This window comes from Podarcis erhardii (assembly GCF_964252035.2).
Source record: "Podarcis erhardii genome assembly, chromosome: 17".
NCBI lineage: Eukaryota > Metazoa > Chordata > Lepidosauria > Squamata > Lacertidae > Podarcis > Podarcis erhardii.
This window is the reverse complement of record NC_138515.1, coordinates 34,766,493-34,836,320: the sequence shown is the minus strand read 5'-3', so window position 1 is coordinate 34,836,320 and position 69,828 is coordinate 34,766,493. Positions and strand designations below refer to the sequence as shown.

Here is a 69,828-nt window from a genome sequence, read left to right as displayed (position 1 = left end):
AATTTTAGGGTATTCCTAAAAGAAGCTCAACAACCTTTGGGTGTCCTGGTTTTTACTTCTGGAAATATGGTTACGCTGTAAGGCCGTGGTTCCCAGTCTGATTTTTAAGAGGGGTAATTCAAGAATGAGTTATTAACAGCTAATGGCATGTTAGGCTTTCTCCCTGTGAATAGCAGTTCACTTTTTAAATAATAAGAATATATGTCACAGTGGGGGAAGGAAGCAGGATTTTAGAAATGCTTAGGTGGGGCATGGCCAAATAAAGGTTGGGAACCACTGCTATAAGGTATCTTATCCATAATCTGCAAAATAAACAAACATTACTATACTATACTATACTATACTATACTATACTATACTATACTATACTATACTATACTATACAGTGGTACCTTGGTTTACAACCATAATCCGTTCTGGAGGTCCGTTTGTAAACCAAAACACATTGTAACCCAAGGCGTGCTTTTGCCAATGGGGCCTAAAAAAAAAAAAAAAAGTGTTTGTAATCCCCCCAAAATGGGTTGCAATCCAAAAAAAGTTTGCAAACCGGGACACGCACTTCTGGGTTTGACGTGTTTGTAATCCAAAACGTATGCAAACCAAGGTACCATTGTACTGTACTATACTGTACTAAAATGTTTAAAAGTCGTTGAATCTCCTCACTACACTTGTCATCCTCTCCTGCCACATCAGTAAAGTGGTACCTCAGGTTAAGCACTTAATTCGTTCCGGAGGTCCGTTCTTAACCAGAAACTGTTCTTAACCTGAAGCACCACTTTAGCTAATGGGGCCTCCTGCTGCCGCCGCCGCATGATTTCTGTTCTCATCCTGAAGCAAAGTTCTTAACCTGAAGCACTATTTCTGGGTTAACAGAGTCTGTAACCTGAAGCGTATTTAACCTGAAGCGTATGTAACCCAAGGTACCACTGTATTGCACTTCTTAATGCATGCCAGCCTTCCTTCTGGATCGTGTTAGCGAACACCTTCTACCCAAATACAGTGGCACCTCGGATTAAATACTTAATTCGTTCCGGAGGTCCGTTCTTAACCTGAAACTGTTCTTAACCTGAAGCACCACTTTAGCTAATGGGGCCTCCCGCTGGCACTGCCAAGCAATTTCTGTTCTCATCCTGAAGCAAAGTTCTTAACCTGAAGCACTATTTCTGGGTTAGCGGAGTCTGTAACCCGAGGTCCCACTGTATGGACAGGCCCCACCATATGAGAACCACTGCTTTAGCTGTTCTTGTTTTTACCTGTAAGCCGCCTTGAGTCCCTGGCAGGAAAAAAGGCGGGGTAATAATAACAACAACAACAACAACAACAACAACAACAATAGTTGTTGTGTATTGAGTCAAAGGATTTTATATCTGTATTATTATTGTCTGTAATTGCATTAGGGTAAAGTAACTGCCTTTTGGTTCCAGAGGGTACAGCTACTATTGGTTCATTTAAGCTGCTGTATTTGGATCCTCTGTCTTATTGGTTGCCTCCAAAAGGCAGGACTGTGATTGCCTGATATTGTTCCCTCCAAAATGTATCCTTTCTAGCTAGTTCCCTGTCCCTATAAATGTAGCTCTCCCCTCCTCAGGTCTCAGTCTTGTTGCTTTAATAAAGAAGTGTTACTAGAGAACTGTCTCCAGCATATTATGTCAAGAGAGCTGAAATCACAAACCCCACGCTACGACAATACACGTAATAATAATTTCATTTGCCTCTTTTGGGGAGGCGGTTAGAGCCGGGACTCGGACGTGGCTCCCTGCAAACTTTTGGCGCTCTCTCGTGAGGGAAAGAAGTCCGCCCTGCAAGATCTACCCACCGGGGAAGAACGGGAGATGAAGGTGATGGACTACATGGAAATGGCGGAAATGGCTGGCAGAATCCGAGACCCGGGAGAAGAGATGGTGGAGGAAGATGGGAAGAAATTTAAAGATTATCTACAGAAATATTGTAAAATTAAGGAATGTTAGAAAGATGTTGGAATGAAGCTCCATGGCTTTAGTACAAATGTTATAAGGAATTAAGTACAATAGATTGTAATTGGATTAAAGGGAAAAATAATGTTAGAATTTGTCAAGTTAAATGATAGGACAGAAGTTTGAGGAAGATGGGAAGGATTTGCTGAAAGAAATAATTGAAGTGGAATACAAAAAGGAGGTGTGAGGAGGTCGCTGAAACAAGTAAAAGAAAGGTAATAACATTGAAAGTAGGTTGTGTTTCTTTTTTCTTTTAATTGTTTTTGTTTTATTTTTGTTATGTAATATTTTTGTTTTTGTATTGTATGGTTTTGTTATGCTTAATTCTTTTTTTCTTTTTTCTTTCTGTGACTTTCCAAACTTTCATAAATATTATTTATAAAAAAGAAAGAAGAAGAAGAAGAAGTCCGCCCGGGCCCTTCGCTCCGCGGCCGAAAAGTGTCTCCTCGGCGCCGGCGGGGTTGCCGGGGCGACGGGCGCCAGGCCTGCTCTCCGCCGCGCCACCCGCCCCTCGATTTGTGCGCCGCGCCCGGCCGCTCGCCCTCCTCGCCCGCAGCCCCGCCCCGGGAAGCCAGCGCCGCCTCTTCAGCGCGGCTTCCTCGGGCCCGCCGGGACTCCCGAGATGGCCCTGCGGAGGGCGAGTCGCTTGCCGGCCTCGGCGGGAGCCACGAGGAAGCCGCCGCCCAAGAAGAGGAAGAAGAAGCGGGAGGAGTGGGACGTGAGTGCGCGGAAAAAGAAGAAGAATCATAATAATAATAGCCTATTTCCCTTTTTAGTCGCAAGAGTCGTAGATCTGATTGGGGGGGGGGGCGGGGAGCCAAGCTGTGAAAACACGCGGAATAATAATAATAATAATAATAATAATAATAATAATAAAAATAAAAAAATAGCCTATTTCCCTTTTTAGTCGCAAGAGTCGTAGATCTGATTCATAAATGCAACTCACGCTTCCTAAATGCTTTATGACGGATTCCATTTGCTTTTTTAGAAAAACGAGTCAACCAAAAGCTCTACTTTTCCAGTTTATCGCCACAGCAGTTATCCACACTATTAATAACCAGCAAAGCAAATAATTTAATTAGACATCGAGCGACAGAATAATCTGCCCACAATAAGGAAATGTTGTCCGTGGTAGGATTACTTTCCACCTGGTCGTCTTGACACTTGGTTAAATTTGCAAAATTTAACGGTCCCAAAATACAGACGTGATTTCACTTTCACAAGTTTGAATATACTGCCTTGGGCTGCACTTGAGAGTTGATTTCCGAGAAATCCACTGTGGAGATGGCAGTATTGAGTCAGTGGCTCATGTGCTTCTGGCCTGAACTCTTTATGAAGATTTTCTATTATTGTCCATTCCGGGTTGCTCAGCCATTGCTACTGTGTCCTTTCAAGATGCTCAGGTGACAGCAAAAACTGGAAGGTTTTTAGTGAGGGCAGTTAGAATAATATCTCTTATTTGATTATTGATGTCAACCCCCAAAATGTATTTTCTATAGTTCAGTTTTTACCTCTACCTTCAGTATATTTTATTCTATTTTATTGCGATGGCTAGTGGCTGATGCAAATAGATTCCTCTGGGTTGGAGAAGAAGGTGGGTTTTGTCCAGCGGGTTTGGAATCAAAACCTAAAAGGAACCAAACCCAATAAAATCTAGCATGTAAGCTTTTGACTTTACCAACACTTCTGTTCAGGCTGGAGATATATATATATAGAGAGAGAGAGAGAGACAGCAGTGCCTCCCAAACTTTTTTTGGCCATGCCCCACCTAAGCACCTCTAAAATCCTGATGCCACCCCTCCTACCCCCCCCCCTGACATATAATTCTTATTATTCAAAAAGTGAACTGTTCACTGGAGGAAGCCTAAAAGGCCATTAACTCAGTGTGACTCACTCTCAAATGGCCCCACTTAAAAATCAAATTATTCCCCTTTGGGGGTGGGCCCCACGTTGGGAACCATGGATATATATACAGTGGTACCTCGGATTAAGAACTTAACTATAAAAAAGAACTTAACTATAAAAGCTGCTGTTTGTGGATGCCTCTTTTGTGCTTATGCAGGAATTGCTGCCCCAATGGGATACGGAGGGAGAGATTTGCGAGGTGTGAAAGTTCTCAGGCTGTGAGATGATTTTTTTGTTAGCCTCCATCCTCCAAGGAGGAATTAATTCTGGAACTTTTAGTCCAGCTTGGCAACTTGTGCCTGAGTCTCCCCGATTTCACGTCTCAAAACAATCACAGATGTGAGAGCCCAGGCTATCAAAATTTAGGAGAATTTAAAACCATTTTTTAAAATGTTTACTTGGAAGTATGCCTGCTTTAGCTATTATTTTCTTTGGTATATATAATAATAATAATAATAATTTATTATTTATACCCCGCCCATCCGGCTGAGTTTCCCCAGCCACTCTGGGCGGCTCCCAATCAAGTGTTAAAAACAGTACAGTGTTACATATTAAAAACTTCCCTGAACAGGGCTGCCTTAAGATGTCTTCTGAATGTCAGGTAATTGTTTATCTCTTTGACATCTGATGGGAGGACGTTCCACAGGGCGGGCACCACTACCGAGAAGGCCCTCTGCCTGGTTCCCTGTAGCCTCACTTCTTGCAATGAGGGAACCGCCAGAAGGCCCCCGGAGCTGGACCTCAGTGTCCGGGCTGAATGATGGGGGTGGAGACGCTTCTTCATATGTGCACAGACATAATATTGCAGCAGTGCCATACTCCGTTTTCTTCTTTTTTCAGTAGCGCAGTTCTTCTTGTCAGTAGCTTGCTCACTTGGCAAAAGATTCCTGCATTGCAGGGGCTTGGATTAGATGACCCTCGTGGTCCCTTCCAACTCTTATGATTATAAGACTTTTCTCAACTGAGGAGGCAGCTGTGCTCTTTCCATTGTATTGTATAGCCCTGCCCTCTAGGTTCCTGGGTGTGCTAAAATGGGGTGGGATGGTTAGAACTGACCTATCTATAGATAGACGAACTTGGAGAATGTATGTTATTAATTTGGTGTACTTGGTTTCATGTTCTAACCTTGCATTTGGTATGCTTTGTTGCAGAACACTGTTCATGATCTCACCGTGCATCGTGCAACTCCTGAAGATCTCGTAAGCTGGAAATTTGTCTTTCTTGACATACTAGGGAGGCACTTAAGGAGGCTCGTCTTAGACATAAAGTTATACAAGTAAACCACAGACTTGCTATTTTTAATTCTGGATGTGTCCCAGTCATGTATAAGGTGGAGGCTGGGGTCCAGTGCTGGATTTTGGATGAAGAGAAAATTGACTAGGGAGAGGGGTTACAAACTGTAATGATGCAAGTGCAAAGGGTGTGTGCAGTTCGCATCCTGTATCCCTTGTATGCTCCCTTCTGCTGCTGATACTGCAGGTCTCCACTACATTTGATGACTAGCCCATTGGCCATCCCTTATCCATCCCTTCCATGCTTCTCTGTTGCTTGTTCTTCTCTCTTTCTCTGACATGCTCACAGTCCATTGCAAAGCTTGTACTAGGTGAAGCGTCTCCAAGTTTTTAGCTTGTGCTTTTGTAACGGTCTGCATAGGGCACTAAGATAGTGACCCTGCTGTCTAGTTTTGCCCAGTGTATAGAAGTGTAAAGACAGAAAGCCGCCTAGTTGTTTTGTACCGTCACTGTCATCTCCTTCATTTGTTCCTTGGGTCTGGTCTGAGGAAAATCTCTTCCTTTCCAGGTACGACGCCATGAGATGCACAAGTCAAAGAACAAAGGCATTGTACACTTTGAACTGCAAGAAAAAGCACTGAAGAGCAAATGGAAGAAGCAGAGACCAAGAGTTCCAGAATCTCTGGAAAAAAAGAAACTGGCCTTGATGAGAGAGGTAAGAAATGGTTATAGCGTTTCCTTGCGGCTGATATAGTAAGGTAGTCTTCAGCTGGGGGCGGGGAGAGCTCTGTCTGCATGGTGGCATGCACAGTTCTTTCCTCCCAACTACCTGAGATCCAGCTTACTTTTAATGTTTGCTGCTGTGCAAGGCTTCCTGGTGAACTATATTCATTCATTATATGCTTGGAGTTCTCTAATCTGGAGAGGGCACACTCAGCCTCATAGTGTGCTTCAACCTTGTAAAGTGAATAAGATCACAAAAGTATGTTTATGCTGGTTAAAAGGGAGTCGGGGGCCACATCCTCTGCGACCAGGCGGCTGGGTTTTTTTGAAGCCTTCTACCAGGTGGTCCTTGTAGAAAGGGGGTGGAATGATCCATAATTTCTCCACTAGCCCAGTGAATTTGTTTGTTTGTTTATAAGGTCTCAGAGCAGGTTACAACAATACAATTAGACCTTTATAAAACCAAGTAAAGCAAGTAAAATTGTTTCAGACAAAAACAGAACAGTACAGATTAAACAAAACCTGGATCCCTTTTTAAAAATTGGTGCTACATTGGCTACTTCCCAGCCCTCAAAAGATCTTAGGGACAAGTTATATATTTTTGTTATCCTTTTGCTAGCTATAATGTTGTCTTCATTAAGGCGGGTCATAAAATAACATCATTTTCAAAGAAGCATTTAGTATTTTAGACAATGCTGTACAAATAAGCCTAAGATGAGTGCTAAAGAGTGACTGGCATAGACTGCCTTGGTCATGCCTCAAAATAAGTAATTTCAAATATTTGCCACATGTAGATGTATTTTTAAATGTGTTGTTTATTGAATTAATCATGCCCATTTATTGGTCCTAATAAAAGGTAGCATTTCAAGGATGATATAGGCAGCAGTAGTAATCATTTATATGATTATTAGTGTCATGTAACCTGTTTAGAGGAGTGGGTAGGGCCTGGGGAAGGAAAGAGAAGTATAAAATGTGTGTGTTCTGTGCTTTCATTTTTTTAGATTCTTTCTGATCAGTACCAGTTACAGGAGGTCCTGGAGAGATCTGATCAGGCCATGGCTGTGGTGAAGGATCTGTTTGGAGATGCCCCTCGCAGGCATTTAGGTGAAGTTTTACTGAGTGAGAAATAGTTTTGCTTAGCAGACCCAAGCAAACCCAAAATGAAAGCTGTTTGCTGGAAACGATAGCTTCATGTTTCCTAGTGTGATAATAACATAGAAATATGTTCTTTGACGACAGCCACAACCATGCCTCCAAATTTTCCTTGTAGCATACAGGCAACCCCCCAATTTACACGTGTTCACATCTACATGCACATTGTGCCCACCCCAGAAGTAACCTGGAAATGTCAGGCTTTTGCAGGCTTCTTCAATTACACACAATTCTACAGAAGTGCTTGATGATCCAGAAACCAAGCCCTGAGCAAATCGGGGGTTGCCTGTATAAGCAAGTGATCTATTTAAACTGAATTCTGTTGGTTTTGCTAAGAGAGTGATGGCTGGGTCTTGACTGGTGCTCCAGAGAGTTACACAGTGTAAATTGCCAGTGTGGAAACCATATTTTCTCCCTTTGCGTCTACAGATGTTTCACCTGTAGCAGCATATACACGTCCATCCCATTTGGCCTGATTAATTCCACCACATACAGTCCCTTCCTCTGCATTTGTTACTCAGTTGGCAAACTATGAGCTGTATCATGTTTCCTATGAGGAAAGGGTACAGGTTTATAAAGTGATACATATATTGTGGAGAAAGTGGATAAAAGACCCTTCTCTCTCTTTCTGGCCCACAAAAGCGTATCAAGCAATAAAAACTTTAGTGTTTAAGAGCTTATGGTGCCACACAATGTTCTATTGTTTTTCTACAACAAACTAGCGGTATCTAGAATTTGTAGAAATATAAGATAGTGTCTCCATGGAAGGCAACAAAGGATTGCTACGTTTATGCAGTAGGCTCAACATCTAATCTTGGGCCTAATGAATGGAAGTCTTTATTTCTTTTCTACCCTCTAGGTTTCCCAAATGTGACTGTGGCTCCTGATTATGATGTAGAATCCTCTCAAGGTCCCATCGTACAAAAATGTGATCCCCACACACAGCTCTCTCTTCTTAGTGATTCTGTCATGGATCCACAGGTGGTGTGTTTTCCATGTAAACTTTGTCACTAAATAAATAGAATAGACCAAGGACTGTGTCTTTTGCATTTGATACATAGACATGCCTTTTCAAATTATACCAGTGTTAGTCATTCTGTGGAGTGAAATGAAATGGCAAGCACATGCCAGTTAAGAGAAGATGTCTGCAGATAAATTGTTGAGGATAAGATCCATAGTTGCAGCAGCGACTCTCAAGACATAACAGAAGAGGCGCTTGAAATAACTCTTAAGACTGCAATCCTTTGCATACTTATGTGGGATTAAGTACCATTGAACTTAGTGGGATTTACTTCTGAGTAGACATGCATAGGGTTGTGCTGCAAATACAAAATTGAATGCAGAAATAAATGTTTGTACTCTTTTTATTTTAGCAAATTACTTACTGACAGTAGTGGGTACAAATAATGTTTATGGAAACCTGAACACTTCAGTTTTGACTTTAATGAAATCAAGGCAACATAGATTGAAAGCAATAGTGTGTTTGCACTAGTTGCTTAAAAATGCTGTAGCATTACAGTAAGTGTTCACTTTCCACTTCTGGGCAATTGGGAATTGTCTTTCTGCCCTCTGTTGGTGTGAAATTAAATTTATTAGGACACAAAAATGTGTGTTTCCTTTAGCTGGGCTTGCAGCAGTTGTGATTTCTGGCTATTGGCTCACTGTGTTTTGTCAGCCTATGAAATATGTCAGTTTAAATTTCTCCCATGCAAATGTTTGAGATGTTATATCTGTCTCCTGAAAGGCTCTCAATGAAGTAGAAGGAGAAAATTATTTGATGTGCAAGACAAACAGTGAGAATGATACATATTTGAGCTTCAGATCTGACACTGATACAGAGAGGTAAGTGTGTATCTCTGTCTACCTTTATAGTTTTATATACTCTGCATAAGCACAAATAGTTTATTGCTTGATACATGATCTACTAATCCAGCTGTTCAGCTCTGCTATTATCTCTCATGTATATGATCTTCTAAATGTTGCTATAATGCTTAAATAAAATCAAACTTTTGCCTTTTAAATTTATATTAAAAACAGTATCACATTAAACCAGAACAAGATATAGTACATATCCTTTACATATTTGTAACATCACTGGGAGATATAATTTAAATATCCAAATACAGGCATGTAACAATGAAGGTTAAGCTAACACACACTGTGGCAATAAATATTTCCAAAATGTCTTCTTAAACTTAGGCAATATTATATTAGCATCTTGTCTAGTTAAAAATGTTGTGAAAGGCCTCCATATTGCTATGAAGTTATCATGACTTGCAGCACCTTTGAGGACTCTACTTTGCTTCCCAGCTACCACAATAAACCACATTTTGCCTGCCAGCATTAAACTAAATGGTGATGAGTGAAGGCAGTGCTGGGCTATTTCTATTCATGGTGCTGCTAGCAAAAATATAATCAGCTCTTTATAAAAGAGCTCTTGTGTGGCTTCTGGAATCACTGCCCAAAGGGCTAGTGCTGGATCTAATGCAATCAGTTTTGTTCCACTATAGCTGATATTTACCAAAATAAACTTTGCCAAAATAAGTATCGTATGCGGCACTGATAGCTATCTAGGTGCAAGGTAGGAACGATGCTGCAAACTAAGCACAGCGTAGGGTACCAAACCATGTCCATTATGGCTAAAATCATGTTTCTGTTGAGGGCATGGCGATAAAATTGTAACCTTCCTAAAGTTGTTCTGCATCTCTGCTCTTCACTTAGGATGCTTCACCTTCTGAAAGAAGAAAACTCTGTGGCCGGTGGCCAGCATGAAGTTTCTAAGCAACAAGTATCATCACAGGAAGTCTATGTGCTTTCAACCCCAACAACAAATGTTCAGCCATTGGGATCCACAGGTTCATTTTACTCTCTTTTAAAACAACAAACCAGTCAGAAATGAAACAGTAGCTGCTGTGGCTTGCTGTAAGGAGGCATGGGAGACCTGCGGCCCTCGAGATGTCACACACCATCTCCTCTTAGTCCCAGCCAGCATGGCCAGTCACCACGGATGATGGGAACTGTAGTTTAGCCATATCTGGAGGACCACAAGTCCCCCACCTTGCTGCAGGGCATGGATGGAGAACTGCAGGATCGGGAGCCAGATGTGGCCTCTAGATCTCTCTGCCTGGACCTCAGGCCACAGCCAACACTGACCTTGTTCCATGCCCTCCTTATCCTAGCTGAAATGTAGCTAAGAGTCTTGGCTGGATGGTGGAGTGAAGGCGGTGTTGGTGCATAGAAAGCGCTTTGCATAGATGGAACATAGGCTAGTGTACAAAGGTAGAAGTCCCATTCATTTCTCTGCTCACTTTTGCCTCTGGCCTCATCCTTCACTGGCGTACAGTCCCCGGAAATTTCCCCATGAGTAAATGCAGCCGTCAGATTGAAAAGGTTCCCCAACCCTTCTGCAGGGGAAGGTATGTTTTGGATTATTTTAGACTAATTAAAATGCTGCCTACATTTTTTTTTTAAATTCATTTAGCCCTTAATGCTACTAATGTAGTCAAGAAAGTCCACTCAAAACTTCGGTATGAAGAGCAGACTCCAGATGCCACATACATTGTGCAGCAAGTACTGAACGCCAATGTAAGGAAGCAAAAGCAAACCACAAAAGGTATGTCTTAGTGTACCTCTTCTCGCGTATATTTCTCAGTCTCTGTTCAGTTGCGGCCTCCCTTGTGCCCATCTGTGTGGAACAGTTTGTCTTTTGGAAGGAGACTTTACCAAATATACATAGTGTGAAGATTCTTATGTGAAACAATCTGCACCCGTGGAAAATAATAATTCCTGTGTATAATGTGTATGTATATAGCACTCAAATCCAATATGTGTTTCTACACCTAGAGGGTGCTGCTATTTCGAGGAAAGGAGCCAACAAGACCTTCATTTCTTGTGAATTGCTGCTAGCCTTCTGCTGCTCCTTAATCTAGTTTGGAGTTTAATCTAGTTTATGCATAATACTGTTCTGTGCATTTCATAAATATGCCAGATAGAATTACAAAAGCAGTAAATGGAAGAGTTTAGATTCAATAAGAAAATAAGTACTGCATGCATTCCAGCATATTACCCAAAATTATTGTTTCTCCTTCACATCCCCCCCACCCCACAATGCTCACCCCTCCATGGCCTAACTAGATAAGTTTTATTTTGTGCTGTTTTGCAGGTATCTGCAGTAAGGTAATAGCGTAGCATTCACAATTGGATCACCTTGTTGGTCTGCCTCTTACTATTTTGTGACTAGTATACCTTTGAAGGGACACGGGTGGCGCTGTGGGTTAAACCACAGAGCCTAGGACTTGCCGATCAGAAGGTCGGCGGTTCGAATCCCCGCGACGGGGTGAGCTCCCGTTGCTCTGTCCCTGCTCCTGCCAACCTAGCAGTTTGAAAGCACATCAAAATGCAAGTAGATAAATAGGTATCGCTCCAGTGGGAAGGTAAACGGCGTTTCCGTGCGCTGCTCTGGTTCGCCAGAAGCAGCTTAGTCATGCTGGCCAGATGACCTGGAAGCTGTACGCTGGCTCCCTCAGCCAATAAAGCGAGATGAGTGCCACAACCCCAGAGTCGGTCACAACTGGACCTAATGGTCAGGGGTCACTTTACCTTTATATAATAATAATAATTTTCCCAGCCACTTTGTCTAATTGCTGTCTAAAGCTTGAGTTCCAGTTACAGATAGGTAGCCGTGTTGGTCTGCCATAGTCAAAACAAAACAAATTCCTTCCAGTAGCACCTTAAAGACCAACTAAGTCAGTTCTTGGTATGAGCTTTCGTGTGCATGCACACTTCTTGTTTCAGTGTATCTGAAGAAGTGTGCATGCACACGAAAGCTCATACCAAGAACTGACTTAGTTGGTCTTTAAGGTGCTACTGGAAGGAATTTGTTTTGTTTAAAGCTTGAGTTGTTTTGCAAGATTTAAAATTTCTAAACCTTCATCAAAGTTTAGCAAAGTGGTGGGGAACCTTTGTAAGCACCTTAATTCCCTTCTGCTAAAGTCCCCCTCCCTCACTTTTATTTGCGTCAAAGCACTCTGTTTAAGTGCCAGCTTCTGCGTTGCTAAGGGCAACATGCTTCCTTGTCCTCTTCTCAGTGAAGAAGAAGCCGAGTGTGCAGACCCCGGAAGCACAGAAGAGGAGTAACTCGAGTCCTGCTGCTGCAGCAGCTCCCCTTGACCTCCCCAATGGCAACAAATCCAGCCTTGAGGTCTTGAACCAAATGGTGCGCGATATGGAGACGGAAATGGAAGACTATGAGCGATGGATGGGCCATGAAGTCCAGCAAGTCCACAGCAGCCGAGGTCTCTCTGGATTTACCCGCTCGCTGGTGAACGCTCTGTGTCGCGTGCTGCGCTGTTTGAAGGAGGTGGGAAGATACAGCAAACTGCTGCTTGTAGCACCGTAATATTTTGAGCAATGTTGACTGTGCTTTCTCAGTAGTTTGGTGCTGTTTGTTTTAGGTTGTTTCCCATTGATTTAGAAGAAAGTAGTATTTGGTTTGGATTTATGTCCATTCTGTTGCACCAGCCTCAGAACAGCTATTTTGAATATATAGTCAGATGATTAATGAACAAATGTAAACTTGTTTTTTTTTATATTAAAAAACACCACGAACTCCCTTATACCTCTCCCTCTAATAGGGAACTCATGTGGTGGATGCCAAAGCAGGGCCACTGAGAAAGAAGAGGGAGGGAGTGGCAAGCTAAAACCTTTAAAAACCATAAACTTAAGACCCCTGTTAGGATTGAGTGCAGTCACTAATGAAGTAATATTGAGTGTTAATTGGACAATAGGTAGTGGGGTTGGACTATCACGACTTGGCTGTCTGAATGAAATCCTTTAAAATAACACATTGACATGTGGATAAAGTTACATTGCATAATTTTGTTGCAGGTTCCACTTATAGTACCATTTCCAAAATTCCAGTTCAAGGTGCCAGTTACTGGTTTGATGCCCCTCAAAGGTTTAGGCCCAGCTGTCCAAAATGGTCAGAGGCCTGGAAACGATGCCTTATGAGGAACGGCTAAGGGAGCTGGGCATGTTTAGCCTGGAGAAGAGGAGGTTAAGGGGTGATATGATAGCCATGTTCAAATATATAAAAGGATGTCACATAGAGGAGGGAGAAAGGTTGTTTTCTGCTGCTCCAGAGAAGCGGACACGGAGCAATGGTTCCAAACTACAAGAAAGAAGATTCCACCTAAACATTAGGAAGAACTTCCTGACAGTAAGAGCTGTTTGACAGTGGAATTTGCTGCCAAGGAGTGTGGTGGAGTCTCCTTCTTTGGAGGTCTTTAAGCAGAGGCCTGACAACCATATGTCAGGAGTGCTCTGATGGTGTTTCCTGCTTGGCAGGGGGTTGGACTCGATGGCCCTTGTGGTCTCTTCCAACTCTAGGATTCTATGTCCATCCCGGGGAACACCACCCATCATTCCTTTTTCTCTAGGCCCATATAGGATGGAATGACACCTCGCTTTGTTTGCCATAATAGTGCAGAAAAAATGCAACCAGTTAACTCAAGGAATATTTATAACAGTGGCCACCATGTTACGTTATGCTCTTCAAAGGAGACTCACCCGTTACTGTGGTGTGCTGTGCTTTGCCAGGTTCAATGGCTGCCTTTTAATACGTTTAATAATTATAATTGTTTTTATGGGCATTAGGTTGGATTTACTAGGTCAGACTTTATGTTTAAATTGCTAGCTTTTGTACTGCTGCATTGTTTTTCCTGCTGCAAAAAAGGATATGGGGATTATACCTGAATTTATTTTTATCTGAAAACATTTATTCTTTGAGTGGGAGGGAGGAAGAGGCACACCATGATCCCTACATTCCATCAATTTACCTGGAATGAAAGTATATTTGGGATGAGCCAAACTTCATTACTGATAACATAGAGGCCCTCATTCTGATAATCCACAAGTGTAGTTAGGGGAGATTGAGGGTGTCTCTGTACAGAGGATGTTTTTCAATGCTACTCAGGTTAGACCCATTGAAGTCAATGGATATGATTAATTTAGGTTCATTGATTTCAATTGGTCTACTCTCAGTAGGACTTAGTTGAATACCGCCCACTGTGTTTAATCCCTGCTTAATGCTGCCAAGGCAAAGCAGACAACAGCAAAACAACCTCTTTCTTATAATTAAAGCTGGTAGTAAGATCAGTTTCTGATCTATGTCCTGCAAGGAGAAGGTGTATTGAACATTCAGCTAGTGTAACATGCATCCTTTTCGTACTTCCCCCGCCCCCCTACCCTTTATGCCCCAGTATTTTGGCTTCGACTTTGAAGGTACGGGAGGGAGAGCTTCGCCTTTCACTTTGAAGTCTGACCTGCATTCAAATGCTGCTGAACCCTGATAACTCCTGCATTCACAATGAATACTTCAGCTGTCACTTTACTGTGGCTGATTCCTCCCTCTCCCTCTTTCCCTGTCCCCAAAAGACTGAGACAAGGCTACGTCAAGAAAAGCTGAACAGGCAGCAGCTTGAAGGAGAGCTAAGTGAACACAGGGCCCTCATTGATGCTCTAACTGCTGAAGTCCTCCTGGCGAGAGAAGAAAATATTGCTATGCAGGTACTACCCAGAATCACTGTTAAGCTATGTAACTTAGGCACGACCTGCAATTGGAATTTAATGCCAGCATATATTCCCTTTGTTTGGTGATGTGATGTATTTCCAGACACAATGCTTTGAATGCATTGGCAGAGCAGCAAGGGGCTAAATGACTTTAGTAGCTTAACTTGAGCAAGAGATGGACTTGTACCCCTTGTCATCTTATCTCTACGGGGATTCAAGTCTGTATCCTCATGATAACATTTGCTGTGTTCTCCTTGTTCACACCTAATATTTTTGCTTCCGCTGTGAGGGCATATCTGACCTTTTGGTTCCAACTTCAGAATTCATGTGATAAACACTTTAGTGGCACTCAGTTATTATTTATGTTATATGTCTATTGCATTAGTACAGTAGAAAGCAAATATGTGCTTATGGGACTACTAGGGGTGTGGGCAGATGCTTGGAAATAACCCATTATGCTTCATGTTTGCAAGTGAATCAGAATGGTGATTTTGGTCCATTTCTTACTCCCTTTTTGTCTTCTAGAATAAGTTTCAGCACTACACGGTTGTAACAGATGAACAACTGACTTCACTCACACGTGCATTTAAAGGGCTTCCCATTACAGATTCTGGAGAACTTTCAGTCAGGAGTCCAGAGGCAGCTCAAGGTAAAAGTCTTCACCAGGGAAACCTCAATAATCTGAGTGACACGGCAGTTTCAAAACTTGAAGTTTTAAAAAACAGCTGGACTGCTGCTTGATAGCTGTTTGATTTGTTCAGGTGGTGATTGGTTCTGAATGTGTAGGTACCTACACATGGTGTTCATTGTGGTTTTTCAGGCCTTTGCCCAATACAGTGGAACCTTGGTTCTCGAACTTAATCTGTTCGACTCTCGAAACCATTCGAAAACCAAGACGCGGCTTCTAATTGGCTGCAGGAGCTTCCTGCACCTCAAGCGGAAAACATTCAAAAACCGGAACACTTACTTCCGGGTTTTCGGCGTTGGGGAGCCGATGTCTTTATCAGCTAAGCTGTTCACAAACCAAGGTTTGACTGTACTATATCAAACACGGAAGAGTAAATAGCTGTTATGGTCCCCATTCCAACACTGCACTAAGTAAAGTAAAGGGATCCCTGACCATTAGGTCCAGTCGTGACCGACTCTGGGGTTGTGGTGCTCATCTCGCTTCATTGGCCAAGGGAGCCAGCGTTTGTCTGCAGACAGCTTCCAGGTCATGTGCCCAGCATGACAAAGCTGCTTCTGGCGAACCAGAGCAGCACACGGAAACACCGTTTACCTTCCCGCCGGAGTGGTACCTATTTATCAACTTGCACTTTGATGTGCTTTCAAACTGCTAGGTTGGCAGGAGGAGGGACTGAGCAACGGGAGCTCACCCCATCGCAGGGATTCGAACTGCCGACCTTCTGATCGGCAAGTCCTAGGCTCTGTGGTTTAACCCACAGCGCCACCCGCGTTCCCCAACACTGCACTACTTTCCCACTAAAATCCCTCCAGGCCGTTGTTGGTCTCTGAAGGTGATATTTGAAGTCAACAGCAATTCTGGGGGAAATGGCAGTCACTGTCCATTTTTCCTTGAAAATGAAAAGCATCAAGCACATTTTTAAAAAGCATGGTTAACATAATATTTAGTTGGCCCTAAGATTCACTGTTAGATTTGATTAACTGTTTCAAGTTTTCCTCTGTCTAATACATTGCCCTCTTTATTCTCTCATCAGAAAAATGCCTCTCAAACTACGTTGGGCCAAAGACAAATACACAAGTGGATATTCCCAATAAAGCCCTAGTGTTTCCAAATCCTTTGGATAAAATGCATCCAACCCCAACTTTACCAGCTTGTTTATTCCAACCAGCTGTTTTGTTATCTCCACCACAACAGAAGAGCAGCCAGGCATTCCCTCCTCTTCAGAATGGTAAGAGGGTCATTTTGACTGCACGGCAGCTTCCTGACTTTGTTTCCGTAATCAACCCTCCGTCAGTCACATTGTGGACAAGTCCTTTTATGTCTTCTAATTTAGTGTAGTATCTAGTCCTAAAAACATTGGTGACTGTGGCTATTGTTCAGTTAGACAATGTCAGGTCTTTGGTCTCATGCCTAGGAAACCCAGTCTGAATTTATAACAGGACACTCCTTACTTTTAAACCAGCAAGCAATTGCAACACCTTGTACTTTTCCTCTTTCTCAGCTGGTTGGAGGCACCTTGTTAAATTTTGCCACCTTGAGGACAGGATAGTGCTTCACCTGGGAGCCCCATTGCTTAAGATAGATCTACTTCGAAGAAAACTAAGGGCCATCAGAGTTGTGGAAGAAGTGATTAATATCATACCATATGTATTAATATATATTCTCCCCAATCAGATAATCGTCACAGCACAGATGTAGTGAAACAGTACCAGATATTTGGGCAAGATTGCTTTTAAATTGCAGGGCACAAGCATTTGAGTTTCACCTCACTTGAAGGTCAACTCTGTAGGTGAACATTTCCAGATAATAATCTGTGATCCTGAATACAAAATAAATGCACCTCCCAGGGTCTAAAAGGCCTCTAGGCCCATAGCATTGACATTAGATTGCTTTGAACATTTTGAACTGTTTCATTTAGACCTGGGGGCAGGTATGTTTCTTTTGTATTCAGATATCAATCCTTGAGTGTTAAATTAAAAAATGAGAACTGACACTCAAATGGCGTTATAACCAGCCTTCGCCTCTCTTTGGAACGTAGCCTTTTCACTCCCATTTTTTATTAGTCTAGGAATAGGATTTAATATACAGTGGTACCTCGCAAGACGAATGCCTTGCAAGATGAAAAACGCGCAAGACAAAAGAGTTTTCAATTTTTTTAGTCGTTCCGCAAGACGAATTTCCCTATGGGCTTGCTTCGCAAGACGAAACGTCTTGCAAGTTCTTGCGAGTTTGTTTCCTTTTTCTTATAGCCACTAAGCCGTTAATAGCCGCTAAGCCGCTAATAGCCATGCTTCGCAAGACGAAAAAACTGCAAGACGAAGAGACTCGCAGAACGGATTAATTTCGTCTTGCGAGGCACCACTGTAGTCATACAGATTTATTTGGTTTCCTGTGTTATCTTTCCCTAGACTCCACTGGGAGAGAATCAGAAGGAGAGCAAAAGTCCTCTCTGTCGAACAAGCCACAGACGGTGGAAGAGGATGGCAGTTTTTTCACCCAGAAAGGTGCTGGTCTTTTGCAGAGTTCTGTACAGCCAGATGGCCAGCCATTACTAAGTGCCTTCTCTGCGGTGCCAAGCCAAAGCTCTGACGGCTTTTCAGAGAGGCCTAATTCTGATGTGACCATGATGCTTACCCAGAGTGATGATCTGCAGGGACAAATAGCTGAGCTAACACTCCAGAACACTGTCATTAAAGCTCAGCTCAGCAAATTCAGGCATTGCCCTCAGGAGGCATGGGATATTTTGCAGCAGCCATTTTCGGCGCAGAGTGGATCAATGCTAGAGGGGCAGGTAAGAATGTAAGAGAGAGTTGGATATTGACATTCTCAATAAACATTGATAATCTGAGATTATGCTTTGTGACTTGTGGAAAGGGAAGCATGGGTGTGTATGCGCATACACACATGACTGTCAATTTTGCAAGAATTACAGTCATCAACCATCCATTCATGGCATTTGTGTCCCTGTGGGGCATCTTATTGGTGACCCATGTGCTGAGTTGCCACCGAGCCTCTTGGGCTTGCCGAGCAGAAGGTCGGCGGTTCGAATCCCAATGACGGAGTGAGCTCCCGTTGCTCTGTCCCAGCTCCTGCCAACCTAGCAGTTTGAAAGCACGCCAGTGCAAGTAGATAAATAGGTACCGCTGTGGCGGGAAGGTAAATGGCATTTCCGTGCGCTCTGGTTTCCATCAGAGTGTTCCGCTGCGCCAGAAGCAGGGGTTTAGTCATGCTGGCCACATGACCCGGAAAGCTGTGAACAAAGGCCGGCTCCCTCGGCCTGAAAGCGAGATGAGCGCCGCAACCCCATAGTCGCCTTTGACTGGACTCAACCGTCCAGAGGTCCTTTACCTTTTTACCTTTTACCGAGTTTTCTGAAACCTAAATAGTTATAGAATCATACGGCTGGATGGGCTGTTGGAGCTCATCTGGTCCAACCACCAGCTCAGCACAGGGTCTTGAATGCAGGATCTGCCAGCATCCCTAACAGATCGCCGCCCATCCTCTGCTTAAATACCTCCCGCAAAGGAGAGCTCACCACCTCCTCAAGGCAGTCTGCCGCTACTGAACAGCTCTTATCAATAAAGTTTCTATTCCTGCCTTCTAGAGCAACAGAGGACAAATCAGTTCACATCATTAGTGTGATATTTTGATGCCACGGTCATGTCTCCCCTTAATCTCTTCCTCAAGCAAACCATTCAGCACCGTCCTCATTGCCCTCCTGTGGGTTCATTGCCCTTATTTCAGTTCAGTGTCCTGATTTATAAGGCAGCGCCTAGAGCTGGACATGGTATTTCAGCCAACTTGGAATAGAGTGTACAGTAGCACCTCTGGTTACGGATTTAATTCGTTTTGGGGTGCCACACACACACCCAAAAATCCATAACTAGAGGCACCACCTCTGCGCACGTGCTTCTGCACATGCGCGAGCGGCGAAACCTGAAAGTACAGTGGTGCCCCGCAAGACAAATGCCTCGCAAGACGGAAAACCCGCTAGACGAAAGGGTTTTCCGTTTTGGAGGTGCTTCGCAAAACAAATTTCCTATGGGCTTGCTTCGCAAGACGAAAATGTCTTGCGAGTTCCTGCGGGGGTTTTTTCCTCCCCCCCCCTTTTTCTAAGCCGCTTATCTCCTTATCCGCTAAGCCGATAAGCTGCTAATAGCGCTAATCCGCTAAGCCGTCAATGGGCTTGCTTCGCAAGACGAAAAAACCGCTAGACGAAGAGACTCGCGGAACGGATTCTTTTCGTCTTGCGAGGCACCACTGTATACACGTCTGGGTTTGCCGCGGCTGTAACCCGAAGATTCCGTAACCTGGAGGTTACACAACATGAGGTACCACTGTATCTTCCTTTTTACTCTGGGAATGAGTGCAGTACCAATGACAAAGTGTTTGTTCCCTCCACCCGCAAATCTTATATGCGATATTATTTTAACTTATTACCTGTTCTTCACCTTAACATCCAAGGGTGGGTTACAATTTAAAAAAATGTTTAAAACAACTTACTGAATGTCATTACTCCATTCAATGACATACTTTTCGAATGTTATTTTGTGTTCTATTTGAAAGCTGCTTAGCTTTGGTATATGCAGAATTCTGTTATCTCACTTTTAAAACTCTACTCACAGGTCTCTAAAAAAAATACTTTGAATAAGTTAGGATTGTGGGAACTCCATTGGTTGCTGTTCTCCAGCTAGAAATAATTATAGACTATTACATTTTGCTTCAAACCAGGGATCTGTCATCTATCATGAGCTACCTTTACTTGACCTTGTGCTGCCAGAATGCTTTTTTGTGATTAAAGACCACGTTAGGTGGCTAAAAGTAGATTGTAGGAAAAAAGGTTGCTGATAGCTGCTACTGTTGAGTAACGCAGATGCACTGAGTCTGCTATGCAGCCAAGTTCAGTAATGAAAAGTATGAAAATGACTTTTAACTACCCTCTTGATTACTCGTTTAGGGACATGGTGATGCCGTAAGCAGCTTGAAAGAATTACCAAGGAGCTTGGATGAACGAATAGCTGAACTGAACCGCCAGAGTGCAGAAGCACGCAGCAAACTGGTGCAGCTGACCAGTCAGCAAACGTTACCAACATTCGTCTCTGTGTCTCCGCCAGTTTCACCAATTCCATCACCACCCGTAAATCTGCTTGGTATGTTACCCACTATTTAAAAGCTTTTCTTACATCAGTGTTGGCAATATAGGTTGGTGTATTCTGATGATGGCAGCTGTCTTGACAATCTTTTTCTTCTTGTCTTTTTTTTGAATTTTTGAAAACATTCTGTTTCTCTATTTAGTAATTGCTTGATGGGCTTCCTCATTACTGGAACACCTGGACACCTAATAATTCTCTAATCAGATACTGTCTTTTCTAGAAAACGGAAAGAGAAGAACAGTTGAGGTATCTGTTCCAGTTGCAGAAATTCTGGATAGTTCGAAAGAAAATAGTCCTTCTCCCGCCAGTGGATCCAGTACAAAGAGGTCAGCTGCTTAGCTATTCTATTTTTACAGGCAGGGTGGGTAGCATAAGCTTGTGTAAGGAGAAAAGCAATGGCAAACTTGGACAGCGTCTTAAAAAGCAGAGACATCACCTTGCCGACAAAGGTCCGTATAGTTAAAGCCATGGTTTTCCCAGTGGTGATGTCTGGAAGTGAAAGCTGGACCATCAAGAAGGCTGATCGCCGAAGAATTGATGCTTTTGAATTCTGGTGCTGGAGGAGACTCGAGAGTCCCATGGACTACAAGAAGATCAAACGTATCCATTCTTAAGGAAATCAGCCCTGAGTGCTCACTGGAAGGACAGATCCTGAAGCTGAGGCTCCAAGACTTTGGCCACCTCCTGAGAAGAGAAGACTCCCTGGAAAAGACCCTGATGTTGGGAAAGATGGAGGGCACAAGGAGAAGGGGACGACGGAGGACAAGATGGCGGGACAGTGTTCTCGAAGCTACCAACATGAGTCTGACCAAACTGCGGGAGGCAGGGGAAGACAGGAGGGTCACGAAGAGTCGGACACGACTAAACAACAACAACAAAGGAATACAGCTCAGGGAAGGGGAGCAGGATCTAGACAGCAGGCTAGATCCTGAGCCCTTCTCCCCTTCTGTATGAAGTGAGGTTTACCCCAAACTGCCTGGTGGGCCATTCTCAGCAGCCTGGTGGATCCAATTGGGTCCATGGGCCAGATGTTCTCCACCCCATGCTAACTTATAGTCTGAAGATGTGGCTGCGATTTCCAGTGATCGTTACAGATTTTGGCTCCAGAAATAGAAGGTGTCTAGCAGACTGCTTTCTTCACTTGAAATGCCTTGATAAGCAAATACAGTCGTACCTCTTAAGTCGAGCGCCTTGTGAGTCGAACATTTTGGCTCTCGAATGCCGCAAACCTGGAAGTTTGCGAACGTTCTTTGGAACCTGAATGTCCGACGCGGGTTCCTGCAGCCAATCAGAAGCTGCGCCTTGGTTTCCGAACATTTTGTAAGTCGACCAAGGTGCGACTGTACCTGGTTTTTCTCTCAAATAATATCTGCCTCCTAATTCTGTTACACATATAATGGAAAGTTAAATGTACATTAGAGCCTTGTTGAGGCACGTGAGAGGTCTGAAGTGTTTCCATTAGCAGTCATCCATGGACTCAGATGGTTAAATACAAATGTATATTTCCATTCCTTTCTCACCTGTCTAGGTCTTAATTCATTTAGCTAGCCAATTCCATCAACGTGCAGGCCTCTTTACTGAGTGACAGAGAAGCAGTCAAGTAAATCATAGGCTTTAGTTAAAATACGCGCCCACGCCCACACACACGGGGAAAGTTATGGGGATGCCCCAGCCTCTGATTTCCCTAATTTTAGTCAATTCATGGGCCCCACTGGAGTCTTCTACAAAAAGTACCTGAGGGACCAGCCACCAAAGTAAGGAGGGCATAACCCTTTCTGGCCCTCCTACAATTCAAACACTTATATCAAATTATTTCTGAAATTTGAATGACTAAATCATCTACATCCTGGTTGTTGTTGTTGTTATGATTATTATTATTATAACAGGCATGGCCAAACTCGGCCCTCCAGATGTTTTGGGACTACAGTTCCCATCATCCCTGACACTGTTAGCTATGGATGATGGGAGTTGTAGTCCCAAAACATCTGGAGGGCCAAGTTTGGCCATGCCTGTTAGCAGCACCCGGACTCTAGGAGCTATATAATAGTTAAATTTAAGAGAAGACCATTTCTGCCTGCATGTTTATAATATAAAGATACAAGGCAATTAGGAAACAGGACAGTGCACTCAGCACCTGTAATTCTATACACTTCGTGTTTCCTAGCTCTCTATTATTTATGCCTACAGATCTGCAGATGTGTCTAGCCAGGTGTGCTTACCACTAAATACCTCCCTGGGAAATGTACAGTTGACTTACGACAGCCATAGAATAAAGGTAAGTCATTTTTAGACAGCCATACTTCCACCTTTTGGCAATGTTCAGGGTGAGTGTCAAGCCTTAGATAGTCTAAACAACCAGTAAGATTAAATCATATAAACAAGGAATATTTGGTGTTATGTTGGAGGAGATGCCAGGAAACTGGGACTTATGTTCACATGTGGTGGGGGTGTAAATATGTACAGGGGTTTTTGGCAAAGGGTGTTTAAGGAGAAAACAGAAATCACTGGGTTGAAACTGACCGAAAGTCCAGAGGTAGCATTGTTATCAATTTACGATGGGGTGGACGGTTCCCAGGCTAGGAAGGGCTTGCTCACAAATTTATTGACAGCTGCACGAGTTATTATAGCTAGGAAGTGGAAGGGGCAAGCAGAATATAAAATGGAAGAAGTGGGATATAGCTATTAATGATAAATTAACATGTGCTATTAAGGCAAAACAGGAAATATGCAGGAGGAATTATTTTGAGGAGCTATGGAAGGTATTTGTAGAATTAGTACTGTTAAAACGGAAAGGGGTCAAACCATCGCAAGAAGTTGGATAGTTACAATGGAATGGTCTTGGGGTGGGGTGCACATTTTTATTTTATGTATTATTATTACTTTGTTAAAATAAATAATAATAATAAGAGAAAAAGATAGTCAGAACAGTATCCCAAGATTGCAGAATATATATATTTAAGGGGAGAACTGAAGGGGAGGCAAGGAATAAGTGACAGTGCAAGGAATGTAACCACTTTTTTTTCTCCATTCCTGTAGCCTAAAAAGCAAGGAGAAGATGGCTGGTTTGCCTTGTCAACACATATTGGTTAGCCCCAAGCCCAGATGTTGTTTTAAAGTGTTTTAACCATTATAAAGTTCTAGAACAGGGGTGGCAACACGTCAACCTCCAGATGTTGCATTGGCCATGACAGGAGTTGGGGCGTCTGGGGCCGCCCCTGTTCTAGAGCCTTTTCTGCCAGGCCATGGACAAGGTCAGTCCTGCTGGTTCTGCTGAGGTCTTTCCACATCTGCGGCTATGTACTTCTCGTCCATATTACAGCTGAACATGGTCTTGCAGTCTGGAGTACAGTAGGCACTTGAAACAAGCAGTGTTGCAAAGGCAGCTACGTGCAGCAGAATTGTGCAGACAACTGCTTGTGTCATTCCTTTAACATGAACCACAGGAAGATGGAGCTGCTCACACAGACAACTTGCTGTGCAGCTGCTTCCATGATATTGTGTTTCCACATTGCTGGCCCCAACATCCTGGGTTTGTCCCTTGTTCTTTGATACTCATATCTGAAACATTCGGTGTTGTATGAAAGAGGAAACTGTAATTGATAATTGATGTATGCAGTTAATATAAGAAGATCAAGGCAATGTTTTAACCCTGTTAATGCTGCTGAGCAAATACTTTCTGGAACTCAAGTATTTTTTAAATGGTTGTAATAGCGATAGGCTTTATATCACATAAAGCAAATCCCTGGACTGGAATGTATAACTTTTGGGGTCTAGTTATTGTTTACCGTGCTCATACCTGTCTTCATTTGCCAGGCAAATTTATCCTGGCATTAAGTCTTATAGTCCATGTGCTCCTATTAAGAACTCGCCTATGCAAAACCACAGAAGGCAGCTTTATCCTGTTCCATGCAGTGTCTTAAATTTTTATCCAAAAAGTGGTGCTGTTACTATTGTCTCTGCAGAAGAAATACAAGCGCAGTATTTGCCTGCTCCCTTACTGCAGTGGGAAAATGTATTAAAGTTATTTTTTACTGTGTTACTTTACATTTACATTTTGCTCTTCTGGTGCAAATGCAACAAAAATCTATCAGAATAAAACTGTACTGTATTTAGCAACTGGCAAAAGACACTGAGGGGAAGGGACCAGTTGTACTTTATGGAACAAGGTGTTCTGTAATCTAGGTGCAGCCACTGAGGAGACCTCTCTCATCCCACTCAAACCTCCTTCTACCCTAGGTGGGATGCAGAAAAAGGACTCTCCTGATCTTTGGGAGCAGAATATACAGAGCGAAGTAGCCCCTAAGGTGTATCCTAAGCTATCACAAGCACTATGAATCTTGCCTAAAAGCTGACTGGTATCCTTTCAAACTCCATCCCCAACTCGGTGTGAAATGGTATAATCACATTAATCTACATACAAATGTGGAAGGACAATTTATAATGGCCATGTGAGTACTGTCCTCCTTCCATCAATAGGTATTAGTCCCTTGGTTCCCAACGGCTTGGGGTGCCTTTATGTTACTATCATTTCAGATAGCTGATTTGACAAGCTATGCCAGCACCATTGTAGCTGAACAAACCTGAAACAAAAAATCAACACGTGAATGTGAAAGTTTGACGGGTTCATTCGTGAATGGAAAAATCTGCCGTTGGGCAACATCGGACGTTCCAATCAGGACCCACAATAATTTAATAGCTGAGTTTGAAGAATTATCCTGTCAGAGATGCTCAGATTTCATAGCAGGCTGCTTAGGAGGCTAACTAAAAGTGACAACTGTATTGAAACCTGATTTCCATTCTTCAAGTATATTAATAAGTTGGTGAGCATATTTCAGGTGCGCAAACTTCTTTTCAGGACGATCTTCTGCAACTGAAGCTGTTAATAACTTTCACATGTGTAGTGGAGATAGATGTGTTACACCTTACCTTGTTGCAGGAAGACATGTATTTATAATTCTCTTTTTCTCAATTGTTGGAAATTTTACTCTGATTAAAATTCAATAAAAACTATATTTTACAAATGGTACGTATGTATAAAAGACAGAATTCTTTCCTGTACTTCATTCACTTTATTTTTCAGAGGTTTTGAAGGCTCTTTCTGTGCCTAAGAATATACAATGTGAACTAGGCCATCTCATGTGATTTGTTGCCCTGTTTGAAGTATGCAAGTTGAGAAGCAGCATGAAAACAGCCAAATTTCCATAGACATTTTTACTGTCCTATTGTCTAGTCTAGTTTTCCTCTTCTTTCTGCTGCATCCGAGAACTGCGCAAAGCTGAAGAATTCATCTGTTGAAAGCAGTAAGGGCTTCTCTTTGCAAGTAGCTTGCGACCAGCTAACATTCTAATAGTGATTGTACATATTGTGGTATTTCCTCTCTGGAAAAAAAAAGAAAAAAGGAAGTGTTGTGCAAGCTATCCCTCAAACGGTGCAATCCTGTATATATCTATGCAGAAGCAAGTCCCACTGAGTTCAATGGGGCTTACTCCCAAGTAAGTGAATATAAAATTGTAGCCATCATTAGATTTTGACTACTCCACCCAAGAAAGGAATGCTGTACTGCAAGCAAACTGAGTTTTAAGGATCTAAGTATTCAGGTAGAAGGTGTTCGCTAACACGATCCAGAATGAAGGCTGGCGTGCATTAAGAAGCTCGATATAAAGGAAACCCAAAAGAAATTTGTATTCTGACAAGTTTGTCAATAATAATAATAATAATAATAATAATAATAAATTAGTTAATTAATACTCTGCCCATCTGGCTGGGTTTCCCCAGCCATTCTGAGTAGCTCCCATCATCATTGTCGTAGTAGTAATAAAGTGGTAAAACATCAAACATTAAAAACTTCCCTAAACAGGGCTGCCTTCAGATGTCTTCTAAAAGATGGTTGTTTATTTCCTTGACATCTGATGAGAGGGCGTTTCACAGGGCGGGTGCCACTGCCGAGAAGGCCCTCTGCCTGGTTCCCTGTAGCTTCACTTCTCGCAGGGAGGGAACTGCCAGAAGGCCTTCTCAGTAGTGGCACCCACTCTGTGGAACGCCCTCCCATCAGATGTCAAGGAAATAAACAACTATCTGACTTCCAGAAGACATCTGAATGCAGCCCTGTCAAACTTGCTCAGAGTATGAAGCCCAGGTCTCCAGTTATCCTGCACCTTTCCCATTAGATCAAGAGGCCTTCATTTGTCCTGGAGAGGACAGGTGTGAAAGGAGCATGTCCTTTCTTGACCACACGTCTGATGTCATGTTGCATCAGACCTTCAAGGTCCAAGGGGAGAGCAACAGACAGCAGCAGATCACTTACTTGGGACTTTGTGGATGGATCGAACAGGCCTGTTGAGCACGTCGTCTTCTTCAATATGGCAAGTGTAGATCTCGTGGAGCAATACAGGGTAGTGCAAGACGGACACCACCCTGTGGGACCCATCCTGCTTCTCTTCCAGGATGTCTGATTTGGCGTAGCTGGAAATGTCCTCTTCCCTTCGGTTCCGCCAAGTTACCTTTGGCATGTGATACCAGCCTGCGGAGATGCACTTGGCCACAAGTGTGTCGTTGACGGTGCTGAACTGCACCTGTGGCTCTTCAGCATCTAATCATTATGGAAGGAAAAACAAAACAATTAGTGACTTAGCTAATTGCAGCTTGGTTAATAATTGCTCTGGGGTCTCTGAAGAAAGAGGCAATTTTGGAAGGGAAAAAATCTTGTTAGAACGACTATTTCCTTAAGATTAACGTACAGAAAACCAGCTCCATGACCCTACCTTAATCTTAAATTCCAAGTTTCTGAAGGAGAAAAATAAGAGAACTTACACGAGTCTAGACTGTGGGAGGGGATAAATTTTAACAGTTTTCATTCAGGCATGTGCCATTTTGTAAAACCCATCCTGAAATTGCCTCATTCACTCTTACAGCCCATTTCTATTCAGCATCTATATTCACGATCTTATCTTTTACTCTGTCCATTTTCACTTCTGCTTCTCTGAAACGACTATTTATCCCTCTGGTCTTTTGTGGATGGCCAGGGTTGTGGGGTTTTTTTGGTGACCTGTCCCCAATTCATCTCCTTTTATCCCTTACTCTACCCAATCCACATTCATCTCATTCTTTTGTCCTCTTTCCTCACACAGCCACCCAACATACCACCATTGTAAAATATTTAAATGGCGGCTATATCCAGCCCTAGTGTGGCTGCTATTGACTGCTTCCAAGTGATGGAGAAGTCTGCTAACCAAAGGCCACTGTGTACAGTGGTACCTCGGGTTAAGTACTTAATTCGTTCTTAACCTGAAACTGTTCTTAACCTGAAGCACCACTTTAGCTAATGGGGCCTCCTGCTGCTGCTGTGCCGCCACCACGTGATTTCTGTTTTCATCCTGAAGCAAAGTTCTTAACCTGAAGCACTATTTCTGCGTTAGCGGAGTCTGTAACCTGAAGCTTATGTAACCTGAAGCGTATGTAACCCGAGGTACCACTGTATTGGATTTCCTCAAACCTGGAGTCAGCACTCTCTGTGATAATAGGGATATCAGATGTACACACCTTCCTATTTTCACCTGTGCAATATTCAAGTGTATTTAAATGTCTTACCCTGCACGAGGAGCTTCACTTTCCTTTGCCCTCTGCCCCGTGAATTGTATGCCTTACATATGTATATTGCCTCATCAGAAAACTGGACTTGCTCCAACATAAGTGCCAGGCTGCCATCGACGATCTCCTCCTCATCTACCCAGACTCTCCCCTCATATAGCGAATTCCGCTCCTCCAGCTGTTCCTGGTTGTTGCTAAAGCTGTATATCAGCTTTGGGTAAAACTGGTAAAAGTCGTGGAGCCCAACAAAAAATTTGTAAAATTCTTTATCTTCCACTTCATGTTCTTCCTTAATATCTTCCCTCTCCCACGTAAACGTCAAGCCATCGGTGCCGTCCACAAAGGAGAACTGGCAGGGCAGAGAAATATTGTCGAAGGGACGTACTTTGAATTCCGTCATTGTTGCATCTATGGAATGGAACAGTTAGTACTCCGCTAGCTCAACTGCTCTGCTGATGAAATCCATCAATCAATCAGTCAGTCAGTCAATCAATCAATCAATCAATCAATCAATCAATCAATCAAGCCACTGGTTTCTTGATCAATCACCTACCTTTCAGGGTTGTTCTAAGAATTACATCAACATAAGATGTGAAGCATTCTGAATATTTAACACACACGAAAACACCCTATATGAATGCTAAATCTTGTTATTGTGCCTAGTCCTGTAACTAAACCCTTGACTTCCTAATTAAGGTCTCCTGTTTTCTGAACAGTGAACCAAAAGAACATGCTGCCCATTTAACCAAACTCATTTTCCCACTTGCACTCAAGCTTAGAATGAGTAACACATTGTTCTCCCAAAATTTGTTCTCTTGCCTTCATCGGCTTAAATAACTAGAAGTTTTTTTTAAGGGTGTAAGTGCTTTACATTCACTAGTATTTTAGCTAGTAGAATTGTGGTGAGTTTTTTTAAATCTTTCTTCTTTTTAAATAAACATATTAGTATGATGCTGTAGTCTTGTCAAAGTTCCATGCTCGGGGTAGATAGATTTCTTGGTGTGTGCCACAATTGTGGTTAAGTGAGATTCGTTTAAAGAAAATTAAGTAAATACTTAAATGGCAAAAGGCTAGAAACTGTTATAACCCAAGAAAGACACTTGCAGCTCTCAAAAGCTTGAAAGCCCATAAATGTGAAATTTCAACTCCTCTCCAAAAAGGAACATTTCATTCCACACTGACCACAAACATTCCACTTGCCTTCCTGACATTTTGAGCCACTTACCAACGTGATACATCAGCAAGGTGAGCAGTAAGGGAGAGATGAGGTTCAGAAGGGAAGCCATTCTTCTACAAAGCGAGAGAAGCAGAGCTTTGGATCAGGCTTCCTGCGACCCCTTCCAAGCTCCAGGGCTCCACGCAGGCGGGTGCCAGCACCTGCCACCGAAAAACGACTTCTCAGCCAGCGACTGCTCCTAACAAGTGCATCACTCAGCTTCTTTGCCTCTGTGCTCAGCCAGCACCATGTGTCTTAATTCCAGGAGGAGAAGTAATGAGCTTACAGTACACATCACAGGAGCAGAACGCAGATGGAGGAGTTTTGTTTGAGAGCCAGTGTGGTGTGGTGGTGAAGAGCAGTAGACTCGTAATCTGGGGAACCGGGTTCGCTTCCCCGCTCCTCCACATGCAGCTGCTGGGTGATCTTGGGCCAGTCACACTTCTCTGAAGTCTCCCAGCCTCACTCACCTCACAGAGTGTTTGTTGTGGGGGAGGAAGGGAAAGGAGAATGTGAGCCGCTTTGAGACTCCTTCGGGTAGTGATAACGCGGGATATCAAATCCAAACTACTACTCTTCTTGTTGTTTTTCCTCTATTTCAGTTCATGCACATTCTTACATTGATTACTTTGGTCTAGCTCTGTTGGCCTTTAAAACAGGTAAGGAGTGGTGTCTCCTTGGTTTTCCTGCCCATTTGTCCTGAGAAGAGTGTTTGTAAGCACATGGTAATAACAACAACAACAACATCTGGCTGGGTTTCCCCAGCCACTCTGGGTGGCTCCCAAAAGAATATTAAAAACAGAACAAAACATCAAACATTAAAAATTTCCCTAAACAGGGCTGCCTTCAGATGCCTTCTAAAAGTCAGGTAGTTGTTTATTTCCTTGACATCTGATGGGAGGGCGTTCCACAGGGCAGGCGCCACTACTGAGAAGGCCCTCTGCCTGGTTCCCAATGCAAATTAACTATTAAGTATGCTGTGGGTGGGAGCAATTTCCCACCCACCCCCATCTTCATGGTCAGTTGGCAACAATATGTTAATTTTGCCCTGTGGTGCAAGCAGACATAAGGAGGAGGAGGAGGAGGAGGAGGAGGAGGAAGAAGAAGAAGAAGAAGAAGAAGAAGAAGAGGAGGAGGAGGAGTAGTTTGGATTTGATATCCCGCTTTATCACTACCCGAAGGAGTCTCAAAGCGGCTAACATTCTCCTTTCCTTTCCTCCCTGACAACAAACCCTCTGTGAGGTGAGTGAGGCTGAGAGACTTCAGATAAATGTGACTGGCCCAAGGTCACCCAGCAGCTGCATCTAGAGGAGCGGGGAAGCGAACCCGGTTCACCCGGTTCTATCACTCTTAACCACCACACCACACTGGCTCTAGCCATTGGTTAAAATTTGTTGTTGTTGTTGTTTAGTCGTTTAGTCGTGTCCGACTCTTCGTGACCCCATGGTCCAGAGCATGCCAGGCACTCCTGTCTTCCACTGCCTCCCGCAGTTTGGTCAGACTCATGTTTGTAGCTTCGAGAACACTGTCCAACCATCTCATCCTCTGTCGTCCCCTTCTCCTTCTGCCCTCCATCTTTCCCAACATCAGGGTCTTTCCCAGGGAGTCTTCTCTTCTCATGAGGTGGCCAAAGTCTTGGAGCCTCAGCTTCATGATCAGTCCTTCCAGTGAGCACTCAGGGCTGATTTCCTTAAGAATGGATCGGTTTGATCTTCTTGCAGTCCATGGGACTCTCAAGAGTCTCCTCCAGCACCATAATTCAAAAGCATCAATTCTTCGGCGATCAGCCTTCTTTATGGTCCAGCTCTCACTTTTCACTTGGTTAAAATAGCCATGGATAAAAATGCTTTCTGAACTGGGAAGAGGGTGAGGAGGGAGGTGCCAAACCCTGTCCCTTAAGTTGTCAGTTAAAAAATAAATCACCCAACCAATCTGAACCATTTTTCTACCCACAGTGAGGAAAAATAAGGAGCCAGCATTTTCTCCTGCAAGTGAGGAAGCAGGTGGACAGTAGTGGTTTTGACTGGAAACGTGGCCTATGACTAAAAGGTTAGGTATCTCCTCCACCCCTATGTCCTGTATATTTGGATTAAAAGTTGGAAGGCTGCATTAAAATAGAAATTTCCACTAACATTTGGAGATACTTATTGTGCACCCGACCACCATGTCTAGTTTAACCCTCTGTTTGTTCCCTTTGCAAAGCCCAACATGGAAAATTATAGATACTTCTGACAGGAACACTTGCATTCTGTGCATGGGCAGAGGAACCACAGTCCCATTAAGTTCTTTTCTGCAGAAAGCGGCAACACAAAAGTTACACTATCTGCCAGTTTACCTGGACAAATGAGCCCGTATCCGGTGCCCAAATGTGCTGAAGCACCAATGTGATTTCAGGAGACGATGATGCAGAAAAACTATTAGGAAAATGTTTGGCAAAAGTGTTACTAAAAGGCATAGATAAATGAGATTCAATTCTCATTGGACAGGAAGGTCATTCATTCATTCAATGTATGACCTCCCTTTCTGCATAGAGCACTAATAACAGTTAAAATTAGGAAATAGAAGAGTGTTTAATTCAAAGTGTTGGTGCTGACCTTAAAAGCTGTGAACGGCCTCCACCCAGTAGACCTGAAGGAGCGTCTCCACCCCCATCATTCAGCTGGACACTGAGGCGCCGAGGGCCTTCTGGCAGTTCCCTCACTGCAAGAAGTGAGTTTACAGGAACCAGGCAGAGAGCCTTCTCGGTAGTGGCACCCACCCTGTGGAACGCCCTCCCATCAGATGTCAAGGAAATAAACAACTACAGTACAGTGGTACCACTAACCCAGAAATAGTACCTCGGGTTAAGAACTTTGCTTCAGGATGAGAACAGAAATCGTGCTCCAGCAGCAGCAGGAGGCCCCATTAGCTAAAGTGGTGCTTCAGGTTAAGAACAGTTTCAGGTTAAGAACGGACCTCCGGAACAAATTAAGTACTTAACCCGAGGTACCACTGTATCTTACTTTTAGAAGACATCTGAAGGCAGTCATGTTTAGGGAAGTTTTTAATGTTTGATCTTTTATCCTGTTTTTAATACCTTGTTGGAAGCCGCTCTGAGTGGCTGGGGAGGCCACACCAGATGGGCAGGGTATTATTATTATTATTATTATTATTATTATTATTATTATTATTATTATTATTTGATAGATTAGGCTCCCGAAAGCAGGTTCCAGCCGTTCAGCCTCGCTTCGCCCGCCCACTCTTTGTGTAACCTGATGCGCCCCCGCGGCCACGCGCCTTCTCGCCCTCAGCCCTCCACTAAATCCCAGCCCCCGCCCCCGTTTTCCTCCCCAGCCAGCCATGTGCTGCGTCGCTGGCGCCGCCACCCTCTCCCACATTCTCCAGAGATCTCCAGAGATCCCCAGATCGCGTTGCCAAGGCGCGCCTCGCCGTGCGTAAAGCAGGGCGCAGCTGCTCCAGCCCAGCGCGCTCCGTGCGTAACCAAGTGAACGGTTTCTCTTTCCAGGGGAGGGAAGCAAGGAAGAAAGGAAAGAAAGAATGGAAAGGAAAACAGGCAGCTGACGGGTCTGAAAGCTCTCCGAGAAGCCCACGCCACTTTTGGAGGTAAGGGGGGTGGAGGAACAACTCCAGGGGGGGAGCGAAGCGGAGAGAGACTCCGCCTGGAGAATCTGTTCCTGCCACTTGGCGACATCCAAGGAACGGGGAACGGTGGAAACGAAATGGCTCGCTTACGGGCGAGGGAGAAGTGAAATGCCACTCTATTTCGGGCGGAGAGGAGGGGAGCCAAGGGCTGATTCGCTCCCCCCGGGAGAGGGTAGGGCGCTGAGTTGGTGGACCTGCGTTGCCTCGGTTGAGGAGGGGATCGGCCCTCGCTGACTTTGTCCAGGGTCAGGAATGGAGCCCTCTGTGCCCCTCGGGTCTCCTGCAATTGAAAGGACAGATCACAGTTGGAGACAGGGCCGGGAAAAGGGAGTGTGGCACAAGCCAGCTCGCAAATTCTGCTCTGTGCGCTTATGAAATGGTCAAAATAAAGCAAAGACAACGATTGTGGCTTCTTAAGTACAGTATGGCATGAGCGTTCGTGATCTAGAGCCCATTCTAAGTGAGAGACAGTTTAGCTAACTCATGTCTTTCCCTCTGGGATAAGAGACTCGATCCTTTCTGACTCCTAGTGTAACCAAATCTCTTGTGACATAAGGGGGCAATTACCGTAGTTTTGTTCAAGGCTGTCTTCAGATTTGCAGAATTATTATAACACACACACACCGTGACATACACCCAGCTTTATTCTGAGCACAGATACGTCAATATGAACTTAGCGCAGCAAGAACATTTCTGGAGCAGTTCGAATACTGTTAGACAGTGGCGTAGCGTGGGGGGTGCAGGGGGGGCCGGCCGCACCGGGCGCAACATCTGGGGGTTAGGGAAATCCACGAGTTAGGGGGCGCAAATCCACGGGTTAGGGGGCGCAAATTACTTGCCTTGCCCCGGGTGCTGATAACCCACGCTACGCCACTGCTGTTAGAGAGTTACAGAATCTGCTGTTGCTGTAGAGATGGATATGGGAGAGAGGGGCAGACGCAACATGGCATTTCTCTCTCTGTGTGTGCTTCTCCCAAGCAGTCATTCCTCCTCTGGGCACTGCTATGGATACACAATCTGACTATCTGTCTCCAGGCACTGAGGTTGTCTGCAAGGGATTTCAATATGGCAGGGTTCATGTCACGTTTGCTGACATCTTTGTAACACGACAGTTGGTCTGCCATCAGGCCTGGTGCCTGAAGCCAGCTTTTTCATTAATATTTTGGGTGAAGCATAAAAGCTAAAGGTAAAGGGACCCCTGATCATGAGGTCCAGTTGTGGCCGACTCTGGGGTTGCAGTGCTCATCTCGCTTTACTGGCCGAGGGAGCCGGCGTACAGCTTCCGGGTCATGTGGCCAGCAGGACTAAGCCACTTCTGGCGAACCAGAGCAGCGCACGGAAACGCCGTTTACCTTCCCGCCGGAGTGGTACCTATTTATCTACTTGCACTCTGACGTGCTTTCGAACTGCTAGGTTGGCAGGAGCAGGGACCGAGCAACGGGAGCTCACCCTGTTGCGGGGATTCGAACCGCTGACCTTCTGATCAGCAAGTCCTAGGCTCTGTGGTTTAACCCACAGCGCCATGCCTTGCTGTAAATAGAGTGGAATAACCTGGGACTTTGAGGCTTCTTCCTTTTGTAGGGGTGGGGGAATAATTTATTTGTATTTCCTCCTCCTGTTTTTAAAGAGCAATGATGATTTTCTGATCGTATTGTGTATTAATTCCTATTATTATAGGAATATTGGGTGGTTGTTTTTTTATTTTTATCATCTATTTTGTGGTTTTATATCTTGATTTTATTCTGTGAACTGCCCTGAGGCCCCCGGGTACAGGGTGGTATATGCAATAAATAATACTAATAAGAGTGCTAATAATTGTTATTAAAAAGTTGTTGTTCTTTGTTTTCCAGGAGATGTCTAACACTCAGGAGTTACACGAGGAGCCGACTAGCGTGCGCAAAGCCCTTCCTGAGGCAAAGGAATGTTCCAGAAGCAAGTGCCCCCTTTGCGCTCAGCTCTTTTCTGCCCCTAAAATACTGCCTTGTTTACACACCTTCTGCACAGCTTGCCTAGAGCAGCTGGAGCCCTTTTCAGACCTGGGCTTGCCAGGCGAAGATTCGGACTCTAGTTCAGAAGGGCCTTGTCTCCAGAGCTGCCGGCAGCCGCCATCGCCGCTGCTCAGCCTCCTCTGTCCTGTCTGTGATGCTGAGGTAGATTTGCCACCAGGAGGGATCAAAGACTTGACCACCGATCACATGGCTCTGAAAGAGGTGCTGTTGGAGACCTTGCAGGGCGAAGGCCTTGGCTTAGCATGCGACCTCTGCGTGGATGGAGAGGCTGTGAAGCACTGCCAGGCCTGCCGGCTCTGCCTTTGCCAGTTTTGCTGCCAAGCTCACAAGTACGTGTGTCCTCCCAGACAGAGCTATAGAGTTACCCTACATAATTCTGTGGTGCCTTCCTGCCTTTTATGTCCATTTAACAATCACATTAAATAACATGCGGGAGACTTGAACAGCCCCCCCCCTTTATCCTTAATAACATGCAGGAGACTTGAGCAGCCCCCCTTTATCCTTAATAACATGCGGGAGACTTGAGCAGCCCCCCCTTTATCCTTAATAACATGCGGGAGACTTGAGCAGCCCCCCTTTTATCCTTAATAACATGCGGGAGACTTGAGCAGCCCCCCCTTTATCCTTAATAACATGCAGGAGACTTGAGCAGCTCCCCCCCCCTTATCCTTTAAACTGAACAACAGAATTGGAAGGCAGGGAAAGGGCTACAGAAAGTGGGGTAGAGGCTGCCTGACGCTTCGCTCCCTGCCATTTTGATACTTCAGCTGCTTTCACACCTGCAGGTAAAATGATATACAGTGGTACCTCGGGTTACTATGCTTCAGGTTACATATGCTTCAGGTTACAGACTCCGCTAACCCAGAATTAGTACTTTGGGTTAAGAACTTTGCTTCAGGATGAGAACAGAAATCATGCGGTGGCGGCAGCAGGGGGCCCCATTAGCTAAAGTGGTGCTTCAGGTTAAGAACAGTTTCAGGTTAAGAACGGACCTCCGGAACGAATTAAGTACTTAACCCGAGGTACCACTGTAGTATCCTTTTTTCTTTTATACTGCAGATGCAGTTTAAGGCTTTAAAGGTCAGCACCAACACTTTGAATTGTGCTCAGAAACGTACTGAGAGCCAATGTAGGTCTTTCAAGACCGGTGTTATATGGTCTTGGCGGCCGCCCCCAGTCACCAGACTAGCTGCCGCATTCTGGATTAGTTGCACTTCCCAAGTCACCTTCAAAGGTAGTCCCATGTAGAGCGCAATGCAGTAGTCCAAGTGAGAGATAACTAGAGCATGCACCACTCTGGCAAGACAGTCTGTGGTCAGGGACAGCCTCATCCTGCGTACCAGGTGGAGCTGATAAACAGCTTCCCTGGACACAGAATTGACCTGCCCCTCCATGGACAACTGTGAGTCCAGAATGACTTCCAGGCTGCACACCTGGTCCTTCAGGGGCACAGTTACCCCACTCAGGACCAGGGAGTCCTCCACAGCTGCTCGCCTCCTGCCCCCCAAAACAGTAATCAGGATTACTGTCCCAGTGTGTGTGAGTAGGAATGGTTTTTCTTGTGCTTTGCGGATGTTGTTTTCTGGGATGCATAGACGGCTGAACTTTGCGCCTTACTCTTCTAGGCGGCAGAAGAAAACTGCTGCCCACCCTGTGGTGGAGCTGCAGGACTTGAAGGGCTACACGCACATTGAGAAGCCCATCCCGTGCCTTTTGCACCCTTCAGAGGAGCTGACGCTCTTCTGTGAGCAGTGCGACATGTCTGTGTGCCAGGAATGTGTGGTGGGTGCACACCGGCAGCATCCCTACAATTTCACCAGCAACGTTATCCACAAGCACGGAGACTCCATTCGGGAGCTCTTGAAGATCGCTCAGCTGAATATGAGGACTCTGGAAGGCGCGCTCAGCCGTATTGAAGAGGTGGGCACTGCCCTCAGCACCAACGTGGAAGCCGTGGCGCGAGAGATCTGCGCTTTTGCAGACGGCTACGTGAAAGCCGTCGAAGAGCACCGAGACCGGCTGCTCAAGTTTCTGAACGAAGTGAAGGTCCAAAGGGAGAGCCTGTTGCATTTGCAGAAAGCCCAGCTGCTCCAGCTGCTCCTGGATATGCAGACAGGAGTGGAATTCACTGAGCACCTGCTCACCAACGGCTCGGACCTTGAGATCCTCCTTACCAAAGGAGTGGTGGAGAACCGGCTGAGCAAACTAACCAGCGTGGACTGCAATATCCACCCTCTTGCGGACGACAGAATCCACTTCTCTCCTCAAAAGAAGGCCGGCGTATACCATGGCTACGAAATCTTTGGGGCTGTTCTCAACAAAGCAGCTCATCCAGCCAAGTGTGTCCTGCAAGGAGCAGGTAAGGGGGTGGTTTGTAGCAGCAGAAAAACATCGTAAGATGCTCCACATCCATTTGTGGAGCAGAGCACAGCCATTGTGGCTAGTAGCCATCAATAGTGCTTTCCTCCATGAATTTGTCTAATCCTCTTTTAAAGACATCCTAACTGGTGCCTTGGGATGTGGGTGGCACTGTGGGTTAAACCACAGAGCCTAGGGCTTGCCAATTGGAAGGTCGGCGGTTCGAATCCCCGCAACGGGGTGAACTCCCGTTGCTTGGTCCCTGCTCCTGCCAACCTAGCAGTTCGAAAGCACGTCAAAGTGCAAGTAGATAAATAGGTACCACGCTGGCGGGAAGGTAAACAGCATTTCCATGCGCTGCTCTGGTTTGCCAGAAGTGGCTTAGTCATGCTGGCCACATGACCCGGAAGCTGTATGCCAGCTCCCTTGGCCAGTAAAGCGAGATGAGTGCCGCAACCCCAGAGTCGGTCATGACTAGACCAAATGTTCAGGGGTCCCTTTACCTTTACCTTTACCTTTACCTTTACCTTTACCTTTACCTTTACCTTTACCTTTAACTGGTGGCTACCACTGCCACTGTAGGGAGGCTGTTAACCTGAGAATGTCTTTCTTTTTTTAATAATAATTTTTATTAGTTTTCAATTACAACAATCCAATAATAGCCTCATTATAACAAGGCCAAATTATAACACAATTAATAATGCCAATCATTGAGATGCCAAGTTATACAAGTTAGGTGCCCCCCCCCCCCGCATGCTAGAATTAATGGTCTGACGATTTTCTTTATTTCTGTGTTCCAAGATCTTATAACTTTCAGTCATGCTCCAGACCAAATCCCAATCCCTTATATCGCAGCCGCAGTGTTAGTGACTTCCATTTGTGGCTAAATATCTCTGTTTGGTTTTTTGTCGTCAAAATACACTGCAGACGTCTGATCTCCCTGGAAATGAAGAGATGTGACGATAGACAGCTCTGCCTCCTTTTTTCTTTTTTTTTAAGCAAATGTTATGTGCCACTGGGGAAGTGGTAATTCTGTATTGATTTGTTTTGGATGTTTGTATGTGAAGCCAATAAAAGGTTTGATGTATTGACACATTGAATGATTTCTACGCTTACAGCTGAAGCATTCAAACTCTCTCCTTCCTGTGTATGGCAATTATTCTGTCCATAGTGTTTCTTTCTGTCCTTGTAAAATATTATATCTATCTTTTGTCAGCGGTTGCTGTTCTCCAGCATGCCTTGGGCGGTGCTAGTGTCCCATTGTTGTTTCAGAAGATCTCTCACCTGAGAATGTCTTTACACACGTCTGTTTAAATGCAGGATTGTAGCTCAGTGGCAGAGAGCATGTTTTGCATACAGAGAGCAACACCTGAAGTTCAGTGCCAGAAAGGGCAGAGTCATTTAAGGGAGGTGAAATATACTCAGAGTTGAGAGTGGATTTCATGCTCTTTATTCAGCTGATAGTGGTGAGGAGGAATGAAAGTTTCCCCAAAGTATCTGCTTTATATACATTATTTACACAGTGGGCTGCACGTGATTGGCTAATTCCAGAATTCTCCTGTAGGCCAATCAGGTTGTGGATTCACTTCCATCTGGAGCTGGATTGGGTGGCTCCTGCAGACCAATCATACTGTTGCTGCATTGTTCTAGGACCAATCAGACTGCTGCATTCTGGATCCTATTGTTCTGGGACCAATCAGACTGCTGCATTCTGGATCCTATTGTTCTGGGACCAATCAGACTGCTGCATTTTGGATCCTATTCAACTGAGTACATAACAGGAGGACAAGGCTCTTCACATTTTCTTCCCAATTCCTCTGCTCTGCTTTTCCAGATCTCGGCAGCACTCATCAGAACGAGCCAGCCGGCTTCACTCTGGTCTGCAAGGACGTTTCCGATGAGCAGATGGACAGAGGAGGGGAGCCCGTCCGGGTGTCCATTTTCCATAAAGACAGGAAGGATTGGTTGGTAGCTATTCTGCAAAGTGTTGTCCGTTTCGATCTGTTTCGTGTTTCCTTTTAAGAGTCCCTCCTCCTCAAGCACATTCATGAGCACGAAAAGGGTAAGGAGGTGAATTGCCAGAATCAGAACAGTGGCGGAAGAATCGTACCTGAGAGCCCAGGTGAAGGGATGCATGTGGATTTGCGGCAGCCTGAGTTAATTTAGGAGTATACGGGCACCTGAATAGTGAATAGACGGGAAGACATGAGCATCAGCCAATGAGGAGTGACTTGCATCTGGTGGTTGTAGCAGGTCCAGATGTTCAGTTGCATAGTGGCAACTGGAACACCTGAAAACTAGAAAGATGGGATATGTATATATGCCTTTGCCCAGTGCTTTTTTTCTAAAAAAAAAAATGTTTGGGGGCCTCTCCTTTTCCTACTCATATTGAAATACTGCCCCTCAATGAGGCCAAACTTGTATTCACAAAATGTTTAGGGGTATGCGTACCCCCAGAAAAAAAGCACTCCTGTTCTCCCATTTTAGCCTCTCTTGCCTATTTTATTTCACTTTAAATATGTTGTAAACTGCCTCAAGATCCTGGATAATAATAATAATAATAATAATAATAATAATAATAATAATAATAATAATTTATACCCAGCCCATCTGGCTGGGTTTCCCCAGCCACTTTGGGCGGCTTCCAGCAAAGATTAAAAATACGTTAAATTAGTAGGAAAGGCATAAAGACTCCTAATTAATAGATATTAGGCATTTTCCTTCTGTCTTTCCAAAAGGAATCTTTGCTGGTGGCAGGCATTTTTGCCTCCTTCCATGAGTCGCCCTCTGATAGTAGCTGCTCATGTGAGTAAACCAGTCCTAGGCATTGCCATGGGTTGAGGTGAGCTGGCTGTGATGAGCAACTCCCTGAGTCTCAAAGAGCTGGATGACAAACTTAAAACTGGATTAATTTAGCAAGTCCAGTTTCTGATGGAAACACTCCATTGTGAGACTTACTGATTTAAGGCTTTCATCAATTCAATCTATTTCTATCACATCTTTCAATGAAAGTATCCAGATCGGTCCATCAGACCTTTTAGTATAACAACAAGAGATTATAAAGGTTTTCAGAGCACTGTGGCCCAAATACAAAAAGTTCCCATCTATTCAGAAGTATAAAGTGTTCCTCTAGTGTATTTAAAAAGCCCCTAAGATTATATCAAATTTGCTGGACTCTGGAGTTTCTTTATATTTTATTCTTCAGTCTATTAATTCCTAAGCATGCCATGCCTTTAATGAGCTGGATTCTAAATGTGTTTAACATTCCAGTAGGGTAATTCATTGCAGATATGCAAAAAGAAAACGTGTTGTTTCACAGCTTGTTCAAATCTGGTTTCTGAGTTCAGGTTTACAGAGCAGTGTTTTTGTGTCTAAGGAATTTGCAGTCATTTAAAGTTCCTGAAGAAGGAATCTTGAGCTTTGACATGCATAGAGAAGCAACAATAAGTACTCCTTTGTCCAAACTAACACACGGTGCCAAATTCCTGTAAATCAGTACTGGGGACTGGGGACTTGGTTAAAATATTCACCCAGGGCAGATAGGAAAGGAGCACTGAATCCTTTCCTGGTACAGTGGTACCTTGGTTCTCAAATGCTTTGGTACTCAAACACCGAAAACCCAGAAGTAAGTGTTCTGGTTTCCTAATGTTTTTTGGAAGCTGAATGTCCGATTCAGCTGTCAGCTATTGTTTTCAGGGCACCTGCACCAATCAGAAGCTACGCCTTGGTTTTTGAACATTTCAGAAGTCAAATGGACTTCCGGAATGGATTAAGTTTTGTGCTTTTGTTTTTGCTATTTATTTTGCGTTTTTGTTTTTGAGGCTTTTTCGGTTAATTTGTGTTTGTGACAGTGTGGATAATTATCATCTACAATACAGTCTTATTTAATTTATAGTATAGTACATTGATGATTGCTTTCATTTTATGGATCCATGGTCTCATTAGATAATTAAATTTCATGTTAAATTGCTGTTTTAGGGGCTGTTTTCAAAAGTCTGGAATGGATTAATCTGTTTTGCGTTCCTTTCTATGGGAAAGCGTGCCTTGGTTTTGGAACGCTTTGGTTTTGGAATGGACTTCCAGAACAGATTAAGTTTGAGAACCAAGGGACCACTGTAGTGTTGTTGTTTTTCCCCACCCAAAACAGCCTTTCCTCAACTGGCTTTCTCATAGCATTGACTTCTTCTTTATCTTGAAGAAAACAGGTGTGGAGATTTGTCTAGTGATGGGAAGAATGTTCCCCAGTCACCAGTAAAGTTAAAGGGACCCCTGACCATTAGGTCCAGTCGTGGCCGACTCTGGGGTTGCGGCGCTCATCTCGCTTTATTGGCCAAGGGAGCCGGCGAACAGCTTCCGGGTCATGTGGCCAGCAGGACTAAACTGCTTCTGGTGAAACCAGAGCAGCGCACGGAAGCGCCGTTTACCTTCCCGCTATTTATCTACTTGCACTTTGATGCGCTTTCAAACTGCTAGTTTGGCAGGAGCAGGGACCGAGCAATGGGAGCTCACCCCGTCACCGCGGGGATTAGAACCACCGACCTTCTGATCGGCAAGCCCTAGGCTCTGTGGTTTAACCCACAGCACCACCCGCGTCTCTCTAGTCACCAGTAGTATAGTTCAAATCCAGTCTTCATTTCTGCTTTACAGCAATGACCTGATTCTGACACACAGGTCTATCACCATGACATCCAGATTGACTCTTCAGGTCCTGAAGTTGGAAAGAAGTTCATTAGTGGTTCAAAAATACCAGTTGTGGGATATCCTCAATTCTATTAAGCAACTCGCTACTTGAGACCTCTTAAAATAATCATCAACTTCATCAGTCACTGGATCAAAGTCTCTATATAAATGTCTTCCTTTTTTTTTGCATGCCTAGCAATTATTTTTCTTTCCTCTCTGTCTTAAATCCAGTGTCATCAAGGCCAGCGTAACTGACAACCAAGATGGGACATACCATATTTCTTACATCCCTGAGGAACCGGGCAAGTACAAGGTCTGCGTCTTTGTCAGAGGTCAACATGTACAGGTAACATTTTCTGCTAGCTTTTGTGGGTGTGGCTGGTTTTGGAGAGTTAACCCAAAATGGGCAGACCTATGGCAAGAGCAGAAAAGGAGAGAGAGGAGAGAGGAGTTAGAATCGGAGCTTAAGGCCCAGGGATAGGAATGGCTGAGGGAGCTTCTCAGAGCCTCAGTTGGCTTGAGCTTCAATCTCTCAAAGGGGAGTCAAGACACTTCTTCCTCGAACCTGGCTTTGAGTATCACTGCCTTAGGTGAATCCACTGGACTTTAGGGGGACAGGACATGTTCCCTCCAGTTTCATTGGTTTAAGGGCTTTGGAAACATCTAAAGGCTATTGCCTTTGATTGACATGAAGAAAGAATACATGGGGGAAATGTTGACAAGTTTGATTGTCAGAGAACCACAACAACATAAGTTGGCCCAGAGGGTACATACCAGCTTTTGGACGCAACTCATCAGCATAATTTATACAAACACTTTAATAAATACATAGTAAGTGTGATTGTGTCCAAAGGACTATGACCCTGCAGGCATTATACACATATACTTTGGAACCTTGGTTTTCGAGTGACTCGGAAGCTGAACGTTCTGGTTTTCAAACGCCGAAAACCTGGAAGTAATTGCTTCCATTTTTGAACAGGCCTTGGAAGTCAAACGGCTTCCGAGGCACATTTCTCAACTGAGTTTGCTGCCCGCCTGTTGCTCCTCAGTTGTCAAACGGTTTGGAAGTCGAATGGTCTTCCAGAACAGATTACGTTCGACAACCAAGGTTCCACTGTATTTAAGACTGGTAAACATTACTCTAGGCAGAGGGCCTTCTCAGTAGTGGCATCCACTCTGTGGAACGCCCTCTGTCAGATGTCAAGGAAATAAACCGCTATCTGACTTTTAGAAGACATCTGAAGGCAGCCCTGCATAGGGAAGTTTGTGTTTTAATTTGTACTGTGTTTTAATTTGTTGGAAGCCACCCAGAGTGGCTGGGCAAACCCAGTCGGATGGGTTGCATAATAATAATAATAATAATAATAATAATAATAATAATAATAATAATAATGTAGTTGTTATACTGTTTCAGAAAATGGTTGCTAGATCTTTCCCCCACTCAAAGTAAGTGTAAGGCCTGTAATAACACCTCCTGCTGCTGCAACCTTTGATGTCATATTATCCTCTAGTATGACATGCATAGGGATGTGGGTAGCGCTGTGAGTTAAACCACAGAGCCTAGGGCTTGCCGATCAGAAGGTCGGCTGTTCGAATCCCTGAGACGGGGTCAGCTCCCGTTGCTCAGTCCCAGCTCCTGCCAACCTAGCAGTTCGAAAGCACATCAAAGTGCAAGTAGATAAATAGGTACCGCTCCGGTTGGAAGGTAAACGGAGTTTCCGTGTGCTGCTCTGGTTTGCCAGAGGCGGCTTAGTCATGCTGGCCACATGACCCGGAAGCTGCACGCTGGCTCCCTCGGCCAATAAAGCGAGATGAGCGCTGCAACCCCAGAGTTGGCCATGACTGGACCTAATGGCCAGGGGTCCCTTTACCTATGACATGCAAATCTGTCCCTTTGGCAACTTGTTCTCTGCAGGGCTCCCCCTTCACCATGATTGTAAAGAACAAGTTCCGCCCCCACCGAGGCGTCTTCCACTGCTGCACGTTCTGCTCTAGTGGGGGGCAGAAGGCTGCTCAATGCGCTTGTGCAGGAGTCATGCCTGGTAAGTCACCCCTTTTCCCATAAGCTGCTGGGTCAGACACACTTGTCACTTCTCTCTCTCTCTCTCTCTCTCTCTCTCTCTCTCCAGGGAACTTTTAACGGTCTACAGCAGTGGTTCCCAACCTTTTTTTGGACATGCCCCACCTAAGCATCTCTAAAATCCTGGGTCCCCCCCCACAATAATATATAATTCTTACTATTCAAAAAGTGAACTCCTATTCACAGGAATGGCCATTCACTGTTAATAACTCATTCTCGAATTGCCCGCCGTAAAAATCAAATTGCCCCACGTTGGGAACTATGGGTCTTCAGAAACGGGGCTTATTCAATTTGTACAGCCACCAGGCTTTTCACATCGCAGAAATTAAAATTATCATGCAGACAAAGGATATATAATTTATTTCAATTCATCCGTCTTGTCCGAGAATAATTTTTACAATGCAATCCTGTCTGTGTGTACTCAGAAGTAAGTTCCACTGTGTTTACTGGGGTTTACTCCTAAGGAAAGGGACGCAGGTGGTGCTGTGGGTTAAACCACAGAGCCTAAGGCTTGCTGATCAGAAGTTCGGCGGTTTGAATCCCCGTGACGGGGTGAGCTTCCGTCGTTCGGTCCCTGCTCCTGCCAACCTAGCAGTTTGAAAGCACGTCAAAGTGCAAGTAGATAAATAGGTATCACTCCGGCGGGAAGGTAAATGGCGTTTCCGTGCGCTGCTCTGGTTTGCCAGAAGCGGCTTAGTCATGCTGGCCACATGACCCGGAAGCTGTACGCCGGCCCCCTCAGCCAGTAAACCGAGATGAGCTCCGCAACCCCAGAGTCGGTCACGACTGGACCTAATGGTCAGGGGTCCCCTTTACCTTTACTCCTGAGGAAGCATGTCAGGATCAAATAGCCTTTGGAGTGTTTCAAACACTTGACATGTGCAGGAGCTAGGTTGGTCTTGTTTATGCTGACAGAGTGGCTTACTTTAGCAGGTTGAAAGCAACAGTGACACTCGAATCAGGGATTCCTGAGTTGCACCTCAGCCCGTTAGCCACCTCCCTACACAGGATGCAAAAATGTCTCCAGCAAAATGGCCATAAGTGTAATAGCACAGATGAAAGAGTCCAGCCACCGTCATTATAAAACAGACATCCAAGCTGGTAGATGGAAGGCAAAAGCTATTTTTACATTCATAACCTGGAACATAATTTGTTTGTTTGTTTCCTGCTTTATGTCCATCTTTGTACAAGGTTGAATGTAGTCTTATCTCCTCTGCTGATAAATGACCTAAGGTCAGTGGTTCTCAAACTTTTCCCTCTGGGTCACACTTTCTGAATAAAAAATTATTGCACCACATCAAATATTTTATTGATAGGAAATACATTGGGGGGGGGGGAGAAACAGCTCCAAGCAGTGTTTGGTTTGTGATATAGAGCACAGCAATTTTATGGGGCATCCAGAAAGTAAAAACAACGCAGCTAAAGAAGAACTTGAATCATTCCCAAAATATGATTATAAACAATCCTCTTACTATGTACCTACAATTCCCGTCATCCCTGACCACTGGTCCTGTTAGCTAGGGATGATGGGAATTGTAGTCCGAAACATCTGGAGGGCCAGAGTTTGCCTGCCTCAGCATGCAGACGAGCTCAGTGAGAGACTTATATTAAGTCTAGTTTGAGACAAACAAATTCTCATCTCCCCACCAGCAGAAAGAAGCCTTTTTCTTTTCTAATTGCCCTTGAATCTTCCTGCCACACTTGCCATCCTCTTCTGCCAGGCCAGCGTGCAGCACACCACACCTGTGGAGAAGCGCTGCCCAAAGTGCAGGAAATGGCGGGTATACTTGGAGAGCATTTCTAGTAAAACAGTTTCTTTTCCAATGGGCAGGTGGCTATCAGGGCTGTGGTCACGGGCACAAGGGCCACCCTGGCGCTCCTCACTGGTCCTGCTGTGGCAGCGTAGCTGAAGCCTCCGAGTGCTCCATTGTGCCGTCTGGCGAGACCTTGGGAAGGAGCCCACTCAGGACCGTGGTGCTCTGAAGGGATTCTGGCAAGGCGGCAAGGCTTCAGCCCGCAAGGAGTTACTCGGCTGCACTGGCTGCCAGAGAATCTCCTGCGTTGAGAAGATGAAACATGTCAAAATAAAAAAAGTGCCTTCTATCCCACCTTTGCGCTCTTTGTGAGAATTTATATGTGTGTGTGTGATTGGGGCAAGCTCTGGGAATTGTATACAGTGGCACCTCGGGTTAAGAACTTAATTCGTTCCGGAGGTCCGTTCTTAACCTGAAACTGTTCTTAACCTGAAGCATCACTTTAGCTAATGGGGCCTCCTGCTGCCGCCGCACGACCGCTGCACGATTTCTGTTCTCATCCTGAAGCAAAGTTCTTAACCTGAAGCACTGTTTCTGGGTTAGCGGAGTCTGTAACCTGAAGCATCTGTAACCCGAGGTACCACTGTAATTGACTTCTGCTCAGTTACTTTAAAAAAATAGCTCAGTTGTTGGAACCATGCCAGGAAGTGCAAAATCCAGTTAAAGGTTTGTATGTTTTCAAAAGCATCATTACACCCAAGGTCAAATATGATGTGTGCTGAACGCTTTCACGCTACAAATGTAAAAATGAAGTTGGCAGGATCCTCCCTCTGCCTACCACAAAGTTGGCTTGGCCTCTTATGGGTCACTCTCCAACCATTTAAAGGAGAAGGACACACTTAAAGTCTTCCTTTTGCTCTCTGGCTCTTACTACTTGATATGCAGCCCAAATCCTGTCCATACTAACTTGAAACTTGAAAGGTTGCATAGGACTGCAACCTGAATTCACATGCCTTTTCCCAGGTAGTTCTGGGCAGAATAAACACACTTGATGGTATCCAATTTCACATGGTCTTTCACCTCTAACTGCTTTTCTGTAAAATAACAGTCCAACTTCAGTGATGATTATCTGGAAAGTGACTTTATACATGGTGCTAAGATTTATCTGGTTTTGCAAGCTACAATAATTATGCAATCACGTCATGGCGGTTAAAGTTAAGTTAGAGATAGAACAGAGAAAGAACACTTAACTTTAAACCGAAAAAGACGCTCTTAAGGGTCAAACACCAAGGTTTTTAATTGTCAAAGTGAAATGAAATTTCTTCTGTAATTAGTGAGTGGAGCTGTACATCTAAAAGGGATGCAGGTGGCGCTGTGGGTTAAACCACAGAACCTAGGACTTGCTGATCAGAAGGTCGGCGGTTCGAATCCCCACGACGGGGTGAGCTCCCGTTGCTCGGTCCCAGTTCCTGCCAACCTAGCAGTTTGAAAGCACGTCAAGGTGCAAGTCGATAAATAGTTATCCGAGTATAATTCAGTACCACTTTGGCGGGAAGGTAAATGGCATTTCTGTGCGCTGCTCTGGTTTCACCAGAAGGCTTAGTCCTACTGGCCACACGACCCGGACAAATGTTGGCTCCCTCGGCCAGTAGAGCAAGATGAGCGCCATAACCCCAGAGTTGTTCACGACTGGACTTAACTGTCAGGGGTCCTTTACCTTTTTCTTACATCTATTGAAGTCACTCCAAGCCCTTCCCATCCACCAACCAGGTACTGTATTATATTTCAACTAAGCAATTTTCAAGGGAAAGATGGCCAGTATGCTACAAACTGGAACAATGATTTAAAATTACTGCCCCCCCCTTTTAAAACAAAAACAAAAACCAAGCACCAAGTCTTCATTCATTCTATCACAGAATGTTGTGTATACACAGCATCAGGGCCGGATTGAGGTTTGATGAGGCCCTAAGCTACTGAAGGTAATGGGGCCCTTTATATGTCCAGCTGTCCTTTGTCAACAACAAATTGTCGCTTTTTTCTGTTGATTACATGCTGTATGGTAATTTATGAATCTAATAGGTATCTAAAGCCATTTGCACCTAACATGTAGGCACCCTATATATAGAAATGAGCAAACCAGGGATATTTGAGGGAGCAGGCTAGCAGGCAGGGCCCATTACTTACATCATAGGAGCCTACACAACACAAAACACTGTTGCTGTACGTAAGTTTTATTTTATTTGTTTTTTATCTTATATTTTGGAAATGTAGATCCAGTTGTTTTTTCCCTTTAATTTTTTGGGGGCCCCCAAGAGAGTGGGGCCCTAAGCTACAGGTTGTTTAGCTTATGCATAAATCGGGCATGCTAGGAAATGTACTTCAGCCAAGAGTAGCTCAAATAGATAAACCTTTCCTGCAATTTAAGGGGCGTTTGTATGGTGGGTTTTTATTTTATTTTGCTTAAAAGGAGAATCCAAGCGAACTTCAACTCAACGCCCATCATTTAATAGGGGGCTACACTGCAGGGCAATTGTCAGCTGTTGTAAACAAAAATTTGTCCTTTTCCCTTATGGGGTGTCCAAGAGCCCATATAGAGTCCTTACATAGGTTCCCTATTGGTAGGAGAAAATAACAGAGGCCAAGCAGAGAATATTGAGAAGCAAAGCAGCTAGTAAGCCTGATCTTTATTGATCTGTTACAACAGGGTGCTCCCCTCACCCGCAGGAGAGAGGAGGGACCCAGAGCAATGGCGCGCAAGGCCTTATAAAGACTCTTGAAATTGCCACCCTGTAGACCAAGACCACCCCCAGAAACATCATACATATATCACAGAAGGGGTGTAACCCAAGACCACCCCTCAGATACATCACACCTACATCACAGAAAAGGTGGTCTAAACAGAAATTTGAATATTGTTTTTCTCCTGTCGTTGTTTATCTCCTGCCTGGCAGGTTACTTGATTGGATTTCCTGGGTAGCCTGGCTAGTCTTTTGTAATGATAAATACTTAGTACCTGGGCCAGGTAACCGGTTCACACCCTATTCAAGCACAAACATACCCTTAAGACAGGATTTGTGAAGGAAAAGACAATGGGGAGGCTTTTCTATTTTCCTTTGACCTTGCAGAGAAAACATTTGGTCAGTTTGGGACAGTTTGGGAATCAGAATGGTTCCAGGTCGGTCTTCTGTGCTGATGTAGGTACGTGCTTGGTTGGTACACTTATGAACATTGACCATATATCCAAGACCTCAAAATTCCTATCACACAGCCCAACTGCCAACCTGCAATGTTAACAACAGCGGGCAAGTAGCTGTCTCGACTTGTTCTGTACTTGTTTAGCCCGATTCCAGAGCCACAATAGGATAACCACAGCGGATCCCATTACTTGGTCCCTGTCGACCTCGCCCTTCTCCCAGTTTGCAACATTAACCGCCGGCCACACACTTCCAAGGCTTTGCAGCCCCCTTTGCAACCGGCTGCCTTTGTTTTTGAACTAGCAGGGCCGTTTAGCAATAAATGCAATAAATAATCGACACCAATCGAGGTCTGGGTTGGGCAGAGCATAAATCCGGGAATGCGTGGAGGGCACTCCAGTCCTTGCAATGCAATGCCCGGTCCCATTTTGGAGCGAAATCCCGGCTTTCTTCTCGGATTTCTCTGCGTGTCTCTCTCGATCTTTTGGGTTGGAAGAAAATGGCTTCTGCAGCGCTGAGAAATCCTCTTTCCCTTCCTGATCTGCGTCAGCCTCCTCCTCCTCCTCCTCCTCTCCTCCCTCTCCCCGCCTGCCCAGCTGCATCATTGGAGCAGCTGGCGGAGGGGCGGCCAGGGGCGAAGGGCGCCTTGGCGCACCGGAGTTTCCTTTTTCCGCGCAAGGCGCTGCCCGAGGATGATGTGCGGAGGGACCAGCGAGGCCAAGGCAGCCACGGCCGAGACGCAGCAAATCGCCCAGGAAGTAAGGAAGGCCAAGGAAGAGAGCCTCCTGGCACTTGGACGCAGCTGGAGACATCCCGGGGACGGGGACGGGGGGCTGGCTGGGGAGGTGGGAAAGGCAAAAGTGCAGCCTGGAGAGAGTTTCCCCTTCTTCTTCTTCTTCTTCTTCTTCTTCTTCTTCTTCTTCTTCTTCTTCTTCTTCCTCTTCCTCTTCCTCTTCCTCTTCCTCTTCCTCTTCCTCCTCCTCCTCCTCTTCTTCCTCCTCTTCTTCTTCCTCCTCCTCCTCCTCCTCCAGCGGCGCTTGCTCCTCGGCCTGCCAACATCTGGCATGAAAGGCGAGGCACTCCCTTCTCCGCTTCCTCCCTTGACCCCGGGGCTCATGAGGACTAGCCGCGCCCTTCGCCCACAAAAGTTCTGTAGTCGTCGCCATGTTAGTCCAGGTGCCAAAGGGAGGTCAACCTGGAAGTGCTGACGGGCGCAGAACAACATCTTTGTTGTTTTCATACCTGTTTCACTGATGCTCAGGTGCCGAGCATGTCGTTCCAAGGTTTATTCTAACGCTAGGCGCATTTTGGGCAATTTCCCCAAAACGGAAAGTTGTGCATTGTGGAGGAAGTTTTTGTGCACTTGGGCAACTGGGGTTTAATTAAGGGGCTGGGTAGACTTTAGAAAAGAGGGATGAGAAATGGAAGGAAGCACTTCGGAGCAGTGCATTGGTTTAAAAATACCTAAACCAGCCCCCCCCCGTATTTTCGGGGACTATTGCTTTAACTTATGGAGTCTTCCTTAACCAAAGCAAAAGACGGTGCTGAGATTGGTTACTTAGTCCTAGTTCCTTATTTGTCCTTCCCAGGACATAGTGAAGTGGAATTAAGTGAGCAGCCTCAGTCAGAGTAGGACTATATGTGAACCTGCATCCCAAAATAAGTTTGGGCTCCCCCAAATGATAGATCAACACTCCCGGGAGAGCATTCCCCACAATATGCATAACATTTTTTAAAAATAGGTTTTTTTTAATTAACATAAAAAATACAAACAAAACATGATCAAAGTTACAAAATACAGGAACAGCACAGAGGTTGTGTTTTCCAAATAAGCAGAGAGCAAGTAATGTAGAAAAATAAAAACAGCAAAACGCATAATCAAAGCCAAATTTCATGATTTGGGGAGGCAGGGCAGTGTTTTGTGTTTGCAAATTTGATAAATAAGAAATGAATTCCCACCAAAAGGTGCAGAAATGCTTTGGGTCTTCCCTTCCCTTAGAAACAAGCATCCACATAAGAAGTTCGTTTCTTAGATTGGAAACTTGCCGTTGGATCACCCCACATTAAAAATAGCAAGGAGGGCGTTTTCCCGGAGTCAGCCTTGCGCAGCATTTGACTCAGTGCTTCCTTGTGGTTGAAGTGTCCCAATCTCAAAGTGGACTTGCCCTAAGTTATGGAGATATATAGCAATGGGGCAGCTCAAGGCTTATTTCAGGGGCACAGAGGCATTTCTGGTTCCTTACTGGGGGCTGCTCATTCAGCTCTGTTTTGAACCAACATCACCCTCATCAACGAAAGAAAATAAGAATTTGTGCAGTTTAAACCGTTCTTTTAGATCCTGTGACCCACCCCCTGTAATTGCTCAGGAACTTTGGAACTTTGACGTTTCAGCAGTTCCTCTTTCACTTCCTCTATCCCTCCCTGTAGTTGCATGTTTTCCATTCTCAGTTACTTGGAACTGTCTGGGACATTTCATCCGGAGGCCACTCATAACTATGATCCATCCACAAGTATCCACAGGGCTCAGCTTTTCTGCTAGGTCTTCTGCTGGTCCAGAGCAGTTGCCCAGCCTCGTTGATGGATGAGCTGCAGAGGATGCAGACAGAATATCTGTCTCAGATATTCTGTTTCTGATGCCTAATCTCATGATTTAAGATTTTAATATAATGCGGAACCTGACTCAGGAATGTGACTGCTTCCTCTAACCCTAACTCCTGCTCTTGGGTGTTCTTTCTCACTCTCATCATCTCTGCACAAGGGCTGGGAAATGCAGGTGGCAACTTCTTATTTGTCTTGCTTCTGCACCTTCATCTGACATGGAAGAAAATGAGCAAGCAAAGCTCTTCGTACCACTTCATTCGTATCAACAGAATACCTGCACGTCTGATTGCTCATTTCTGCCTATGGCAACTTGTTTTCTAATCCCCTTTGCTGAGGTTATTAGGCTCTGCTCTTGATTCACATTTGCGTGCATGTCATCTTACGATCTGGAGTATATGAACTGCCTTTTTCAAAAAGTACTCTGTGTGAAGCCAGGTTGTGTCATAGGAAAGCTCTGCCTCTGTCAAGAGAGGACTGCCTGTGCATGAGCTCCCTTTAGGACAGTGCTGGGCAGGGACTAATGAGGTCTGAAATGGGTCCCAATTTGGCCCTCAAATTGCTCCCCACAAACAATCACGTGTGCGGCAGGTATGGACGTGGAGCTCCCGATTGTTCCTTTGCAAGCGGGACTCCCTGTTGATGCTGATCGGCTGATAGATGTTGACAGGACACCCCACTGGGGTTGGCTGTGCTAGGGAACAGTGTTAGAAAGTGAGATATGAAAGCTAGGAGCTCATTGGCACCTTAAACCTAAGTTATGAGCGCAACAACAGAATGTCTAGGCACATTTTTTTAATAACAAGAATACAAAGCTGAAAATGAATGAACTGCGGCTAAAATATTATGTTCCTTTTTCACATGGTCTAAGTGCTGGGATGTCCAACTCTCAATATTCTGCGATCTACTCACAGTATAAAATAAATTGGCAGTGATCTACCCAAAGTTACCCCTCCCCCTAATATTCTTAAGAGGGTCTGTTCCCCAGTCTTGACAGAGTGGCTGGAAGTGGGGAGGCAGAAAAAGCTCCTTGTTTCCTTCCACTTGTAATTTTAATCTGAAATCTCAGGCACTGTACTGTACCCAGAGTTCAGAAACTGCTCGTGCTGATGAAATTCTCTTTCGCAAAATGCGCCTTGAACAATGGGAGTTTCGAAAACTGCTAGGGCAGGCTTCCTCCACCTCGGCCCTCCAGATGTTTTTGAGACTACAATTCCCAGCATCCCTGACCACTGGTCCTGCTAGCTAGGGGTCATGGGAGTTGTAGGCCAAAAAACATCTGGAGGGCCAAGGTGGAGGAAGCTAGGGAGTTTCCTAATGCTGGGTGGGTGGTGATGAGATTTGCTCTATTTCAAAGCAGCTAGGATTCTATTTTCCACATTGTATTATAGGTCATCTAAAGCGGAGGAGGGGGAGGGGGGAGAAGCTTCCATGGGGTGGGGATCCTGTCTTGACCAGTATCCCCATGGAGAGCAGAACTTTCCCAGCTTTCGGTTCTTCTTTCACCTCTACATCTGGTCTTTAAAACCTCTCCAGGCACAAATGGCAGAGATTTTTGCAGGCCTCACAATATTTTAAGCAGCAAACAAATTCTAATTCCTCCTCCCCCCCCCACCTTTTTCTGTTCCCAAAAGGTGAAAGGACAAGTGGAAGAGAAAGAAGGCAGAAGCTTTGAAGTCTTTGAAGCAGTTGAGTTTAAGACGCAGATGGTTGCTGGAATAAACTACTTTATCAAGGTACCGTATATGCCTGCTGTTTTTGTTGTTGTAAAGCACACATTCGCTCTTGTGGCTATCAAGTCAAATGCAGTATATCTGCTAATAATGGACAGTTTCTCCATTATATGTCAACAAATTAAAGCATCCAGGGTATTTTCCAGGTGATTTTGCCTGAGTCTGAGCCTTTGGAAGCCAAGCTTAGTGCTGAGGCCATAAATCCTGGGTAGTGGCTGGGTGTCAGGTACTGGGCAGAGGGGGAAGGTGGAGACCGGCTGCCCAGCATGACCCTTCGAGAGAAGAAGAAGACAGTTCAGAATTACAACAGGGGTTTGCAGGAGTTCGCAGCTTAGAGGCAGATGAGGAGAAAAGTTGGGAAATCATGGGAGAGTCCAGAACAACACCTGGCTGACCTGTTGTCATTGGAAAACATTCCAGATCCTCCATTTCCCAGAACCCGGCGAGCCTTAAAAGTAGGAGAGCAAAGAGCTCGAAGACAGAGGACCTGTAGCAGCACCCATAGAAGTGATGATGAGGAAGTGGGAGAGATGGGGGGTGGAGATTCACTTGGGACAACGACATTATCCAAGAGGCTGGGTTCTATTATGGGGCTGGAACTCTGGCCTTCTCCCCAGCATACTGCTTTTAAATGTGGAGATAAATTATTTTGGATGGTGGTAATAGCGTGATGCGGGTGGCGTTGTGGGTTAAACCACAGAGCCTAGGACTTGCTGATCAGAAGGTGGGCGGTTCGAATCCCCTCGATGGGGAGAGCTCCCATTGCTCAGTCCCTGCTCCTGCCAACCCAGCAGTTCAAAAGCATGTCAAAGTGCAAGTAGATAAATAGGTACCACTCCAGTGGGAAGGTAAACAGTGTTTCCGTGCGCTGCTCTGGTTCGCCAGAAGTGGCTTAGTCCTGCTGGCCACATGACCCAGAAGCTGTATGCTGCCTCCCTCAGCCAATGAAGCGAGATGAGCGCCGCAACCCCAGAGTCGGCCACGACTGGACCTAATGGTCAGGGGTCCCTTGACCTTTTAATAGTGTGAAAGAGAGTTCAGTCATTTGATTCCTCCCCCCACCGTCTGAACTGTTACATCTGCTACAGAAATTTATTGCTTCACTGAGAATTAGGCCCCATTTACTAAATCTTGGTTTTCATTCTAACAAGAACAGCAGTAATGCATCTGTGCTGATTTTGCAGTTTGCACTCGTCAAGCAATCATTTGTGTTGGTGCTGCTGAAGCCTCAGAGAAGTGAGGGGTTGGATGATTTCCCTGAGGAACATTAGGCAGATGAATCCTTTAGGATAGAGTAGGCTAAGCAGGAGCTCCTGGCATTTGTTTGGCGTCACGGAGATGTGAAAAGCAATCCTTCCATCGGAAAGAAGCTTGATTCTTCCTCCCCTTCCCAACTACAGTACAGCTATAATGAAGCGAGACGAGCGCTGATGCCTAAGCTATACTGGATGACCTTTCTCCTAAACGGTCTTGGTCCAGTATACCTGAAGGAGCGTCTCCACCTACATTGTTTTGCCTGGACGCTGAGGTCCAGCACCGAGGGCCTTCTGGCGGTTCCCTCACTACGAGAAGCCAAGTTACAGGGAACCAGGCAGAGGGCCTTCTCAGTGGTGGCACCCACCTGTGGAATGCCCTCCCTCCAGATGTCAAAGAGAACAACAACTACCAGACTTTTAGAAGACATCTGAAGGCAGCCCTGTTTAGGGAAGCTTTTAATGTTTGATGTATTACAGTATTTTAATATTTTTTCGGAAGCCGCCCAGAGTGGCTGGGGAAGCACAGTAAGATGGGCGGGGTATAAATAATAAATTATTATTATTATTATTATTATTATTATTATTATTATGCCTTCACTTCACACAATTTACAGGCCCCTTTTTCTTTCTTTCCAGATCCACATTGGCAATGACGAGTTCCTTCACCTGAGAGTGTTCAGAAGCCTCCCTCACGAAAACAAGCCGTTGGAGCTCACCAGTTACCAAAGCAAGAAAGCAAAACACGATGAACTGGCTTACTTCTAAGCAGTTCTGCAGAAGCCTTTCTCCCTCCGCAGTTTTTTTACTAAGTTGAAAACTGGTGTTTATTTTGCCAAATGCAAAATGATTTTTCTTCCTTTCTTTTTTAAAAATAGTACCGTGCTTTAAAATTGTAGTAATGTAGCCATGCTTTGATCGTATTAATTTCTGTGGCGTACAAGTATTTATGTGTTACTTGTGTGGTAAACCGTAAGCGCATAGATCAAGGACTGGGACTGTGCTTTTTACCTCACACTATCACCTCCCCCCCCCCATGTGTTTAGCAACGTTTTGTATGAGCAGAAAGCCTAATTTGTGACACTTGACTAATCAGGTGTCCCAGTTGAGACCCCCTACTCATGACCAGGAGCTATCACTGGGATTTCTGCTCACACAACCATGACCATGTGGTTACTAAAAAGAAAAAAGAGGAGGGGGAAGACGCTGATTGGGCTAAAACCAGGTCCCAATCCTCTATGCGCTTATGCCTGACACGTGAGCAATGTCTGAATAGAGCTACATAGTCATTATATACCCAAGAATTCATCTGTTGTGCTTTCCTTTTTGTATACCACTTCTTTGGATCCTTTTCAATAAATCAAGTCGCTTGCTTAAAAAAAAAAAAGCCCATGTTAATAGGTGAAATTTCATAAGTGTTGAAGGTCAGGTTCAACTAATCTCTTCATTAGGTTGGATGGTAAATGGGAAGAGGGAGGAGACTGGCTGATGGTGTCTGGATCTGGCCACAGTAGTTAAGATGGACTGTCATGGGCACAGCCAGGATTTTTACTGGGGAGAAGGCAAAAAAGTTGTTGAACTTTTAGGGGAGATCACCCCCCAAGGTTACTGAGCTTTTTGGGGGAGATCATGGGTAAAGACATTACGAGGGCAGGCTTCTAACTAGGGGGAATTGGCTTCTGCGATGGGAACAGAACCTCGGCTAGTTGAGTATTTTTAATGCTTTTCCATAATTTTTGAGGATATAGGGGGCAGCTGCCTGCCGCCTCCCCTTGCCTACACCCATGTGGACTGTAGGAGGTGGTAGCACAGATTCGAATGAGGCTGTGCAGGTTTCAGATTGTGCCTATGGCTGCTGATAAGGATCACAATGGTTGTTGCTTCATATCTGAGGATACCAGCTCTGTCTTCCACACAGTACTTGAAAGAGAATCTTCTTCCCTGTATGTATTTCCTTGGAAAAGAACAACAACCAATGACTGCCTTGTTTGGGTGAGGCAGGAAAGAGTCGGCAATCTTTTTATTTATTTATTTGGATGTTCTATCTAAGACAGGGACGCTGGTGGAGCTGTGGGTTAAACCACAGAGCCTAGGACTTGCCGATCAGAAGGTCGGTGGTTCGAATCCCTGAGACGGGGTGAGCTCCTGTTTCTCGGTCCCAGCTCCTGCCAACCTAGCAGTTCGAAAGCACGTCAAAGTGCAAACTTCCGGAGGCGGCGCGAAGGGTAATGGCTGCCCTTTCCTAACGGGGAAGGGAAGCTCCGCACGAGAAGGGTCGTCCGCTACGGCGCAGCGGAGACCCAAAACGGAAAACCGCAGGCAGCAGAAGCCTGCGGTCCTGGGACCCGGCGGGCGCCTGTAGCGGCCACCGAAACGTTGAAGGAACCCCGTAAGGGGCTCCGGATCGCGGAGGAGGCTGCGGCGCTGTGGGTCGTTCCGCAATCGGCGGAGTGAAGCCGCGTAGCTGTTACCAGTGAGCGCTGACCTTTCTTCCTGAAATTTATGCCTTGAAAACAACAACCCGTGAGTAAACATCTGACTCTATGCAATTTGGGACTTTAAAATATTGAATTTGGCTGAAAGCGGAGTGACGAAAAACAGGAAGTCCGTCTTCCGCTCCCATTGAACTTGAACGCAAAGAGCTGGAGGAGTGGAGGCAAAGAGAGATCTTTTAAACTATTTGATCTGAGCACCCATTGAACTTTATTTTAAGTGGAACAATTACTCTATGTGTTGGACTCTTATGAATTTTAATTACACGGGGATATCTTTCTCCCTTTGGAGCTACATTCTAACTAAAAACCCCAGGCGCTGGAGCTGCCTGAGAAACTGAGCTGTCAGCTTGCAGTTTGCAGTTTGGATACTTTGAATCTGAACTTTGAAACAATCTGAGAGAGTTTGAACTTGTTACTTTAAGGCATTTGGATTACCAGCTTGCACCATCAGAAACACTGTAGCTGTACTGAACCTCAACTCTGCTGAAAAATCTTTTTATTGAAGGTTCCTGGATTTAAAAATCTGACTTTATTTTAATTGAAATTGACTTCTTTCCTGAAATATTTTAAACTCCCCCTAGAGGATTTGGGACTTATAACAGTGACTTTTATTTTACTTTCCTTTTCCCGGCCCTCTGTTGACTGTTACCATCTGGGCCGTGGCTTTCTCATGGGAACAACTCAGCTTGACCTTGACTTTTAGATAACTTTGGAATGAGTGGTACAAGAAGGAGAGGAAGAACTAAACAAACAACTTTGACAACTTTAACCGCAGCCTCACAGGCACGTAGATCATCTGTGCCTACTTTGCCTTCTGAGGTGGAAGCTGTTTCTCTGCCTCGGGCAGGGGAGGGAGAAACTGAGGAATTACAACTGGAAGATATGGCCTCAGGGGCAAGCACTGCTATCTTAGAGAAAATTTTCGAAAAATTAGAATCTTTGGATAAGAAAGTAGAATCTTTGGACAAGAAAGCCGATGAGCAAACATATAAAATTGAGCAGAACATAGAATGTTTAAATAAATTATCTGGACAAGTTGCACAGAATACTCAAGCAATCGGAGAATTGAAGGAGGCTGCAGGGGAAAATAGGAAATTGGCTGAAGATACCAGCCAAAAACTTGAAAACTTAGAACAAGAGGTAAGACCACTCTGTAAACAAGTAGGTGAACATCAGACCTATTTGTCCATGCTTGAACTGCGGAACAGGGAGAGCAATTTAAGGATAAGAGCAATACCAGAAGTGGAAGAAGGCAACCTAGCTGAGTTTTTGACTAAAGAATTTTCCAAATTTTGGAGTTTAGAGGAAAAGGACTTTAAAATCGTCTCGGCTTTTAGGCTCGGAAGACTTCTAAAGAAAGAGAAGCCCAGAGACTGTTTGATAATACTGAGGTCAAAGGAGGAAAGGGATAAGATTTTGGGCCTACACTATGGAAAGTCACTGGATATTTTGGACAAAAGAATTGAGATCTACAAGGATATTCCTAAACAACTGCTAGATCTTAGATCTAACTATTTGGAGTTGACAAGACTACTAAGGAAGAATTCAATCATCTTTAGGTGGGAATTTCCTCAAGGACTATCTTTTACTTTTAGAGGGAAGAAGATCAAAATCAGAACATCGGAAGATAGAGATAAATTTCTGAACGTATACGGAGAGGACCTTCACAAAGGAATTGACCAACTTCCAGGGCCTGAAACACCAGAGGAACCTGCACCCTTGGACCCTGAAGATCTTCTGAATAAGATACCACCCCTTGAAAAATAACCAGATTTATTCAGGATGTCTCTGCAACTTATGAGTTGGAACATTAATGGCTGCAACATCCCGGAAAAAAGGAGGAAAATTTTTCATATATTAAAAAAAGAACAATTGGATATTATCTGCTTACAAGAAACACATGTGACTAGGCTCCATAGAAAGGTGTTAATAAACAAAAGACTTGGTCAAGAATTTATATCTTCGGACAGAGTAAAGAAGCGAGGAGTGGTGATATATGCAAAAGAGAGCCTGTCACCTAAATTCTTATTCAAAGACGAACATGGAAGAATATTAGGAATTGAGATACAACATCAAGGAGAAAAGATTCTGATATTAGGAATTTATGCACCAAATGACGGGAAATCGGAATTTTACAAGAAGTTGCATGAGATCATGCTGGACTATCTGGACTACAACAACATCATTATGATGGGAGATATGAATGGGGTCGTATCGACAAACATGGATAAGTCACAAAATCAAAATGTCACAAAAGATGGCAGACTGCCAAAGACCTTTTTTGAAATGGCTGACAATATGGACTGGATTGACATTTGGAGAACTAAGAACCCCCTGGGAAGAGAGGGAACATTCTTCTCTGAAGCCCAACTGACTTGGACAAGAATCGACCAAATATGGATATCTAGAGGTCTGGCACCCAAGGTCAGAAAAGTGGAAATCTGCCCAAAGACCTGCTCCGACCATAATGCGCTGAAGATGGATATGACACTTTTGCCAACCGGCTCCTTTAGATGGAAGATGAATGATAGCTTGTTTGGAGATCAGGAGATCGTTAAGAAGGCCCAAAAAACTCTGAAGGACTATTTTGAAATAAATATGAACACTACGGTGGAAAAAAGAACTATCTGGGACGCAAGCAAAGCTGTGATGAGGGGGTTCTTGATACAACAGAACACTGTAAAGAAAAGAACACAAAATGAAAGGAAAGATAAGATTTTGCAGAAAATCAAAGAATTGGAGAAGAAATTAAGATCAAATCCGAAGTCACAGCCGATTCTGAGAGAAATTAAACTATATCAAGCTCAATATTCCAAATTGATAAACCAAGAAATAGAATGGAAGATTAAATTAATGAAACAAAAAACTTTTGAATCGGCAAATAAATGTGGGAAACTGCTAGCCTGGCAGTTGAAGAAGAGACAGAAACTAAATACAGTTACAAACCTAGAAATTGAAGGAAGAAATATCCAGAACCCCATGGAAATTAGAAAGTGCTTCCAGAGATACTTTAAAAAATTATACACTCAAGGGCCGCAAGATGAGGTTGAGATTAAACAATTTTTGGAAAGAAATGGACTAACAAAGTTGTCACAAAAAAACAGATTAATCCTGAATAACAAAATAACACAGCAAGAGATTGAACAAGCTATCCAGAACATGCAATTGGGCAAATCTCCAGGGCCAGACGGCCTGACCTCCAAGTATTATAAGACATTAAAAGACTATCTGATCCAACCATTGATGGAGGTCTGTAATGAAATTATGGAAGGGAAGAAGGCGCCGGAATCGTGGAAGGAAGCTTTTATCACATTGATACCAAAATCTGAAGCTGAAAAGACACAACTTAAAAACTATCGTCCCATCTCCCTTCTGAATGTGGATTACAAAATATTTGCAGACATTTTGGCAAGTAGATTTAAAAGAGTTCTTAATGAAGTAATTCATAAAGACCAGGCAGGCTTTCTCCCAGGCAGACATATGTTTGCAAATACTAGGAACATTATTGACGTTTTGGAACTTTTGCAAACAGATATAAATACAAAAGCAGTGTTAATTTTTATAGACGCGGAGAAGGCCTTTGACAATATTTCTTGGAAATTTATGAAGGGAAATTTGAATGAAATGGGAGTGGGACGGGGGTTTGAGAATGGGATTGACGCAATATATTCAGAACAAAAGGCTAAACTAATAGTTAACAATGTGGTTACAGAAGAGTTCAAAATTGAAAAAGGAACACGACAAGGCTGCCCGATTTCCCCTTTGTTATTTATTTCGGTTCTGGAGGTGCTCTTGAACTTAATCAGAGGGGACCGGTTGGTGGAAGGGATTCAGGTCGGAGCGAAACAATACAAATTGAAAGCTTTCGCAGATGACTTAGTTTTAACTCTGCAGGAGCCAGAATCTAGTACGAAAAGAGTATTACAACTGATACAGGATTTTGGTCGGGTGGCAGGATTTAAATTAAATAAACAGAAAACTAAAGTGTTGGGAAAAAATTTGACAGATATAGAGTCGGAACGGTTTCAGAGAGAAACAGAACTAACTATGGTTAAAAAAGTAAAATACCTAGGGGTAAACATAACAGCAAAAAACCTGAGTCTATTTAAGGATAATTATGAAAAATGTTGGTCTGAAATTAAGAGAGACTTGGATACTTGGACAAAATTGAAGCTTTCTTTGTTAGGCCGAATTGCTGCTATCAAGATGAATGTATTGCCAAAAATGTTGTTTTTGTTTCAAACATTACAGATTGTGGACAAAACGGAGTGCTTCCGGAAGTGGCAGAAAGATATATCCAGATTTGTCTGGCAGGGCAAAAAGCCCAGAATTAAGTTTAAGATATTAACAGATGCGAAAGAAAGAGGGGGCTTTGCCCTGCCAGACTTAAAGTTGTACTATGAAGCCGCAGCTTTTTGCTGGCTAAAAGACTGGCTACTTCTCGAAGACACTGACGTGTTGGACTTGGAAGGTTTTAACAATGCTTTTGGTTGGCATGCATACTTATGGTATGATAAAGTTAAGATCAATAAGGCCTTTAAGAACCATATTGTCAGGAAAGCAGTGTTTAATGTCTGGACAAAATACAAAGACTTACTGGAAAATAAAACTCCAAGGTGGCTCTCACCTCTGGAGGCTAAGGCCCTAAAAAGACCCAATATGGAGGCCAAATGGCCAAAATATTGGGAAATATTAGAAAAAGATGGAGACAATTGGAAATTGCAGAGTTTAGAGAAAATGAAGGATAAGGTGCGAGACTGGTTACATTATGCTCAGATTAAAGAAGTTTTTAAAAATGATAAAAAGTTAGGGTTCCAGGTGGAGAAATCGAAGTTAGAAACTGAATTGTTAGAACCAAAGACTAAGGTATTATCTAGAATGTATAACTTGCTGTTAAAATGGAATACACAAGACGAAATGGTTAAATCGGCTATGATAAAATGGGCACAGGACATTGGGCATAACATCATGTTTGAGGACTGGGAAAGGTTGTGGACCACTGGGCTGAACTTCACCGCATGTAATGCTCTGAAGGAAAATGTAATGAAAATGATATATAGATGGTACATGACCCCAGTTAAACTTGCCAAAATATACCATTCGTCTGATAATAAATGTTGGAAATGTAAAGAAAACGAAGGAACATTCTTTCACCTCTGGTGGACATGCCCTAAGGTGAAGGTCTTCTGGGAAATGATATATAATGAGCTGAAAAAGGTATTTAAGTATACCTTCACTAAGAAACCAGAGGCCTTCCTTCTGGGTATTGTCGGCCAGAAGGTGTTAAAGAAGGACCGAACATTCTTTATGTATGCAACAACGGCAGCAAGGATACTCATCGCAAAAAAATGGAAAACTCAAGATCTACCCACACTGGAAGAGTGGCAGATGCAACTGATGGACTATATGCAACTGGCCGAGATGACTGGCAGAATCCGTGACCTGGGAGAAGAGAAGATGGAGGAAGACTGGGAGAAATTCAAGAAGTATCTACAAAAACATTGTAATTTGGTTGAATGTTAAGAAGGATGCTAGATTATAAAAAATTGGCCACCACTAAATTAGATTTGAAATTTGATGATAAGTGAGACTAAAGAAAATATAAAACTTTTTGGAAGAAGTGCTAGATTATATTTGAATGTGTGGACATGAGATTGTAAACAAGTTGATAATTTGTTTGGAAAAAACTTTTAACGATGTAAATGGGAGCGGGAGACGCGAGGGAGTCCAAAGAAGTCATGAAATTATGTCTGTGATAGAAGTAAGATTGTTTATTATTTGTGCATTTATATTTAAAAACTTTAATAAATATTTATAAAAAAAAAAAAAAAAAACGAAAGCACGTCAAAGTGCAAGTAGATAAATAGGTACCGCTCCAGCGGGAAGGTAAACGGCGTTTCCTTGCGCTGCTCTGGTTCTCCAGAAGCGGCTTAGTCCTGCTGGCCACATGACCCGGAAGCTGTACGCCGGCCCCCTCAGCCAGTAAACCGAGATGAGCTCCGCAACCCCAGAGTCGGTCACGACTGGACCTAATGGTCAGGGGTCCCCTTTACAAATGTTATGTGGGTCCCGTGAGTGTGAGGTAAATGCAGTTAGTAGTTTTGCAATCATATCCTTAAATTCCGGAGAGATAAATTATGAAATTGTGCCTACCGGCTATCGTTTGCCTTGTTTTCTGGGAAGCCTGTAAGTGCACAAACTATACTATTCACTTTCTATCCCTGTGTCTTACTAGTGGAAAAGGAGTACGAGGAATAAACGTTGCCATTACACAGAATACAATGCAGAATCACAACCTAAAACTTCCCAAACGAGATGTTTTATTTGTAGCTGATTTTGACATGTCAGTCTGCATCCTGTATTTGTTTAAAAAACCACACAAGATGGCAGCAGAACGGGCTCATTAGAAGTAGTTCAGTGGATCACTTGCTGTCTTCCCAGTCTGGTAAGCCGTCAAAGAAGGGGCTTCGTTCTTGTGAGGAAGGGGCTGGAAGACACGCAAGTGCAAATGTTCACCCTGGCCAACATCGACCTGGAGGGAAGAGAGAACGAGCCAGGGTTAAAATGTTCGATGTTAATTACTGCCCGAGTTCACATTAACAATCCTAAAATGTGACCCTCCAGCTACTGTTGGACTCCCAATTCCTAGCAGCCCCAGCCAAGACAGTTCAAAGTTTGGGGCGATTATGAAAGTAAGAGGCCGGCAGAATCACAAATTAGCAACTCCTGTGAGAAGCTTTTAGTCGAGGGAGGGAGGGAGGATTGGAACTTAAGGCAAAAGTAGCTTGCATAAAAAGAATTGTGTTAAACAGGAAATGCACATTGCTTAGAGACCCATCGACTGGACAATCTACTGGGCGGCTTTGCACAGTGAGAGGGACAACTTTTTCAGGGTTTTACTGTAGTAACCAAATGAAAAGGTGGAAGGACTAGGTAAAAAAAAAAGGACCCCTGGATGGTTACGTTTAAGAGTGGCTGGGGAAACCCAGCCAGATAGGCGGGGTATAAATAAATGATGATGATGTCCAGTCAAAGGCAACTATGGGCTTGTGGCGCTCATCTCACTTTCAGGCCGAGGGACAGACAGCTTTGTGGGTCATGTGGCCAGGATGACTAAACCGCTTCTGGCACAATGGAACACAGTGATGGAAGCCAGAGCATACGGAAATGCCATTTACCTTCCCACCGCAGCAGTACCTATTTATCTACTTGCACTGGTGTGCTTTCGAACCGCTAGGTTGGCAGGAGCTGGGACAGAGCAATGAGAGCTCACCCTGTCATGGGGATTTGAACCGCCGACCTTCTGATCGGCAAGCCCAAGAGGCTCAGAGGTTTAGACCACAGCGCCACCTGCGGTTTACCCAACAGGCAGCATTCCTCTCATTTTGAAGAACGAGTGAAGGGACGATACACATCCGTCTCTAAAGGCAAGCCAGCCTATTTTTAAAGTGACGCAAAAGCTTCCTGATGAAGTGGTTTTAAATGGCAAAGGTATTAAGTAATTAATAATATAAAGCACAATATATATATATATATATATATATATATATGCTTTCGTATATATATATGGCTTGATTAAGCTTCTTCAATAAAAACTAGTGTGGCGATCACACAGGGCCCCGAGACGTTTGACCCTGTGCCGCCACTGCGATTGCTTTTTCCGCTGCCACCACCCCGTATCTCATGGGGACACACGGAGTCCAGTCAGTTGTTAACATAAACAACTAATCAAGTTTATTTTTAAATGCAGGAACAAGCTTATGGTTTCAGTTAATTTTTCTCTTGTCAGTTTCTTATTCTTAGTTCCTAACAACTCCAAACTGATTATTCCAACTATCTATCTGACTCCGCCCAACAATTCCTCTCACTCTCTCACAATACAGCTCTACCAACCCACACCTAAACCTCCCTCTTCCTTCTTCAACTCCCAAACCTCAAATGACTTTCAAAACCTCCCACTCTAACTTTTATTCCCCCCTTGCATTCTCACTGGCCAATCACATCACACCTTTTTTAACCCTTTCCTTATGACCCATCCTAGGAGGCAAACGCCACAACTAGTTTTTAAAATGTAGACTTTTTAGAATAGAAAGTTCATTAATAAAATTCCCGATCATTTCTCAGTTGGAGCACTGACCTTAATGAAATAGTTTGTTCCAGCAACCACCTGTGTTTTGTACTCAACAGCAGTGAAAACAGTGTAAACCTTGTTTTCCTTCTGTTCTATCTGAGATTTCATCTGAAATTAAAAATAAGAAGAGTTGTCATTCTTGGGCAGCAAAGAACTGAGCAAAAGCCATAGGAAACGGTGGGTGTTTGCATTGCTCCGTTATTCATTTTGGGTTTGAGAAATTTTGCAGACCCCCAAATCCATTTGGGACAAGTGCAGAAACAGCCGCTGTTTCAAGACAAGTCCTGATCTCAGGCCAAGGGTGGACGCTCATGGCTGCCCTTCCCAGAGAAGCCAAACCTGCTTGCCTAGAAGAGAGCCGCATTTTTGTATGCAACCAAACGCTTCTTGAGATGGAAGTTTTTATGAAGAAGAAACGCAGTAAAAATGGCACAAAAGGCTATATGACATTGTGGTCAAAATGCGTGGGCTGACTCAATACATTTGGCCACACCTAACAATTTAGTCTCTGAAAATATCATCATCAACCTTTATTACGGTCCAGAGACCCAACAAATCGTTACAAAGCAATACACAATTCATACAGCCTACCTCCAGGTTAAACAAGCATTTTGTTCAGAATATAGGGATCATTGGTTCTTGCAACCACCGACACAAACTTTGCCACTGCTAATGTTCTAGCGTTTGTCCGGTCTTCCAATAGGAACCTGACATAGTGAGTCTCTGATTTTCCCGGGAAAGGTACCAGCAAGGGTAATATCAGTTCAGCCCTGGCTTGCTCATATTTTTCACAGTGCAACAAAATATGTTTTATGGAATCGATGTCTTGAGCACACGAGCAAAGTCTGTCCTGGTAGGAAACTCCTCTCAACCTGCCACCCAAGACTGCAAAAGGAAAGACGTTTAGTCCAGCTTTGGTGAATAACCTTCGATAGTTTGGTACTGTCAGGTTTTTAATGTAAGATGTTAACTTAAAGACATCGAGATCGCAAGTCACTGTGTGCATTATCCCATAATCTTTGCTTTAATGTCTTTAGGGCACCTTCGTAACCCAGGTAATACAGTTGGGGGGTGACAGACCAATAGAGGTGGCTTTTCTGGCCATGGTTTTCTGCCATTTGCTGACAAATTCCTCATTGGTCAGGTGTTGGTACAAACCCTTCCCTAGATCAAACACTGAAATCCTGAGCCAATGTTTTAGGGCAGCCCACCACGCTTTAGTTGAAATTGGGCATTCACCAGCTTCTAACAGAAGTATGGAGTTGGGGACACAGTTGGGTACCTGCAGCAGAGATCGTAGAAATTTTGCCTGAAAGCCATCTAGCTTTGGCAGGTCTCCATTATGCCAGACATCTGCAGCGTACAGGAGTTGAGAAACGGATTTTGTGTTGAAAACCCTTAAGGCTGCTGGAACATATTTGCCGCCCTTTGTGAAAAAGAATCTGAATATGGCTAGCTTTGCGATCTCTGAAAATATTAAACTGCTCCCCTAGAACAAATAGCATTCTTTCAAAAGAAAGCTACAAAGTCTCATGGCATCTAAGTTTTTGTAGGCTAGAGTAAAAAAAACCACACACACCACCTTACTTGCGCCACAAGCAGTTTGTAAGCCTGAAAGGTGTCACAAAAACTTATTCCATAATAACCTCCGAGCAGCCACAAGACTCTTTGCGAAAGCTGCGGTGGATTTTTATTTTACTTTATTTACAAAATAAAGGGAATCTGAAATCGTGAGACTATCAGCATTGATATTCATTTTCCAAACCTGGTCCCTGCATGGATGACACAAGACGGGGGTCTGTAGCAGGACAGAATAGCAAAGAGTTGTGGGGGGGGCTCAATGCCCCTCCCCGTCACCATTAGTTAGAATAGGGCATTGTCACTGGCGCCACCAAACTTTGAGTCAAGGGAGGTTATTGATTCTGAAATAACACATGCAATCTGTAGCCAGATAAACAGGTATTCTTTTTTCACAACTGAATGACAGCTACTAAATAAGGTGCGTTTTCCACATTGGTTTAATTTATATACAAAATATAAATTTGTCAATGATTGTTTTAATGGGCTCTTTTACTTACCTTGTCAGCCAGCTGCTGAACATCTGGAGTAGAAGGACTGGCCTCTGTTAAGCCTCCAGCCATCATGGTGACAAGTCAAACTTGAAGGTGCTGAGAAGTCTCCACAGGCAAATCTGCAGCAACTATGATCCAATAGTTTAGTCGGGCGTATTATATACTCTGACAGTGTCACATGACTCTTATGTAAATGAATTTAAAGAGTCATCACCTGAGAATAAGAAGAAAGAGGTAGACTTCTGTTACAATGGGTTGTTACAGTATGGGGAAATACAAATTTAACATGATTTATCTCTCTGAACATGCAGAAGATAAGATTTCCACACAACACAATCAAGCTTTTGTTTTGTGAGAGTTGAGGAGGGGCGAGGAATCTTCCTGACTCACCAGAAGCTTAACTGCTTGAGTAATAGACGCATGACTGACTTTTGTTCTTTGCAACAGCAGCTCTTCTTGAGTTGCTCAGCTCACAGTCAGATTCCTTGTTTCATTGGTTCAAGGCCAAACAAGAAGGGAGGACAGGATAAATGAAAAAGCTCGGAGGTCTATGAATTAAAACCAGTCTTCCTAAACCTGGTGCTGCTAGACTACAACTCCCATCATCCCTGAACACTGGTCACACTGGATGGTGCTAGTCCAAAACCTCTGGAGGACACCAGGCTGTGAAAGGAGGGTTTAAGTCTATGTAAATAGCAGCTGCAGGAGGGCTTGGCATGCGAGGAGATTCTATCTTTCCAGTGAAAACCATTCCCACCCCACCCACCTTGCTATTTGCTATGGGAGGGGAAAAAACATACTAACAAAGGGCCTTCTCGGTAGTGGTGCCCGCCCTGTGGAACGCCCTCCCATCAGATGTCAAGGAAATAAGCAACTATCTGACTTTTAGAAGACATCTGAAGGCAGCCCTGTTTAGGGAAGTTTTTAATGTTTGCTCTTTTATCATGTTTTTATTGTTCTGTTGGGAGCCGCCCAGAGTGGCTGGGTAAATCCAACCAGATGGGCAGGGTATTAGTAATAAAATTATTATTATTATTATTGCTTTTTTCTGTACCAGTGCCCACTTGGTATCAGCCTGGCAAATTACAATAGCTGATCTGTTGTTGCACATTTTATGTCCTATGAAACAAATGGCTATAGAATGTGAAGAGCTGGCTTGTGTTTCTGTTACCCTACAGAAAACCCTAAATTAAGATGACCAGTCTTTTATTTAGAAATACTTAAAACCTCTTGCAGCATGAGGAAATGGGGGGCTGCATGTGGCAATTTAAAAACTAAGTGATTTCTCAGCACAATCAGATGCTGGTTGCCTGCATCTGATGAAACGGGCTATCCTTCAATAATTTTCTCCAAGGTGCCACAAGAATAAGGCTGAAATCCTGTACATAGGTGAGTTCAGTGAGACTCTTCCATCCCTGTGTACATAGATTAGGACTGTGCTGTGCATTTAAATAAGCTGGGCATTCCTATTCTCTTTGTGTTTCCTGAGAGGCAAGGCTAAGACTTCTACATTGCGAAAGATTCAAGCGCTTTGGTTACCATTTCGCAATACCACAGATAATTAAGTTCTTTCTCTGTGGGTGTGTGTTTAAAAAATCAGACTTCAAGCAAATTTAATAGTATCTGAAGAGTAACGAGTGGAATCTATACATCTATGACATTAAGCATTGCATGAGAGCCCATGCCGTAGAAAGACAAGCACTGAGAATCATTAACAGGAAGAAGGCACAACCTGCCAATGGAACTGTGAAACAAGTTTTTTGGCCTAGAAGCACAGGGGTTTTTTTTATTTCTAATGTTTACATATTCTCTCCACGGAACAAAGGATAGCACCCTCCCACCCCAATTTATCTGCACAGCAAGCCTGTAAGGAAAGTTCAGCTGAAAGAATGACTGGCTTAAAGACTGGCCAGGGAGTTGTGGCTGCATGGAATTTTGGCCCCGGATCTCCTTAGTTATTTTCTTATATTTTATCACTATTCCACCCTGGCTTTCCTGAAGCGAGACTGCAGAGTACTTGGTCCAACTCCACCTCAAGGCAGCTTCTCACCGGCAGGTGCTAGACCAACTTTGAAAAAGGTAGATTTTATAGCCTCCAACCAGTTACCTTCTTAACTTCAGTTTTTCCATACATAGATGGAAATGGAGGACGCTACGAAGATATATTTGCATGCTGCTCTTAGCCATCAATAGCTTTTGTCAACTTGGTCTAAATCAGTGTTTCTCAATCTTGGGTCTCCAGATGTTTTTTGGACTACAACTCACACCATCCCTGAGCTAGCAGGTCAGGGATGATGGGAACTGTAGTCCAAAAACAACTGGAGACCCAGGTTTGGGAAACACCAGTCTAAATAATCGAACTGAGGGAAAGTTGGGTAGTTTGTTCTAGCTGGGACTTGAGAAGAGAATGCCTGAAGCAACAGCACACAGGGAGGTAACCTTTTTGGTGATCTTCTATTGGGAAAATTAGACCCCACCCTCATGCTTTTATGACTCAATGGGGCAAGCACATGATTAACCAACATGGGTGTTCTTGTCACATCTCGTCTGGCCCCAAGGTCATTCCAAATAGAAAAACCCAGGACTAGTGCATAGTTTTAAAATAAAAAAACCCCTCAATGCTAAGCAACTTTT

General features: G+C 44.1%; 5 protein-coding genes across 5 annotated transcripts; 3 read left to right on the top strand and 2 right to left on the bottom strand.

Annotated features, from left to right (window-relative positions):
- The first annotated feature begins 4,962 nt into the window (after positions 1-4,962).
- On the top strand, positions 4,963-25,418 carry SPICE1 (spindle and centriole associated protein 1). Its single transcript, XM_081845042.1, has 16 exons — positions 4,963-5,077; positions 5,679-5,825; positions 6,835-6,937; positions 7,845-7,966; positions 8,730-8,827; positions 9,707-9,840; positions 10,467-10,598; positions 12,073-12,344; positions 14,420-14,551; positions 15,080-15,203; positions 16,273-16,467; positions 17,648-18,030; positions 20,197-20,389; positions 20,613-20,718; positions 22,580-22,667; positions 23,429-25,418. Exons 2-16 carry the CDS (start codon positions 5,694-5,696, stop codon positions 23,480-23,482), a joined length of 2,268 nt encoding a protein of 755 aa, XP_081701168.1. The 5' UTR covers positions 4,963-5,077; positions 5,679-5,693; the 3' UTR covers positions 23,483-25,418.
- Positions 25,419-25,452: 34 nt separating this feature from the next.
- LOC309332399 (V-set domain-containing T-cell activation inhibitor 1-like) lies at positions 25,453-29,504 on the bottom strand. Its single transcript, XM_081845580.1, has 4 exons — positions 29,205-29,504; positions 27,980-28,387; positions 26,697-26,981; positions 25,453-25,770 (listed from the first exon to the last, which is right to left on the bottom strand). Exons 1-4 carry the CDS (start codon positions 29,263-29,265, stop codon positions 25,736-25,738), a joined length of 789 nt encoding a protein of 262 aa, XP_081701706.1. The 5' UTR covers positions 29,266-29,504; the 3' UTR covers positions 25,453-25,735.
- A 3,030-nt stretch (positions 29,505-32,534) lies between these two features.
- On the top strand, positions 32,535-46,072 carry TRIM45 (tripartite motif containing 45). The gene is made up of 7 exons (XM_081845207.1): positions 32,535-32,798; positions 34,688-35,175; positions 36,472-37,205; positions 39,039-39,168; positions 42,116-42,230; positions 43,800-43,926; positions 45,796-46,072. Exons 2-7 carry the CDS (start codon positions 34,691-34,693, stop codon positions 45,945-45,947), a joined length of 1,743 nt encoding a protein of 580 aa, XP_081701333.1. The 5' UTR covers positions 32,535-32,798; positions 34,688-34,690; the 3' UTR covers positions 45,948-46,072.
- A 3,440-nt stretch (positions 46,073-49,512) lies between these two features.
- On the top strand, positions 49,513-55,911 carry LOC309332501 (cystatin-B-like). The gene is made up of 3 exons (XM_081845732.1): positions 49,513-49,670; positions 53,145-53,246; positions 55,136-55,911. The coding sequence occupies exons 1-3, from the start codon at positions 49,605-49,607 to the stop codon at positions 55,262-55,264; spliced, it is 297 nt and encodes a 98-aa protein (XP_081701858.1). The 5' UTR covers positions 49,513-49,604; the 3' UTR covers positions 55,265-55,911.
- Positions 55,912-63,294: 7,383 nt separating this feature from the next.
- Positions 63,295-67,514, bottom strand: LOC309332502 (cystatin-A-like). The gene is made up of 3 exons (XM_081845733.1): positions 67,201-67,514; positions 65,129-65,230; positions 63,295-63,523 (listed from the first exon to the last, which is right to left on the bottom strand). Exons 1-3 carry the CDS (start codon positions 67,264-67,266, stop codon positions 63,395-63,397), a joined length of 297 nt encoding a protein of 98 aa, XP_081701859.1. The 5' UTR covers positions 67,267-67,514; the 3' UTR covers positions 63,295-63,394.
- Positions 67,515-69,828: the final 2,314 nt, after the last annotated feature.

Coding starts and splice junctions, on each gene's coding strand:
- SPICE1 (XM_081845042.1), top strand. CDS start 5,694: ATGCACAAGTCAAAGAACAAAGGCATTGTACACTTTGAACTGCAAGAA. Junction 14,552..15,079: donor AAGAAAATATTGCTATGCAG/GTACTACCCAGA, acceptor TTTGTCTTCTAG/AATAAGTTTCAGCACTACAC. Junction 22,668..23,428: donor ACGACAGCCATAGAATAAAG/GTAAGTCATTTT, acceptor CCATTCCTGTAG/CCTAAAAAGCAAGGAGAAGA.
- LOC309332399 (XM_081845580.1), bottom strand. CDS start 29,265: ATGGCTTCCCTTCTGAACCTCATCTCTCCCTTACTGCTCACCTTGCTG. Junction 28,388..29,204: donor CTTGCTGATGTATCACGTTG/GTAAGTGGCTCA, acceptor TCCATTCCATAG/ATGCAACAATGACGGAATTC. Junction 26,982..27,979: donor AGTGAAGCTCCTCGTGCAGG/GTAAGACATTTA, acceptor CATAATGATTAG/ATGCTGAAGAGCCACAGGTG.
- TRIM45 (XM_081845207.1), top strand. CDS start 34,691: ATGTCTAACACTCAGGAGTTACACGAGGAGCCGACTAGCGTGCGCAAA. Junction 39,169..42,115: donor CATAAAGACAGGAAGGATTG/GTTGGTAGCTAT, acceptor TCTTAAATCCAG/TGTCATCAAGGCCAGCGTAA. Junction 42,231..43,799: donor TCAGAGGTCAACATGTACAG/GTAACATTTTCT, acceptor TGTTCTCTGCAG/GGCTCCCCCTTCACCATGAT.
- LOC309332501 (XM_081845732.1), top strand. CDS start 49,605: ATGATGTGCGGAGGGACCAGCGAGGCCAAGGCAGCCACGGCCGAGACG. Junction 49,671..53,144: donor CGCAGCAAATCGCCCAGGAA/GTAAGGAAGGCC, acceptor TGTTCCCAAAAG/GTGAAAGGACAAGTGGAAGA. Junction 53,247..55,135: donor GAATAAACTACTTTATCAAG/GTACCGTATATG, acceptor CTTTCTTTCCAG/ATCCACATTGGCAATGACGA.
- LOC309332502 (XM_081845733.1), bottom strand. CDS start 67,266: ATGATGGCTGGAGGCTTAACAGAGGCCAGTCCTTCTACTCCAGATGTT. Junction 65,231..67,200: donor TTCAGCAGCTGGCTGACAAG/GTAAGTAAAAGA, acceptor TTTTAATTTCAG/ATGAAATCTCAGATAGAACA. Junction 63,524..65,128: donor GAACAAACTATTTCATTAAG/GTCAGTGCTCCA, acceptor TCTTCCCTCCAG/GTCGATGTTGGCCAGGGTGA.